At 41.0% G+C, this 70,186-nt stretch overlaps 5 protein-coding genes across 7 annotated transcripts; 3 read left to right on the forward strand and 2 right to left on the reverse strand.

Moving 5' to 3' along the window:
* Positions 1-14,955: 14,955 nt before the first annotated feature.
* Positions 14,956-29,278, reverse strand: cxcr3.2 (chemokine (C-X-C motif) receptor 3, tandem duplicate 2). The gene is made up of 5 exons (XM_079625979.1): positions 29,255-29,278; positions 20,842-20,935; positions 20,193-20,257; positions 16,708-16,835; positions 14,956-16,628 (listed from the first exon to the last, which is right to left on the reverse strand). The coding sequence occupies exons 4-5, from the start codon at positions 16,741-16,743 to the stop codon at positions 15,519-15,521; spliced, it is 1,146 nt and encodes a 381-aa protein (XP_079482105.1). The 5' UTR covers positions 16,744-16,835; positions 20,193-20,257; positions 20,842-20,935; positions 29,255-29,278; the 3' UTR covers positions 14,956-15,518.
* A 6,370-nt stretch (positions 29,279-35,648) lies between these two features.
* On the forward strand, positions 35,649-36,837 carry cnfn (cornifelin; the record flags this gene model as incomplete). Its single annotated transcript, XM_079626278.1, has 3 exons — positions 35,649-35,757; positions 36,220-36,356; positions 36,513-36,837. The coding sequence occupies 3 exons, from the start codon at positions 35,649-35,651 to the stop codon at positions 36,600-36,602; spliced, it is 336 nt and encodes a 111-aa protein (XP_079482404.1). The 3' UTR covers positions 36,603-36,837.
* Positions 36,838-36,930: 93 nt separating this feature from the next.
* tlr21 (toll-like receptor 21) lies at positions 36,931-40,825 on the forward strand. The gene is made up of 2 exons (XM_079625729.1): positions 36,931-37,004; positions 37,707-40,825. Exon 2 carries the CDS (start codon positions 37,818-37,820, stop codon positions 40,776-40,778), a length of 2,961 nt encoding a protein of 986 aa, XP_079481855.1. The 5' UTR covers positions 36,931-37,004; positions 37,707-37,817; the 3' UTR covers positions 40,779-40,825.
* Positions 40,826-40,958: 133 nt separating this feature from the next.
* Positions 40,959-45,374, reverse strand: prr19 (proline rich 19). 3 transcript variants are annotated; one of them, XM_079625727.1, is made up of 5 exons: positions 45,291-45,374; positions 45,092-45,192; positions 43,419-44,851; positions 42,313-42,461; positions 40,959-42,138 (listed from the first exon to the last, which is right to left on the reverse strand). In XM_079625727.1, exons 3-5 carry the CDS (start codon positions 44,842-44,844, stop codon positions 41,608-41,610), a joined length of 2,106 nt encoding a protein of 701 aa, XP_079481853.1. In that variant the 5' UTR covers positions 44,845-44,851; positions 45,092-45,192; positions 45,291-45,374; the 3' UTR covers positions 40,959-41,607. The 3 variants fall into 3 exon arrangements, with proteins under 3 accessions (XP_079481853.1, XP_079481854.1, XP_079481852.1); XM_079625728.1 differs by lacking the exon at positions 45,291-45,374 and having other exon boundaries at positions 40,959-42,129; positions 45,092-45,211; XM_079625726.1 differs by lacking the exon at positions 45,291-45,374 and having other exon boundaries at positions 45,092-45,211.
* On the forward strand, positions 45,370-53,100 carry pafah1b3 (platelet-activating factor acetylhydrolase, isoform Ib, gamma subunit). The gene is made up of 6 exons (XM_079625730.1): positions 45,370-45,451; positions 46,013-46,096; positions 46,262-46,351; positions 47,270-47,386; positions 50,296-50,418; positions 51,421-53,100. The coding sequence occupies exons 2-6, from the start codon at positions 46,019-46,021 to the stop codon at positions 51,676-51,678; spliced, it is 666 nt and encodes a 221-aa protein (XP_079481856.1). The 5' UTR covers positions 45,370-45,451; positions 46,013-46,018; the 3' UTR covers positions 51,679-53,100.
* The last annotated feature ends 17,086 nt before the right edge of the window (positions 53,101-70,186 follow it).

The raw sequence follows: 70,186 nt of genomic DNA on the forward strand, positions 1-70,186 counted from the left end.
TTACCCGTAAGCCAATCACATAACGTTTGGTTATGACGTGTGTTATGCGCCAGCTCAGCAGCATCGAACTGGCACTGTAAACACATTATAAATAATGCGAAAACGAAACCATCGAGAGAAATACCGGAGTGAACATGGATGTCAACGACTTTTGTATATTATGTGATGTAAATCTACGCATCCACGGCACAATCGGGGCCTCTAAACTATTATTTGACAGTAAAGAGAAACAGGAAAATAATTGCAGCCAACTGTCAAAGTTAGGATTAGTTCTGTCAAACACAGCTCTTTGTTCATTTCGAGTCTGTCGGAAATGCTGCAACTTAATTGCAAGATTACATCCCTTGTCTCCATATCCGCGGTCGTTTTCGGTTTCCCCAATCTCAATCTCTGCACTTTGCGTCTACGTCACGGCTCTCAGCCCGCCCTCTGTTCGTTGATTGGCCGGCTGTTTTCAGGCCGGAGGAAAACTGAGAGACATGTCGATGTCTCAGACTAAAGGCCAATTTATACTTCTCGTCGGGTGCGCGCAGTAGGTACGGCGTAGCATACGCGTAGACGTGTACCATACGGCGTACCCTTCGCCGTACCCTGACGTGCACCTCTCCAAAAATGTAAAGGCCAATTTATACTTCTGCGTCGGGTGCGCGCAGTAGGTACGGCGTAGCATACGCATAGACGTGTACCATACGCCGTACCCTTCGCCGTACCCTGACGTGCACCTCTCCAAAAATGTAACAACGCGTCAATTCTACGCGGACGCAAGCGCTGTGATTGGTCTGCTAGAACCCCTCCCTCGGGTTTCACACGCTCCCTCTGCATGTGTAATTGCGCGTCAACGCAGACAACGACGCAGAGGTATAAACTAAAACCAACGAGTTACCTACAGCGCAGAGGCTCCGGCGTAGGTCCAACGCAGAAGTATAAATCATATACAAATATAAGTACAGAAGCGAAATGAAATTGAGCGGAAGTACGAAGTCTGACGTAGTCAGGCTAAATTACTCCTGGACATCGATGTCATAGAGATATACAGAGCGACCGCAAAAACGGAAGTTCAAAGACAATATTCTAAAGATGGCTGCGCCCTCGTTTCTCTGGTGCATAAGGTCTATTGCTTGTTAAAATTTCCAAGTAATGAATGCAACATTTCTTCCCCCTTTCCAAAATACTCCATCATCTGCGTATAATGATGCATTGATGTATGGATTCATTTATAATCATAATATTAAAATATAGCTGCAAGCAGCAATTATCTGTCACAGAAATGGTGGCTGTAATGAAGCTCATGACAAAGGAATAAACAAAATAGTCTTTAATTGTAACTTCAAACAAGGAAAACACGCAGGATATAACTTGGAGATACTGAATCGAACAAATATAACAAACGACAAAGAACTAACAAAACTGAGGGCTTAAATACACAGAGCAAACAAAAGAGCTAAGGTAATTAACAGGACAAAAGGTGAACAGGATCATTGAAACACATTGGAAAACTGGGTCAAACAGACAAACCTCAAGGGTCACAGAAGTGATACAGGAGGAAGGGAGGTGCCAGTAGCTCAGGGAGCCAAGAAAGTGCCGCCTCCGTGGTCTTGACGAGGGATCTTGACTCAGCCACCCCCCAAAAAAATATTGTGAGGAGATACAGAGATGCGTGCTGCTGCCCACACACACAAAATGGCTGTAGCCTTCAATGACAGCATTGCATACTCTGGGTACAGTTCTGGGGCTTGAGCAGACTCCTGGTCGAGTTCTGGGGCTTGAGCAGACTCCTGGTCGAGTTCTGGGGCTGGAGCAGACTCTATCAGACTCATGTCCTGGACTGGGCTTGTGACTGAGCTCTGTCCCCTGGAGTGGGCTCGTGGCTGAGCTCTGGGGTGTGAGTGGGCTACGGGCTGAAAGTCTGGAGGGATGTGTGTGTGGTCGCAACAAACAAGAAAAGTATCACCTCTCTGACCATGCCAGGGCACACAGGAAGAGCAGACAGGATGACAACGCTGTTCGTTAGGTCCATTAGCTGTTGGTACATGCATGAATGTCTTACTATTGCTGTTAATACAATCGTTGCAAATAAAAATATGTTTTTAAAATATATGATTTATATGAGTGTGTGTGATCCTTATCTGCTCTAAACTTTGTAAAAAAGTTTACAAAACTTGCCGTCTCTTATTTGGACCAGGTGTAATGTTTATTTCTTACATCTGAAACTTATTTAAACTTCATGTAATGGATGATGAAAATGTGTCATATCACAACAAAACAACTTGAATACATCTCTTTTTCACATTTGTTTTGAAGTAAATGACAAACTGCCGTTTTTTTTATCCTTTAAACAGTTGAATGGCCCACTGAAGTGCCTTGAAACGCGCAGCATTATTCAATGTGACATAATTTCCACTGAAACAGGAAGACAGGGCGGGACATATCCAACAGCTCCTCCCCTTTTTAAAAATAGCCAATAGTGTTTTGTTCACAGCTCGCCCAGAGCCGTTGAGCTCGGTAAAGCCACAGTTTCCTCCTCATCTCACCGTTTCTCCTCCTAATCTCCTCCATGTTGCTTTAAAATATAGCATTCTATGCTAATTCAAATGGATCCGATATGTTTTCTGGTCTGCACCGACTGATATCCGCTCTGTGCTGTAGTCTTTGGGCTGGAGCAGACTGTGGGCGCACTGTGATGGTTCGCATGACAATAATGTGAAACCAGACTTTATTTGCCCCCAAAGCATATTTACACGGTCCTCTAACCCCTATATAGTGCGTGCCATTCACCATAAAAAATAGTAATTGAGTGAACAAGTGAGCGATTTTATCCACAGCTTCAGTATATCTATTTATAATGTAGCGGGTGGGACGCTTCAGATTCTAGAGAGCATTTGATTGGACAGAAAATCTAATGAGAAGTTGAAGTGCAGAGTGATGTTATCAAAATCAGTGGCGGAAGTGAGAGACTATAAGTTAACTAAGTGCTTATATCTTCTAAATGTGAATTTTGTCATTGTTTTGGGCTATAGCTTAGATAACAGTAAGGCTAACATAAAAGCCAAAAAAGCATGAACGGGAGGAAGTGAAAATGCTGATCATAGTGAGACATACAACTTGTTATTATAAACAACAACAGAAGAACCAAAATGGACAACTGCGTTACGTCGGCACGCTCACGCTGTGGTTGTTTCGTTCAAACATGGACCATGGCAGACTTTGGGACAAAAGGAGAATGAAAACGAGCATCAATATCGGACACTCATCCATAAACATGATTAGATCTATCGGCATGACGACAAATTCCATAATTCCGCTTAAGGCAAGTTCACACTACAGGATTTTAAAACGTCGGGCTGAACTGTGCAGTTCACACTACATGACTTGCTCTCTGTGAAATCAGGAGTGTTCAAGTTGTTGAGCTGTTCACACCACACGACACAACGTAATTGATCCGCAACAGGAGGTAACGCACTACACGAGTTGACAACAACTCTGTCACCCAACGATTATAGGCTTGTTTGAGATGCGCCTTGCCTCGCCTGAAATGTAGTCGAGAGTAGCCGGCTGCAGTGAGGGGAGGAGTGAAAAAAGCGCAGGCAAGCCGGACAGTTCTCTCTTCTCACAGTGGATCTGACCATGGATCTGATACCTGTGAGATCAAAGATGGATATCGCGGGATTCACGGGATTCACGCTCGTGCACAGTGTTGCTAATAAACTGGATGTAATTTAAGTTCTGTTGCTAAAATATGAAAATAAATATAATGAACAAGACACCCAAATCACTTGTTAGGCTATATAATCCCATTCCAAATACGTGTTTATCAATCTTTTTTTTTCTTTAATACATGTGTTTATATATATATATTTTAATTACATAATCACATAATCCATATAGAGATCGCACTGTCAGAGAGTTTGGGAATATTCACAGATCATTTATACACATAAAACATGATATCAGAGTTTTAATATCAAACATTTTAAAAGAGAACATTACATCATGGTTGTTTAAACCAATGAGCATTAAGCTGTGTCGTCAGCAAGTCGTTTCCCATCATGCTTTTAGGCTTGTTTGAGATGAGCAAAATCTGCGCAGAACCGATCACCGGTGATCAGCGCGAGATGCATGCCGGTTAGAAATGTGTCCGACTGCGTTCCGCCTTGCTCTGATGTCATGACGACGTATGTAAAAAATCTCTCGCGAGCGCAAGGCACACCTGTCGGATTCTGCAGTTGCGCGCAGTTGCTCTCCACCGACTGCGCGGATCAAAAGCATGATGGGAAACGACTTGCTGACGACACAGCTTAATGCTCATTGGTTTAAACAACCGTGATGTATTGTTCTCTTTTAAAATTTTGATTTTAAAACTCTGATATCATGTTTTATGTGTATAAATTATGTGTGAATATTCCCGAACTCTCTGACAGTGCGATCTCTATATGGATTATGTGATTATGCAATTTTTTTATTTATTTAGGCTATTTATTATAAAAACACGTCTGTATTAAAGAAAAAAATGATGATTGATAAACACGTATTTGGAATGGAATTAAATAACCAGTGCTTTGGGTGTCTTGTTCATTATATTTATTTTCATATAAAAGCAACAGAACTTAAATTACATCCAGTTTATTAGCAACAATGTGCACGAGCGTGAATCCCGTGAATCCCGCGATATCCATCTTTGATCTCACAGGTGTCAGATCCACTACGAGAAGAGAAAACTGTCCCGCTTGCCTGCGCTTTTTCCACTCCTCCCCTCACTGTAGCCGCCTACTCTCGACTACAATTCAGGCGAGGCAAGGCGCATCTCAAACAAGCCTTTTGATCCGCGCAGTCGGTGGAGAGCAACTGCGCGCAACTGCAGAATCCGACAGGTGCGCCTTGCGCTCGCGAGAGATTTTTGACATACGTCAGCATGACATCAGAGCCAGGCGGAACGCAGTCGGACACATTTCTAACCGGCATGCATCTCGTGGTGATCACCGGTGATCGGTTCTGCGCAGATTTTGCTCATCTCAAACAAGCCTATTATCTTGTCTACAAACCACGTTTTGTCACGAAAAATCACGCGATAAAACGAACCGGCAATGACGCAATACAGCACGCGCGCCACTACCCAGCGAAGAAGACGAAGAAGAACACAAGTGCACAACACGCGAGTCTTTGTTTGAATATGGACGTCAGACAGAAATTAGTTCTGCAAACTGTTTGCGCGATGATTTGCTCTGGAAACCAACCTAACCTAATAAAAGGTTAGCGACTCCTAGCGGCAAAAAAAAGGACATAAATGTTTTAAATAGGGTGAATTGCCCTAATGTGGGACATTTTTTGCACTTCAGACTTCTGTGACATATTGCGATGTGTAACCAAAACATTAAATCCACACCCAATACTTTTTTAAAAACCCCAGTATGTTTCCTAATCAAATCAAAAGAGAAAATTCAGATAACTCATTCATAAGATAAATTATAGACATATTAGTGCTCTTATAGCAAGTCGTCTGAGACAATCTGCAGCTTTCCTAAAGTGGGACAGTTGTGTTCCCAATATGGGACACTGAAAAATCTATGATAAAAGACCAAAAATCACACTGATACATGTAGAATAGTAAAATCTTATTTTATTTTAGATTCTCTCTTAAATCCTAGTTAGTCATTTTCTTGGTTATGGATGGATGAAACATGGATAACTGAACATCATCAGACCGATAATACAATATTATCTAGTTCAGTTTACTTAACAACTTTCCCTTTTTCTGCCTCTCTTTCTGCATCAGACAATCTGTCCCTGTCTTTCTCACCTTTGCCATTGTGATCTGAAATACATTTCATTGAATTAATCAGATGCATAAAATAAAGTGGAATGGCTTTATTGGTTTTCTACTGCGTTTTTAAATTCAGAGCTATTTTTCATTTAAGTCAACTACCTTTTACACACACACACACACACAACACACACACACACACACACACACACACACACACACACACACACACACACACACACACACACACACACACACACACACATACACATACACATACACACACACACACACACACACACACAGAGAGAGAGAGAGAGAGAGAGAGATAGACACACAAAAAAAGTAAAAAAGAATAAAAAAATAAACATGACTGTAAAAATCTGCATTAACAGTATTCAAATATTGCATTACAAGACTAAAACCATGTAAATAACCATGTTTGTCCCATAAATCATTCCCCACCACACATTTTTGACTCATTGAAGTACTGTCCCACATTAGGCTGATCCTGCTGTCCCGGATTTGGAAACCACATTTCCTAATGTGGGACACTAGGAAATTTTATAAAAATATAAAATATATAGATTATGCACACAAAGTTCCACTATTTTTTGATGGACAAACATTTCATAAGCATATTAGGCTAAAAAGTAGCAGGATTGCTTTGTTTAAAATGTATTTAACTCCTTAATATCAAATTTGTTAAAACTCTATGTCATTAACCTTCGGATGGTCTTCACACAAGGTGTCTCCTGTTTGATGATTGCTCCACCCTAAAATATGATTGGACATTTGATAGGTCATGTGATTTTGATAACATGACACCACAGCTTTTTCTAACCCATAGTTTCACTGTCATTCATGTATTTGTGTGGGACCTACAAACACTAGAGCTTAGGTGTCCCACATTAGGCAGTGTCCCACATTAGGGCAATTCACCCTACTTTAAATACTTAATAATTCAGCCAAAATTGAAATCATAGGCTAATCATTTACTAATTTCCAACCCGTCCAACCTTTTCTTTTTTTTCTTTTTTTTCTGTTTGTGTTTTTTTTTTTTTACAATACGCTTGGGGTTTAGAACTGTGAGGGTGAGTAAATGATGATAAACTTTTATTTTTTGATATTTAAAAAAAAGTGCATTCAGGTCAAACGAAATACAGTCGATATTCCAATCATATTTTTTTCCCCAAGCACATTTTACCAATTCGAACCACATCAATCTTAATAAATATTAGTTTTATAATCATTTATAAGTGAATTGGCAACGAGGGCTCAACCTATCTGTCTATAAAAAAAATTTTTTTAAAGTCATGTACAAAACTTAAGCTCATAACTAGCAAAGTCTATAATAATTATGCATGCACTGTTTTTAAAGAATGATCTAAAAAAGAAAGTATTGCTGTAGTTCTAGTGCCAAGCGGGAGACACAACCAATCCACTTATATAGGCTAATTCATAGTTTAATTGGAGTCATGTTTACTTTTTTTTTTTTTTTTTTTGCTTTAATGTTCTAATTCTTATAAACCTCAAAATAACCTCAATAATAAAAAGTTTCATACATGTTCTCATTTATGTTTTCAGAGCATCCTGTTCCGCACCAACTACTCTGATGATGGTCAATTCTATATTCAGTGCCACCAGGCTTTACCCAAATTACCCATCAAATAAGATATCAGTAAATAAACATTGACATGAGCATCTTCATAGGACAAAAATGAAAAAGTATAATTTAAAGCACCCGGGGATTTAGTACAATCAATCTTGTCTTGACTTCTCCCCAAGCGATGGTTGGCAATTTTGGTCCATGTTTATCAATGCTGCAGCAAGATGACAAAGATGATAAATAACATCACAAAGAACAGTTGTTGTCTCTTAAACATACATATTTCCCCACTGTTAGACAAACAGTGAAAATACACTCTAAATGTACTACTGATGTGATTTGAAGTTTATTACAGATGTAGGGCGACCTCTAGTGTTTTATGAACTAAAATGCAGCTAAATTGTATTAAATATTTTCCACCGTGTGGTGGTGGCTGGAGAGCTGACCTCTGCTCTGACAAGTTTCAAAAACATAATACATTTTGTTCCCATTTCTTTTCCACTTGTACATTATCACTCAAACCGTGAAGCATCCATCTATTCTCCAAACCTCTTGTCGATGTACTTAGGAGGAACATATACAGCAAGGTCCACTACTGTCCTACAGAATTTAGCTCCAATCTAATCACTTGATCTAATCAATATCTTCAGGATTACTAGAAAGCTGCTTTTGAGTGTTTTAGTGAACTTCCTGCTCAGCTACTGCATTTGAGTGAACTTCCTGCTCAGCTACTGTTCGTACGCTCTTGCTTACTGCTCCGCTCTTTGCTCTATCGCTTTTATATTTTTATATTGTATCACCTAATTTTAACTTCTTTAACAAATCAGCACAGTGCTTAAATGCTTGGATTACTGCAAAAAAAGCTGAATTATTTTATTCGACCAGCCTCCCACTGAAAGATACATTCCGGGTAAGAGAAAACACAACTACCTCATAAGGATAAGAGAAAATGCCTCTTGTGGAATCTACTTGCTGCACTAACTGCCACAGACTTTTACAAATGATTGCAGTTCTTGAAACAAAGTTACGTGCGGGACCACCAAACCAGACGGAACACACAACAGAGCTCCGTCATGGACGCCCTCAGCATACAGCCGATGAGTCCCATGAATCTAGTGCTCCTCGACAGGCAATACTGAGTGTAGATCGACTTACAAATTGATGGCACAAACAGGGAGCGAGACCCAAAGGCACTCGAGACATCAGATTGTCACGAGTATCACATATTGCCGCAGTATCATCCTCTACCCCAGATACGGCTCTGACAAGGATTGCAAACACTGGTCTCCTACCACCGCTTATACATCTTGAGAACAGATTTGAAGTATTAATGAATGTAAATGAGGAATCCCCAAACGTGATGAATGTGATCGAACACAGACTGAATCAGCCAGTAGCTCACACTGATGCTAACTGGTGCTCAAGGTCGAGCAGACAGCGGCACTCAGCTCAGAGCGCAGCCGAGCACAGGACTCTGATAGTGGGTGACTCCATAATCAGAAACATAGCAGGGATACAACTACATGCTGCGGCAGCACTGCTGCCTTCCACAAGCAACAACTTCTGATGTAAACAGGGAACTTGAGAACATTCTGATGAAACATAAGACTGCAAATAGACTCATCATTCATGTGGGGGAAAATGATATTCATAAAGAGCAGTCAGAACTCCTTAAAAAGGATTTCAATTAACTTTTTGAAACACTTAAAATACTGAAAGTTCAAACATTCATTAGTGGACCATTCCAAGAGGAACAAACAGGTTTTCACGGTTGCTTGGGCTTAATACATGGCTCCAAAAAACCTGCAATATAAAAGGAGTGAACTTCATTGACAACTTCAATCTTTTCTGGAGTCAGAGGCAAATGTTTCAACAGGATGGCCACCACCCAAACAAACTTGGTTCAAGAGTGCTAAAGGACAATATCTACTTCTCCCTCAATCATCCTTCTGCAGTGTGTGCCAATCCACTCAACCTGAATGGCACACACACACACACACACACACCTGGATACAGTCTGAATGACCACAGGACTTCACTTCAGCACCTGAATTGACATGCGGTTGACACGTCACACAAGGACAATGATAACATCACTCAGCCACAACAACTTCTGCTCACAGACACAATCTCAGCTGAGCCCTGCCCACAGAGCTCACCACAGACAGACTGTGACATGCTAGAACTGCTCCAAGATTCAGCACCCAAGCACGACTTCCTGGAAAACAGCCAGGGAAACCAGGACAGCATATTACAGCCTCCGATAACACCAGAGCAACAGCCCCTCTCACCAGACACGCTACCTCTATCTCCAGCATCTCCACTTCTGTGCTTCTCAGAAAACATGGAAAAACTGGTGTATGCTGGAACCAAACTATCCCACTCTTTTGCAAACCCCCAGATATCAACCAAAAAACGGCAGGCCCTACAACCACCAAAGCCTGCGGGCCCAGATTCTGCCACGACGACAGGACAGGGTTCACACCCTCCTCCTTCTGCTCGAGGTGAACCAAAAACAACTGATGCCAACTCTGTGATGTGTCGGGTGCCTGCTATGATAACAGTAACTTTCTCAAATGTTTACAGAACAAGCGGGAACCCAGTGTACCTGTATCTTTCTCTATTGCTGTTCGATTACATGATAGAAAGTCTAAGGCCTTCAAAAGCCGTACAGCAAACCCATCTAATCTGGTGCCTATTACACGCCAAACTAAGATTGCTGTGGGGACAAAAAGTAAGACTGTTAAGTTAGCACTTTTAAACATACGCTGACTTAAAAATAAATAACTTCTAGTCAACGACTTAACCACATACAACCTGGATTTTATGTTTCTAAATGAAACTTGGCTAGAAGACAGCTACAGTGCAACAGTCCTCAATGAAACATCCCCTCCTAACTTTACTTTTATGAGTGTCTGCAGAGCGGGTGTTATGATGTTGGAAGGGTGAAGGGAATGAACCCAATCGCAGACAGTAGTCACAGAACACGGTTTATTATGTACAAAAACAGGAAAACAAAACCCACGAGGGGGCAAAACACAGACGGGACAAGGGATCGTAGGCTGACAAGACTAAACTATGACTTAACAATAAACAAACACTACTTCTAATAAACACTCACAATAACAAGACTTTCCACAAGGTACTCACATGTATGATAAACAATGAACCAACACAGGACAGCAAACACAAGGGGATTAAATAGGGAGACTAATGATAACATAACAGGTTACACAGGTAAAGCAATCATGACAAAACGAGGATAACAAGGAGGGCGGGGCTAGATGACGAGACAACACAAGCACATGGCCCAAACAATTGGCCATGCGCTTGTACACAAAACATGATTCTGTCATGATCCTGCCTTACGACCAGGGAAAATCAAGGACACTAATGCAGAATCATGACAGCGGGTAGGAGAGGTGGGGGAGTAGCTGCTCTTTTTAAAGATGTCTATCAATGTAAGCAACACATCATTTGGTAATTACCCGTCTTTCGAATATCTGGGTATTGTGTTAAAAGGTGCTCCACACATTTTACTTATCACTGTTTACAGGCCTCCAAAATACTCTTCAGCTTTTGTTGAGGACTTTACAGAACTGTTATCAACCATTTCCTCAGAGTTTGACTGTTTTGCTATTGCTGGAGATTTTAACATTCACATGGATAATGCAGAAACCAATATGGCAAAAGAAATCAAAACTGTTATAAAAACTTTTGATCTGACTCAGCATGTACACACAATTGTGGGCACACTCTAGATTTACTTATCAGTAAGGGTCTAAACATTTCATCGATTGTTATTAAGGATGTAGCACTGTCTGATCTTTCTGTATTTTCTTTGATATATTGATCTCTCCTGCCATTGAAGCTAGATCTGTGTCTGTCAAGAAGAGATGCTTAAATGAGAACACTAGTGTACTATTTATGAAGGCTATATCTTTAACACCAAGCATATCTGCTGACTCTGTTGATTTTCTCCTTGATTCTTTTAACTCAAAAGTTAAAAGTGTAATTTATGATATTGCTCCTGTGAAAGTCAGGAAGAGTGGTAGACAAAAAGCACCTTGGAGAAACTCAACATCAGTGCAAAATATGAAAAGACAATGCAGAAAAACAGAGCGCATGTGGCGGAAGACAAAACTTGTAGTCCATTATACCATCTACAAAGACACCATCCATGCTTTCAATATGGAACTAAGCAAAGCTAGACAGACTTTCTTCTCGAAATCTTTTTGCTACTGTAGAGAGACTGACAAACCCCCCAAGCCAGATTCCCAGTGAAATGCTCTCAGACAGCAAGTGCAGTGAGTTTGCTTCTTTCTTCTCTGAGAAAATCAATAATATCAGAAAGGTGATCAGCACATCCTTGAGTTGCACTGGGGTCAGACAGATCAGACCACAACCTGAGAAAGTAGTTACTATGTCTGATTTCAAAGAAATTGATGGCAAAATTTTGGAAGAAACCGTACAGCACCTTAAAACATCAACCTGCGCCCTTGACGCTCTTCCCACATCTTTCTTCAAAAGTGTGTTAAACAGCTTAGAAGCAGATCTCCTAGAAGTGGTAAATGCCTCACTTCTCTCTGGTAGTTTTCCAAACTCCCTGAAAACTGCAGTTGTCAAACCCCTCCTGAAAAAGAGCAATCTAGATAAGACTATATTAAGCAATATAGACCGATCTCAAATCTTCCTTTCATAGGCAAGATCATTGAAAAAGTTGTCTTCAATCAGCTGAACAAATTCTAAAGCTCAAATGGATACTTTGACAATTTTCAATCTGGTTTCCGATCGCATCACAGCACAGAGACAGCGCTCATAAAGATAATAAACAATATTCGCTTAAATACTGATACAGGCAAATTATCAGTGCTGGTACTACTCGACCTCAGTGCTGCATTTGACACTGTCGATCACAACATACTTCTTGACAGGCTGGAAAACTGGGTGGGGCTTTCTGGGATAGTCTTAAAATGGTTCAGGTCATACTTAGAATCGAGAGGTTATTATGTGAGTATAGGAGACCATAAGTCTGAGTGGACATCCATGACATGCGGAGTCCCTCAAGGCTCAATACTTGCGCCACTCCTATTCAACCTGTACATGCTTCCAATGAGCCAAATAATGAGAAAGAACCAAATCTCTTACCACAGCTATGCAGACGACACACAGATCTACTTAGCCCTATCGCCTAACGATTACAGCCCCATTGACTCCCTGTTCCAATGCATTGATGAAGTAAACAGTTGGATGTGCCATACTTTCTTCAGTTAAACAAAGACAAAACTGAAGTCATTGCGTTTGTAAACAAAGATGAAGTTCTCAAGGTGAATGCATACCTTCACTCTAGAGGTCAAACAACTAAAAATCAAGTCAGGAATCTTGGTGTGTCTCTAGAGTCAGACCTTAGCTTCAGTAGTCATGTCAAAGCAATAACTAAATCAGCATACTATCATCTGAAAAATATGTCAAGAATTAGATGCTTTGTTTCCAGTCAAGACTTAGAGAAACTTGTGCATGCTTTCATCACCAGCAGGGTGGATTATTGTAATGGACTCCTTACTGGCCTTCCCAAAAAGACCATAAGACAGTTGCAGCTCGTACAGAACGCTGCTGCCATTCTGAGCAGAACCAGAAAATATGAACATCACAACAGTCCTCAGGTCTTTACACTGGCTCCCAGTTACATTTAGGATTGATTTTAAAGTATTATTACTGGTATATAAATCATTTAATGGCCTAGGACCTCAATACATTGCAGATATGCTCACTGAATATAAACCCAACAGATCACTCAGATCATTAGGATCACATCAGCTAGAAATACCAAGGGTTCACTCTAAGCACGGCGAGTCCGCTTTTAGCCATTATGCTAGCCGCAGCTGGAACCAGCTTCCAGACGAGATCAGGTGTGCTCCTACTATAGCCACATTCAAATCCAGACTCAAAACACATTTGTTTAGCTTTGCATTTAATGAGCACTGTGCCACTGTTCGCCCGACTGTTTGTACTGTATTTTTTATTCTAAACTGTTTTAATTATTCTTATTTCTTTTGATTATTTACATTTCTATGTAAAGCACTTTGAATTACCATTGTGTATGAAATGTGCTATATAAATAAACTTGCCTTGCCTTGCCTTGTAATCGGTTGGAGCTAAATTTTCAGTAAAGTGGATCAGAGTTGCTTTGTTGTGAGCCATTGATGTAAGTGTTTACATTTATGTGAGGGTTAATGCCCGACGAGCTGTCCATTGTCAGGTATTAATGGACGACGGCGAGGCGTGAACCGTCCAACGCGCAGCGGAGCCACAGAAAAAATGTAACCCAACAGCTGGGTTTGTCCATATTTGACCCAAAGTTGGGTTGAAACAACCCAGCATTTTTTAGAGTGTAGTTTATAGTTTAATTAGTTTTATAATCGAAATCTAACGGTTTTAGAACTCCTTTAGGTGTCCTACATCACTTTTTAATGGCCACCCTGCAGCCAATCAGAATCGAGTATTCACCCAGACCATGGTATAAGTATATACAATACATGGCACACACACAGGCCTATATTTCTGGAGCATGTTGTAGACTAATTGAATCCAAGACTGTTTTACAATAGTAACTGTAAAGAATTGTTTCATAAGTGTTATGTTTTATTTTATTATTTACTGAAGTCATAACAGTCAATAAGTGTCTTGTGTTAAATTATTTCCGGTTTCTTTAAAATACTGGTATGGCAATCTTTTCAGCATATTTACATATTGTCAGCAGAGCTCATGTTTTAATGGTTTGTTATGCAATCAATGATTTAACAATTAGTTATTATAAAGTGGCCTACAGTATGGTCGACTCTACACTACAGTGAAGAAAATATTTTAAACAGCTGACAAGGTAGCATTAAAAAAAATACAGAGAGGTTTTGGGTCATTTCATCTCGTATTCATACAGTAGAAGTTAAGGAAGAGCAAACTATTGTCTTTATTAATTTAATGGTGAAACTCAGCAATATTTAGTAATACTCAGCAAAACAATAAAAATAAAAAAGACAGTAAGTTTTCTGTCTGCCATTTTCCCTATTGAATCAGGACATTTGGGTGTGATGACTTATTAGGGCCCATTTTATTTAATAGCCAAAAAGGCTTACGTTTATGTCACTGCGATGACGATGAGTCATGCTACTTTCTATAATGGGGTCAGAGTTTGGCTGGTTAGCATAGCCAACTGACATTAACTAAAAACCACAGAAGGAAACTTTTAAATCTTCAGAGCTAGCTCAGCAGATACAAATGCTCAACAATGCTCAGCCGCGGTGTTTATGAATCTCCAGACTTCCTTTTAGCTAACTAATCCTTATGCTCTTAGAGATACTCATATAATGTTTTCATGTCAAAAATTAACATTTATTTAATTTAAAAAAATTGTACTAGTAGTAAATATAAACACAATGCTCTCTAAAAGAGGTAATTTCCTTTAAAAATAAAAAATCACACCTATTGCGTTTGCATTTCCTTTGTGGCTGCAGACATTCTCCGAATAAAATACATATTTAGAGTGTAACATCCTCCCAATCTACAGCTGAACAAGAAAAAGAAAAGAAATGAGTCACACAAATATTTTTTTACAATTTTAATGGAACCTACACTCTATCAGAGGAGGCAGCAGAGTGCAAACATACCAATACAATGTTTTACGAAAATTACAGAGGAATACATCCTGCATGTTGATCTATTTAAATCTCAAAAAACAGACTCATAAAAAGATAAGCAAAGCTCAATTTGTTACAGTATTACTTGTTAATAGTATGTATAAACAAAGAAAAATAAAGAAAGAGGATGTGGAGTCTGAAACCATGTTTTCAATTCCTTTTTTGTAACACTAAACCCAGACAACTTGGGATGATTCACTCTTACAACCACCACGAAAAAGCAGAATTGCTGATGTAACAAAATCAACAGCATTTTACAAAAACATATTTTTTTTAAATGATGACAAAGTCTCCTCAATCAAATGGATGCTAAAATAAATTTGCTGATGTATTAGATAATGCCATGCTTTTAAAAATGAGAACATGGAAAGGTTCGATTATAATATCACTCAGTTCCTTTCCAATTCCAAATAAAAACAACCATCACTTCTCCTCGTTCATGTCATTTGCTCTCTTTTCAGGCCATGACAGAGAAGTATGAGGTATTCTCACTGTCAACTGAGCTGAATGATCCAGGCCTGCGGATGGTTGATCCCCGACCGTTTGCCCATCCTGCTAATCCGAGGCAGCCCTGGGGTCCTAAAGCAGCCTTGCACATATGGGCGAGCTCACGCCGGAATTTTACCCCCACAAGGCCATAGAGAAGTGGATTCAAAGCGCAATGTGCCAGGCCCAGGCTTTCAGTCACCAGAACGCCCACATCCAGCACCTTGTTCAGCCCACAGCTTTTGACAATGACCCCGAGTGTCTGCAGACTGTCGGTAAGCCGCAGGGCATTATAAGGTGCCCAGCTGACCACAAACACAATAACCAATGAGACGATGAGCCTCATAGAGCGTCGTTTCTGCCTGCGCGTGGCGTGGCACAGTGCTTTGAAAATGCGAAGGTAGCAATACAGCATGACCAGTAGGGGAAGTATGAATCCAAGAATCAAGCTAACCAGCTGCATGCCGATCTGCCATTGCTGGGAGCTCTCTTGTGAATACACTACCTGGCACATCCTCCTATTCATTCCATATATTTCCACCACTTCACGGTAGAGCATGTCGACCATGGCCAATCCAAAGCAGACGACCCAGATGATGGCGCAGGCCAGCTGAGCGTGGCAGGTCTTGCGTCTCCAGCTGATATTGATGGCGTGTACGATAGCCAAGTATCGATCAAAGCTGATGCAGGCCAGGAATAGCACGCCACAATAGACATTTAGCGAGAACACCGTTCCAGCTAATTTACACATGAACACGCCAAACACCCACCCGTTGATCCACTCGACAGCGAAAAATGGCAAAGTGACAGCCAGAAGGAGGTCAGAGATGGCCAAATGGAGCAGGAAGGTGTCTGTCAGTGAGAAGGAGCAGGGACTGTGTCGAGACTGCCGATAGCGGCGGATCACACACAGCACTAGAATGTTACCAACAAGCGCCAGGATAAAGACTAGGATGTAAGCTATAGGGGCAAAGCGACCAAGAAACTCCCATGTTTCCTTCAGACTGCAGGGGGCTGCAACGGCATCTCCATGGGGATCGTCTCCATAGCTAGAACTGTTTCCGTAGTCATAATCTGTGTACTGTATAACAGAGCAAAAGACTTTTCAATATTTTGTACTGACTATATTTTCAATATTTTTTATACCAACTATCACTCACCCCATAGTCGTCTGTGGATGCTGTGATGTTCTTCATGATGTTCTTCAGAGAAGTGAGACATACAAGTAAAACAGTGGGCACGAGATTCACTCGTCTCTCACGCTATCTTGTCTATATGTCTCTCCTTTCTTTTGGGAAAATGTCAGTAGAGAAAGAAAGAGGGATAGAGAGCGAGAAGTCAGACCACAGAAACTTAATCCTACACTTTCGTATAACCACTGCAAAGGGGAACTGAAGGGTGCGTAAACAGAGAAATAAAACTCATTCGGTTAAAAATAAACATTGAAATCCCCAATTTGCTGAGGGCAGACATAATCCAAAAGTTTCTTGAAAACACTTTGCAATTTCGTAAACTCAACAAACAAAAAGGACAGTTGACAGGTTAGTAAACCTGAATGTTTGTAAAAAAAACTTTTTATGAAAAATGTTGGGTAATTTTATGGTGCAAAAGCGGGAATAGTATAGTACAACTAGAGGGAACTGAAAGTGCTGAAAATTGACATTGCATAAGTTTGCCATATGCAATGAAACATAACATAAAATTATAAAAAATATTTTTTTCTGTTATGTTCCATTAAGATATGTATTTTATATTGTATTTTTGGTAGAGGTGGAGTTTGAAGAAAAAAAAATAGTAATTAAAAGAGTAGAGTTTTTCTTAGAGTCATTAAAAAGACAGGGATTGGATTACTTGAATCAAGGCTGAATGGAAAATAGAGAAAATAGGTAACGCTTTAGATTACAGCCCGGAAAGTACTGCGTAATTACAATGAAATTACAGTGTAACTTTCGGTAATTACAGTGTACCTATAAAGTACTTATGTGTAAGTATAGGGGAACAATATGTAAAGTCTTGGGAATAAAGGGGTAACAACCAGGAAAATACTGCGTAATTAAAACTAAATTACAGTGTAACTTTCGGTAATTACAGTGTACCTATAAAGTACGTACGTGTAAGTATATAGGGGAACAATGTAAAGTTTTGGAATAAAGGGGTAACAACCAGGAAAAAAAAAATGTTATTTAGGCAAATTATTTATACTGTAAGTATTTTAGAACTACGGGGTACTTATACTATAATACAATCTTACTTTTGGGAGCAATTTAGCGAGTAGGCTACATACACCTTTTTGTAATAATAGTGTATACAAATACATAAAGGCTTTTTTCAAATTATGGGGTAGCCTATATATCAGTGCATTTACAAAGTAGGTTAATTTGTTTTTATTGCAAAGGTGCACTGATTAAGTTGTTTCAAGGCAAGTAAAACTACAACTTTTTTTTTTTTTTAAATGCTGGGGAAATATACTCTTGTTTCTTGTAGTTACAGGGTAAGTATGACATAGCGGGCCGTAAATTAAAGTGGTGCTTCTTACCCTCTTGTTTCATGTAGTTACAGGGTAAGTATGACATTGCGGGCCGTAAATTAAAGTGGTGCTTCTTACCCTCTTGTTTCATGTAGTTACAGGGTAAGTACAATAAAAACACATGTATGCACACAATCTGATATCACTTGGAAAACTTTATTTGAAAAACAACTTATTTCAAAAAAGATTTACAACATATTACACTTATTATTCTTTATTCCTTTTTTAAAATCAACTTTTCATTTCAAATACTAAAGTCCTGACAGAAAGTATACATTTTTGCATGGCTTCCTACTTCCTCCTCCTCCTCTTGTTCCTCTTCTTCTTTTTCTATCATTCCACTGATTAGCCTAATCTTAAGAATGAGTCTTTTGCTATTCTGTATTATGTATTAAAAGAAAATACAGTACACCCAGAAATGTTCTCGTAATTTACTCATCTTTTCGCTACCGACCAACTGTCACCAGCGTCCAGCGAGTGCATGAGAGTCGGCTTGGCTTCGTGTTTGGTGAAGCTTCACGCGTTCATTACGTTCTCGCGGGAGTTAGATGTGAAACTCGCGCGAGAACTGCCATCTCTGTTTTTCTGTATTGTTTGTTTTTCATTATTATTATGTGTTATTGTTTGTATTTTGTTGTGAGCATTAATAAAAAAATAAAAAAATCGACATTCGGTTTCTCGGCGCGCTTACGTCACGCGTGTCAAGCGTGAACTCAACCCTCTCATGCACGCGCAAGTGACAGTTGGTCGGAACGGAAGCGATAGTCTTTAAAATGTTTAAATATTTGGTATTTTTCTTACAAACACTTATCGTCTCACTTCAGAAGACATTGATTCATCCATTGGGGTCGTATGGATTACTTTAGTTATTGCTGTATGTGCTGTTTGATGTCAACTTTTAGGAACACATGGGCTTGCATTATGCATTCACAGAGATTATATATTTTTCTAAAAAAAAAAATTGTGTTAATCTGAAGAAGGAAATTCATATACATCTCGGATGACATGAGGGTAAAAGATGAGTAAATGGTGAGGACATTTCTGTACTGTATTTTCTTTTAACACATAATACAGAATCCTTCTTAAGATTTATCAGTGGAAAGAAAGAAGAAGAGGAACAAGAGGAGGAGGAAACCAAGCAAGAGAAAGTGTTGTAAATCCGTTTTAAAATAAGTTGTTTTTCAAATAAAGTTTTCCAAGTGATATCAGATTGTGTGTTTACATGTGTTTTTATTGTACTTACCCTGTAACTACATGAAACAAGAGGGTAAGAAGCACCACTTTAATTTACGGCCCGCAATGTCATACTTACCCTGTAACTACATGAAACAAGAGTATATTTCCCCAGCATTTAAAAAAAAAAAAAAGTTGCAATAGTTTTACTTGCCTTGAAACAACTTAATCAGTGCACCTTTGCAATAAAAACAAATTAGCCTACTTTATAAATGCACTGATATATAGGCTACCCCGTAATTTGAAAAAAGCCTTTATGTATTTGTATACACTATTATTACAAAAAGGTGTATGTAGCCTACTCGCTAAATTGCTCCCAAAAGTAAGATTGTATTATAGTATAAGTACCCCGTAGTTCTAAAATACTTAATAGTTTGCCTAAATAATTTTTTTCCTGGTTGTTACCCCTTTATTCCAAAACTTTACATTGTTCCCCTATATACCTACACGTACGTACTTTATAGGTACACTGTAATTACCGAAAGTTACACTGTAATTTAGTTTTAATTACGCAGTATTTTCCTGGTTGTTACCCCTTTATTCCCAAAACTTTACATATTGTTCCCCTATACTTACACATAAGTACTTTATAGGTACACTGTAATTACCGAAAGTTACACTGTAATTTCATTGTAATTACGCAGTACTTTCCGGGCTGTAATCTAAAGCGTTACCAGAAAATATTAGTATTTGTTGCAATTCATATCAAAACCAAAAGATTATCATACTGCAGTGCAACTTTTGTGTGTATATATTTCATTTAAAAAAAATTTAACAACATATAAAATATATATTAAACATTTTCAAATATACATAAAAAAACACTAATCTATTTTTTAAAGACTGAGTTGGATCAGAGTAACTGTAGAAGTAGAAGTCTCGTACCTGTCCTCTCTGTGCTGTCTATTCAGTGTTTGCCTGGCCCAGATCAGATGGTGGTATGATTTCTTCTGAAAATGTTCAGGAAACATGCTTATCTTGGTGCTTCCTGACTTTTTTTTCTCTCTTCCCTTTTTGCTCTCTGTCTCTGCTAAGTATGTTATACTTATACCAAAAATGCTTTTACAGCACTTACTTTTTAAACATCATATGTAGGCTAATATATAGTAAGTGCCTGTAAAAGCATTTTTGGTTAAAATTTGTTTTTTGTTGTTTTTTCCCTGTAATGATATTTTTATCAGTCTTTTCCTGCTAATAAGCAGTAAACTGATGCTCTCCGTCTGTTCTAAATAAATTAGTGATACATGATGATTTGTTGTTTAGACTATTTATAGATGATTTTTGACCAAACAAACTTGGATGTTATATTTGTGAGGATTTTTTCAACAAGCTATAAGTGTCACAATCCTCAAGTGACTAGTCACCTCAGAACACTACATTTCCCATAATCAATCACACACCTGCACATACTTCACAATCATTCACACTTGCCATTATCACCTTCATCAGCTCCACTTTTTACGCCTGCTTCACACACTCATCAGGGTCTGGTCCCGTCGTTCAACACTGAACTTCTACCTGATTACCAACTTGCCTGTGCATTGTACTGTCCCGTCCTTTGTCTCTTTCAGTCTTCTGTGAGTCATTGTCTGCAAGTCTTCAGTCCTCCAGCCAATTCCCTTCACTACCTGCAAAAGATAAGACTTGATACATCAGGCATCAAATATGCCAGTATTAAAATCATCACGGTCTGCAATCCAGAGACTTACCTGCTAAATTAATGTGTCTCATTCACCGCAATCAACCAGAGTTTGAAATGTTAGGTCCTTTACAACATTACAGCCTCTAAGCATTTCTCAGCAGGCAAGTATAGACAATGTTTTTTTCACACTCTTAAATCACACTCACAGTGTTGCATGTTGTTTTCTAATGAGGGTACTGTCACAGTATAATTGTTTTTCCATTTATTCCACTCTCTATTCTCAGGAGCAAGAATACATTGTAACACAGACCCAATAATGTATTTTGACTTTATAAAATTAATCTCTTAAACCATCTGGTTAAGCCAGTGGTGTAGTTGTTCACATGTTTACTGGAATTAGTGCACAACCTAATTTTCACTGAACTACTCTGATGTGTGTTGACGCCTTCTCTGAATGTTAACCACATCCTACATGGCCACATAGGCCTGTTATAAATGCAAAAGAGTAAAGCACATATAGCAGCCAGATTTTACTATAACATATGGGCATACTGTATAGGCTATGATCTCTATTTAAAAAAATAAAAAAATAAAAAATACTGCATCTGCTTACAATTCCAAACCGAGCAATGGCTACATGGTAAAAAAAAAAAAAAAAAAGATACATATATTTCTTTCATATTCAATTGAGTTTTCAAAATTGTGGTTTAGATTCAGTTCACAACATCTATCATTGTGCAGCTAAAACCAGAGCAGTGTTTTTTTAAATGTTTTAATTAGGCTAATTAGCCTAATATTTTCAGTTTAACGTGTTAAATATTATTTAACCCAATTAAGCATGCATCATATGATCAGCCACACTCACCTCTAGGTGCTTTTCTAAACCAGCTGAGGCCGATGAATGTGATGCGGCGAGAACCACAGGAGGTTTGCGTGTTCAAGGTTCTCCGCCTGGCCTGTTTCTGATCCTGTCAGTAACGTTTTAGTCTCAATGATTAAGACACGCAGAAGCAGGTGTACTGTAAGTATAATTGCGAAAATAAATGTATCGAGAGGATACCAAATGTTTTAACTAGTATTTTCTTATTGTGAAAATGAATGAGCAAAATAAACTTAGTGGGGAAAAATGTACTGACAGCTTTCATTCAAACATCTATACTAATCTAATGTAATGTCCCTGAAGGAAGGAACGGAGACGTTACGTCAGTGACTAATGTATTGGGATCTCGTCTGAGAGCCCAATCACCTTCAAGTGGTAACAAAACAAACCAATGGACACTGGCGAATGAGATTTGCATCGCAAACCACTCGCTGCGCTGTGGGTATATAAAGGAAAGCGGGCAGGACTTAGCCTACTCATTAAGTTTTCGCTGAGGAGCTGAGCCAGTGCCTGGTTGCTCAGCGGTGGACATAGGGACAGTGGTGATGGGGCGTTACATTAGTAACTAGACATTTCCCATCAGTCAGTCACATACAGTACAACGTTATGTCAATGACTGGCGTATTGGGATCCCTAAGAAAGAATGCCACAACTGCTGTGCCATCAAGCACCCCTTGTAAGCTGCTTAATCCCCCCGGACCTGTTGGGGTGGAAAGAATATCAATCACTCGATCGCTGTTCCTTACGGTGAAACTATTGGATAACACTTGGAAAGCATAGCTATTCCAAATGTAAAGGGACACTACGGGGGCCACACCCTGCCCGCAGGGAGGTAACATGTGGAGTTACACATGGACTGACCACTGGGCAATGCTACATAAGGAAGGTGTCAGTGGTAGATCCTGCCTTGTTATGGTGGAGTCAATACCAAGCAGAGGCGTCAGAGTGGGCTCTGCTAAGGGAAAGACACGGGCTCGCTGATAGGGAAGCCGTATCGTGGAAGAATACACTTTTGGGATCACAGGTGAAACTGCCGAAGGGTGCAGGAGGAACTCCAACAAGGGTTCGCCAGCCGGGGAACTCGCCTGGGGAGCGGATTGGAGCTCATATCCTGTCCTGAGATGGAAATTGCGCTGCAAGTGAGACACCAAGCCAGCCTCCCCGCATATTACCTGTTTGTAGTCAACAAACAGGAAGAAATTGTAGGAGATCTCGCAAATCTCGCAAATGCTGGGTGTTTCCCAGCCCGCAGCTCTACAAATGTCTGCAAGCGAGGCGTCATGCCAATGCCCAGGAGGTGGCATCACTCCGAGTGGAGTGAGCTCTCACCCCAAGGGGGCACTGCTCGTCATGTGACTGGTACGCCAAGATGTTGGCATCCACGATCCAATGGGCCAACCTCTGCTTAAAGACAGCCTTTCCCTTCTACTGTCTTCCAAAGCAAACAAAGATCTGTTCCAAGGTCCTATGCGTGCGGTCCACGTACAAGCGCAAAGCGTGAATGGGACACAGCAACGCAAGGGCTGGTTCTGTCTCCTCCGGTGGCAGCGCTTACAAGTTCACCAACTGGTCCCTAAAAGGAGTGGTGAGAACTCTGGGCACGTATCCAGGATTACATCAGAGTTGGCCGGCCTGAATTCCAGGCACGTTTCATTGACCAAAAACGCCTGCAGGTCCCCGACCCTCTTAATTTAAGTGAATGCAGTCAGGAGCACTGTCTTAAGAGACAGGATCTTAATCTCAACTGACTGTAAAGGCTCAAAGGGAGCTCTCTGTAGGGCCGTTAAGACCAGAGAGAGCGCCCAAGAGGGGATGAGGCGAGGTCAAGGAGGATTAAACCTCCTCGCGCCTTTCAGGAACCTGATGACCAGGTCGTGCTTTTTTTAAATGTTTAAACACTTTTAAAAGGTTTGCAGGTGCTTCTGGTAGCCGTAGCCGTAACTGACATCGACTGTTAGCTACAGTAGCTGCTACAGGCTGTGATAAGAGGTAAAGGTGGCTAAATGATAAAAAGTTCAACAAAACTGCTATCGTGGCTTCAATCAGGCAAGAGAAGTGTGGATCAGGAGGAGAATGTTTAAGCACAATAACTGAAGAGGACGAGAGTGAACCGAGCACAGGTGCTAACAGTGGCTACTTTGATAGCGCCGGTGAAGTCCCCAGAGCATCTGCTAACAGCAGCAAACGGTACAATACAGTGAGAAGTTATGACCCTGATAAGAATGTAAATACCTTGAAATGCAATGTAAGTCGCTTTGGATAAAAGCGTCTGCCAAATGCATAGATGCAAATGACTCGAATTACATCATATTTGGATTTATTTGGAGCGGGAAAGAGAAAATGCCCAGGGTGCAGTGTGTGGTATGTTGCAAAGTTAAACCATCACATCTCAAACGGCATCTTGCGACTAAACACATGACACTTTTTTTTAAAACGAAAACATGATGAACTGAAGCAAAGTCCACTAGGGCTGCACGATTAATCGCAATTTGCATGAATTCGCACTTAAATCGAGTTGGCTTATCACAATTTTGAAATTGCAAAGGCTGCGATAATTTTTTTATGCGCAGCTTGTCATTGATGTACGGCTCTTTAAACGCTGCCCCATCTGAAAGCACTGTGTGTTTGAGTCACTTATAACATGCATTTGAAAACACAATACATGCAAACCTCTTTCCAAAAATGAGAAGCATTTATGAACCTCTTGTCCAACAAAATACAACATTTAATAACATTCTTTTACTCCAAACTCACTTCATAATGACAGTTGAGCATCCTTCTGAGATTATGTGGCTTCTTACACAGAATAAGGCAGTCCTGTGTTTATTAATCATGTTTAATCAATCAAAGCGTTTCAATCTTCTGTTTATTCAGCTACAGCGATAGTATGATGCCCGATAGGGATTTCCTGGAATGATATACTTCTGCGATGGGGCAGATTTGGCATGTCTGCGTGAGAGCGCTCTCCGGATTTCAGAAGGAGCAGCATTTACTACTGATCACATCAGCCGTCCTGCACCGACAAGCTGCGCATAAAATAATCGCCAAATCGCACAGTTTCATTGAGATTAATCGTGCAGCACTAAAGTCTACCATTCAATTCTGTGATGCACCCAATATCAAAGCACAGGAAGCTACATATCGTGCCAGCCTCCGGATTGCCAAAATCTATAAACTGCACACAATTGGGGAACAACTGTGTCTACCTTTAGCCAAAGAGATGACACACATCATGTGTGGAGACAAAACTGACAAACAGTTAAACTTGTTGCAAACGATAATGTGTCACGAAGAATAAAAGACATGGCTGACAATATTAAAAAGACACTGATTGAGTGCATTAAAAACAGTTGAAATTTTGCCATCCAGTCGAGACTACAGATGTGAAATGATGATATGAAATAATGATACAGATATAAAAATGATGATGCAGCTCAGGAGAACTTTATGTTCTGCCAGTCACTTGAGACCAGAACTACAGCAGAGCACATATTCCAGGTACTCGACACGTTTATAAGAGAATGGGCTGGAGTGTGTACAGACAGTGAGAGGGCTATGACAGGTCATCACAGTGGAGTAGCAGGTCGCATCCGAAAGGTGGCACCTGAGATCCGCTGGACTCCCTGCAGCATCCATCGTGAGGCCCTGGCAGTGACGAAGATGTCTGTGCTGGACTCTGCTGTGAAAACTGTGAACTTCATTAAGGTCAGACCAGAGAATGCTCTCTTATTTTGTGTGCTTTGCGAGGAAATAGGCAGTGAGCATGTCCAACTCTTGCTTCATACTGAAGTAAGGTGGCATTTAAGAGGAAATGTACTTTCGAGGCTTTCCGAATTGCACAAAGAGGCCCAGATGTTCTTTTAGGACACAAACTTCCCCATGTCACACCTTTTCGAGGATACTGTGTGGCTCAGTCAGCTGGCATACTTGTCTGACATTTTTTCACGTTTAAACGAACTGAATTTGGGACCACAGGGACTCTCCATCAATGTCTTTGACGTGCAGAACACATATTCAAAGCACTGCTGAAAAAGTTAGTTATTTGAAATCAAAGTCACTGCAGGTGATGTGTCAGCCTTCCCTGCTTTGGAGAGTTTTCTGTCTGACAATGACCTGACGCTTGATGATGGAATCAGGGAGAACATCACTGCACACCTCGTGTCACACAGACAACAGTTCCATGATTATTTCCCAGTAATGCCTGAAGCTGAAGCTAGATGAGATATTTCAGCATCGACACCTCTCAAATGGCTTCAGAGGACTTAAATGTTGGTGTGCAGGAGAGTTTAATAGAGTTGTCTTGTGACGAAACATTTCAGAAAGCAGACATTGTTGGATAAAGCAGCACAGTGAATACCCTGTGCTTTCCGACAAGGCCATGCGCTTTCTCCTTCCTTTTGTGACCACGTATCTGTGCAAGAAATGCTTCTCTTCATCAGTTGTCATAAAAACAAAGTATAGAAGCAGGGTGGATGCTGAGCCAAACCTGACTGAAGCTGACCTCCATTGACCCAGACATCACAGGACTGTGTTCACAGAGGCTTGCGCACCCATCACATTAAGCTCATGTAAGTTGTCATCAACATGATGTGTGTGTGTTTTTATTAATTACAGTTGTTGATCCCAATGCTCTTCCTCACTTTGTTTTATTCTTATTCTTTCTTTCATCCTTCCTCCCTCGTGGATTGTGTCAACTACCGCTGGGGGCAGGCCACTTAAGTCCTACGTGTCCAGGAGACCACACGTGGAGGTTCCAGAGGTCTGGACGTGGGTGCCATCTGGTGCAATACATCTTGGGGTGAACGCATTTGAAAAGGCGTTTCTGCATTAGCATTTTGAGCTTGTGAAGGGCCCGATTCAAAACACACAGACCCAAGATTGGTCAAAACCCACCGCCTTTCTTGGGGCTGTGTCACCTTCATAACAGGAACGAAGGTGGAGGCCGCCGGCGGACGCCCTCAGTGACGATTAGGCGGGAGGACTGCCGGAGGCAGGGTGGAAGCAGCGGGAGACCGCCGGGGCAGGATGTGTTTTATCGCCTCCATCTGCTTCTGTACTGCCGAGAACTGCTGGGCGAAGAGGTCGAGAAATTTTGCTCCTGGACCACAAGTGTGGACATCTTCTACCCAAGGGACTGCGCAGTGACTTTTGTCACCCGGAGGGTGAGATCCGTTGCTGTGCACAGTACCTGCATCAACTCTGTGTCAGAAATAGCTACACTTGTGCAGCTCTCTGAGTGCCTTGGACTGGTATACTTGCTTGGAGACCCATGGCATGCAGGCTGGAGGTGGCTTATTCGGTAGCGCTGTAAGCCTTGGCAGCGAGCGGCCGAGAAATTACAGGCCCTGGATGAGAGATGCGGGTGACCCCACCAGGTGGCAGCATTTTGCAGGTTTCACCTGGGGAATCTCCCATACCATTTGGGCAGAAAAATGTGCCTTCCACGACTTTGTGATCTCCTCATGCACAGGCTAATTTCAATAGTTAATTTCATAACATTTTAATTAAATGATATGAATTAAATAGCTCATAAACATACTTTATCAGTAGAAAAACAAAATAGGCTATTGAATTGAACCTTTTTTCAGAGAATAGACAAATGACTATTATACAATATATTAATGGACAATTTTAAGTTGATAATTACTTAATATTATATTTATTAGGTTTAGCGATGACTGATCACAAATTATTAATAAATTACCATACTGACAGATATTTGTGACCTGCAATGAATCAGTCTACCACAGATCAGCAATATCTCTTTTTCCTATTGCACATAAGCAGGAACTGAATGTCTGAGACACAACATAAGTAACTTGTGGGAGACTGACATAATTTATAACAGCAAAATATAAGGAGATAATGGATGTTTGCTCTGTATTTTGACTTACCCATATACAAATAATATATTAATTCAAGTGACACTCTTTTAGCAACATAACAACAATCTTATCTCCTTCATCAATTATTATTTACTTATTTTTTATTTTGTCATTGTCATTATTTTTGCACCTCAGATGTAATAAAGAAAAAGATTCAGAAATGTCCGCATAATTGTACATTTTAACGGTTGCTTATGCACCTGACCTCAGAGCTTCTTGTTTCTAATACTAATGAAACAAGAGTGGTGTTTCATATCCGTTACTTGATCCCTGTCTAAAACATTTGAAACTGTGGAGTGTGATTTTGACTGAATGGTTGTGCAACATATTTTCAGGAATTGTGCAATCATGTGGCCTCTGCACGTCTGTATGCGGTAGTGATGATTAGCATGAGAGAGCAACAACAAACTCTAGAATTTGCACAACACTATTAAAATATTAATTTAAAACTATAGAAAACACTCTGCTGAGTAATGTATAGGCTACTATATGTGACCCTGGATCACAAACCAGTCGCAAGTAGCATGGGTATTTGTGAAAATAGCCATTGCATGGGTCAAAATGATCGATTTTTGTTTCATGCCAAAAATCATTAGGATATTAAGTAAAGATGGGCATGAAGATATTTTGTAAATTTCCTACGGTAAACACATAAAACATTTATTTTTGTGAGTGAATGCAGCACAATCGTGAACATAAATGGACAACTTTAAAGGCGATTTTCTCAATGTTTCGATTTTTTGCACCCTCAGATTCCAGATTTTCAAATAGGTGTATATCGGCCAAATATAGTTTTTTTTTCAACAAACCATACATTAATGGAAAGCTTATTTATTCAGCTCAATGAGATTTGAAAAAACATTTACCCATGTGACTGGTTTTGTGGTCCAGTGTCACACACACACACACACACACACACACACACACACACACACACACACACACACACACACACACACACACACATATATATATATAATATATTTCTTCTTTTCACATAGGGCTAAATAAATTCCTTTTAAGTTAAATACAAAAATACAGTTCTTCATAACTAGAACAGTAAAACGTATGGAATTTCCTATTCTCAGATGACTTTGGGTGTTTCTTTTTAAAAAGATAATTTACTTAAGGGGCAGGAGGGTGATTAAAGTATTTATACAAGCTAACTTCACCGGCGCAGGTAAAGAGGCAAAAACTTAGTTAGTGTTACAGCAGTGCAGTGCAGGACTTTAAATAAGAAAACCAGAGACATGCCCTGATGTGTCAACAATCAAGTCAAACAGTTCAACAGATTCACTGCACTATTATAAAACCGTACGTCTCCTTCTATTCTTTGTTCTAACATGCACTTAGATGTCTAAAGCATGTAACATTAGCATTCTAAGATGTTATCTGATCCACCAAATCACTTGATGTTTCATTAAACAAAGTTCGGGAGGAACACATTCAAATAATCAATCCAATGAATTTGTCATCAACAATCATCATGACTATCCCATCAGCATGAGAAGAAGCATATATAGGCACTCAGTCGACTCACCTACATTCCTTGACAGTTTTTCAGCACCCCTCCACCACCCCGACACCTCACTCTTGGCTTGTTCCTTCCACAGCCAGGGGAGTACTCTGGGTTTGGGGAAAATACAGAGCCTGGAGCCCTCTCCTCGGACAGCACGCCAAACATTATTCTAACTGACTTATTTGTAAGTGTGAACTCGTGAAACTCAGGTTATTGTATTTGTGTATACTCTGCTACTGCAGGCTATATGCATATGCACACCCCCTAATGACTTTTTAATGAAAATGCACGCAGACCTATTCTGAAAACGCTTTCAAACACATCAGTCTTTACTTAGCAGTATCATCCTTAAATTTCAACATGAACATGCAACATGTGACATTTGACTAAGCCATGCATTCTTCCCTAAAAATCTTTTGTGCAAAGAATACATTAGTAACATTCCAATTTATAGCTTCCCTTTTCAGTTACCTAGTATTTTGTTTGATTCTGATTCTTGAGGACATGAAAGTTCAAAGTTGCCTTTCAAAAGAGAGCATGGCCTGAAAATCAAAGTTTAAAAATTACAGCATTTTTTTATTTGGTTATCTATTTTAGTCGTTTGCTCTTAAACGGTTAACAGAATGGTCTTTATAGGTCTGGTGCAGTACAGGAGCGAGTTGTGACTTTTTCAACCGGGTATCAGAGGTGGAAAGAGTAATAAAATATTCTACTCAAGTTTAAGTACTTAAATCAAGTTACTACTTAAATAAAAAATGTACTTAAGAAGAAGTAAAATTACTGGTCTAAAAATCACCTCAAGTATAACTAAAAAGTAGCTCATTTAATAATATAAAGTAATAAAGTTATATTCTAGCTTATGGCCAAATGCAGTCTACTTACGCCTATTGCGCAATTTATGCAATTTGTGATGTCGGAAGTAGCGTAGTGCGTCATGGTGTAGAGTTAATATCAGCAGTGCGTTGCATTACTCGCAAGTTGCGCTTATTCATGTCCTCATATTGTTTGTGAGACGCTGAAAACACCATTAGCATCACGTGTAGCATAGTAAACGAAGCGGCGCAGCTCATTCACATAGAGACACGCAGAACAAGCAGATTATATATTTACATAGGCCTAGCAGTCTTTTTGCGCTTTAATATTCACAGACGGATGTCACGATTGGATTTATTGCACAGCTCTACTTTAAATGTATTCATCCATACATCAGTTTGCCTGTTTTACGTGACATCTGCGTTATACTGTAAATTCCATTTTAATGACTGAATTCCGGGATTCCCTCTGCATCAAGGAAATCATTCGGTGATATGATTCTTTAGGGTCTTCATGTTAAGTTTGTAACATACTTTGGTTAAAATTCCTCAATGGTTGTGTAAAACAGCACCCTTTTTACCTCCTCAAAAACAGCTCTGTTCACAGCGACCCGTTTCGGTGCATGTCTCTTTAAATGATAATGAGAAACTGCCCATCCCTCTCTTCCATAGGGCATGTCGACACAAGACATGTAAAGTGCTACCTTGGCAGACAGTATACAAATGGCAGAGGGCGGAAATATGCTAATACGGGAAATATGCTAATACAGGACAGTTCGTCAGTGGTCGTGGGCGGAGCATGAGCAATATGACATCATATTGCTCAGAAATCCAAACGGCTTGATTATTGAGTGTTTAGACTTTGAGGATCCAAAAAAGAGGAGTGAATGGATTTTTTTTATGGTGGTTGTGTCCACACCATAGACTGTAAAAAAATATGGACGTAGTGTCCGTGACGTCACCCGTAGGTTTCTTAAGAGCATTTTTGAAGCCTAAAGTGGGCGGAGCCGGCCATCGCCATCTTGGCCTCGCGTCACCGCTCGTCACTCCCGGATAACAGAATATGGGCAAAGAGGCGGAGCTGAGGAGACTGGCTATCTGAAACCACGCCCACCTAGCGCGACGTTATGGAGTTAGCTCCATGGTTAGCGCAGGCTTGGGAGCTAATGCTATGCTACTCACAGTACCAAGTCTGCGACTGCACAGGGGCTCGCGCTAAAGTGACACTGACAGTTGATGATTAAAATCAGAATGCCAATTAAAAGGTCCTGTTTTTGCCCTTCGAAATATTATAATAGTTAAAAGACATAGCTACAAGTGAGACTGTGTATCGTGATTCTGTACAGCTATTCTGCTAGTTGAAAATGTATTATGCAGTAACTTTACAATATTACTCCGAGAGTGTGTGTGACCGTGATTATGTGCATGTCAGTCACTCTTTTATTACAGTCTATGGTCCATCAGCGCGGCATCGCTCGTCAAGTTCTTTATTATTCAGTCCATTTTAAATTCTGATTTTGGCCGCATCTCAATTCTCAAATGGGTCAAACCATAGATATATTACCTATGAAGTTCAAGTAAATGCGCTAGAAATACGCGCTCATTCAAGGATGTGCATTTATTGCATGGACGGAGAAACACAGACACCTGCAGGATTTCATCTGTACATAAGCATAATCTGTTCCAGAGCAATGGTACCACAGAACGAGTGTAGCCTTTATATCTATAGACGTTTTTAAATCTGAAAACTCAAAAAAGCGACGAAATTGTCAGACATCCATTAGTGCATGATGTTCACAGAGGAGAACAACTGGAATACAGCGCTGGTTGTTCTCTCGAACGACACACACTCGACGACAGCGGCAGAATCCAAAGCAGTGGGCGAAGTAATGGGTGTATTAAATTATACTAAATAATCCCGAAAAAAAGTACAAACACGGCAGAGATGGCAAGTTCAGCAGCTGGAATTTGCTGAGGTAAAGTGTCGGCTAACCGGCTAGCATTTACATCAGCGGGAATCCACCTGTCACTCAAAAGTGGACACACCCTTCATTTTGCAGAACTTTAAATATTAATCAACTAAACGGGTGAGTTATAAAAAAATTCACCCCCCTCACAGTTGTTATGAAGGGCAAAATGAGCTGTATAGACCAAAGCCACAAAGAGAACCAGGCTGTAAACATGTTTTTTTCTGCTGTAAAGTTGGGTATTTTAACATGGGGGAGATACAGATTTGACTCACTTCTGCAGCCAGCCTCAAGCGGCCAGTCGATGAATTGCCGTTTAATTCACTTCCATGTTGGTTTCAAGAGAGAGACAGGGAGGTTGCCGCTTGGTCCACACAATGCAAAGACACATGCAAACACCATATAAAAGTGAATTTTGCATCCGATGACCCCATTAAGTTATAAACGGGACATATTTATCTGCATGAAGGGATTATGTTATATGTTTCCTCCTTCCTCCACATTTTTTTGCAAATTGGATAGCTATCCTTGAGGTCAACCACACGTTTTTTTATTCTGGCCATGGTTCGCTTCATAAGATTCTACAGTGTTTTTTGTTTCAGCTGGATCTGCATCACCTTTTTTGTGCGTTTGTTCTCCTGCCCTTCAATCAACGCAGTAGTTTCCGGAGTGTGGTTTTTTTCTTTTCTTTGTATTATTATTTTATTTATTTATTTATTTTACTCGGTAACGGATATGATTTTAAATGTAGCGAAGTAAAATACTTCCAACAAAACGTACTAAAGTAAAAGTAAAATTACAGATTTTAAAAACTACTTAAAAAAAGTAGAAGTAGGCTACACAAAAAAAAAAACTCAATTACAAAACCTCCCCTGCCATACCGTAGGCCTCATAGACATGTATAGAAAGGCTAGATGGCTTACCGGCGCTGAGAGCCAATGGGACCCGTCGACGTCACACGGCGGCCATCTTAGGACAGGACCGCTCGTCCAGTTATAACATTAAAGTCTATTCTGCATGTATGCTGAAATAACTATATTTTGCTCAATTTTCAACCGATTTTCAAACGGCTTGGTGTGTCATAAACGTCAGGGATGCGGCTATTTAACTGCATACTTGTGAAAAATTATAGCCACGGAGTTTATTAAACATCGGCATCAGCACAAATCATAGCCACGTTAATAAGGTTTGTAATAAACCAAACCGTTAGTAAATCCGTCAAGAATTAAGCAAGTTACGAGCATTTTAGTTGGCGTATGTCACTCACCTTCCGTCCACAGCAGCAGGGAGCAGCAGCGCAGTCTCCTGACCTAAGATGGCCGCCAAGTGACGACACAGCTGACTCCGCCTCGAGCCATCTAGCCTTTCTATACATGTCTATGGTAGGCCTAACCAACAAAGCCAGTAAATGGTATAGAGGAACAGCGCATTGGCTTAGGACAAACTCAAAGACACAGACTAAAATCTAAGACAAAAAAATATATAAGACAAAAAATCAACCATGGCAGGTGTAGATTTAAAAGTATGTCTATTTTCAACCTGTAATCGAAAATCATTCTCTGATTGTTCTTATGGTATGTTCGCAACGTTGTTTACATGTGCACCTGATAATGAATGTCAAAGATGTGGGTTTTTTCCCCACAAATTGTTTTGTTGGAGAAAAACATAAGAAATATACAATTATGGTTTACTTTTATTAATATAATTAGTTTGGCATCAACTGCATCTAGGTGATTTTTGTACCGATATCTGGCAACAGTACAGTAAGTCAGTACAGTTTTCAGCTTGGGGGAGTAAATCGAGTGCAGCTTTTTTAGGCATAAAATTGCCCACATGCAACCAATCAAATAGAATGTAGAACAATGACAACACAACAAGTGTGGAATCCAAAGCGAGAGTCTGAATTTGGAGCTACATACTAGCATACTATTCTTAGTTTTGATATATCTTGACATGTCAGAAATATTATTATCAAAGACTGTATGCAAGCTCAGCTCAGAATTCAGTGTCACACTATGTGTACTTTAATGTTTGACCAGGAAGTTTGTTTGGAAATTCTTTTATTTTGTCCCAAATAATGATGACTCACTTTAGAGAGATTCTGAAGTGCACATCCTCTCTCGAGTAGCAGTATTTACATTAAATGACATGGGATCAGAAGCCATTGGCACATGTCACTGTGGCACATCTGGTTTTCACTGCACGTACCACTAAAACTTGACGTGGTACTTGACGTACTTGACTAAGACGTGCCAATGGATTGCGTAATGTAATATTGCCGTATGTTGTGACACCTCCAGTGGTGACTAAAACAATTTTTTTTTCAATTTAATGTATTTTCAAATTGGTAATATTTTTCAAACATGTTAGTTTGTGGCACATCTATCTAAAATATACATTGGAGTGGCATGTACGTGTCACAAGTTTTAGTGACACCTGCCAATGACAACCGGATATGCCATAGCGGCATGTGTCAACGGCTTAAGATGAGAATAAGATGCCATGCCACTTAATGTTAATACTGCCTCTCGTCTGATCAACACTTCACAAGCCCTGAAGCCCATGAGGGGATTTGTGAATGGCAGTGAAATTACAAAACTGACACTGCCTGGTCAGATGGCAATGAGAGCCTGACAAATGTAATACTTCTATTACAAACTACACACATTCATACTATACAAGTATTTAACAGGCCTGGAGTCATTACATATTTAAAAGAATGCTAATGGAATTGTAGTTCTTTAATTTAAACCTGTTTATTACACTTGTACCTTTGTATTTTTATTCAACATTAAAAAAAAATGTTGTTGCTTGAAATCAAAGTTTATAATTTTGTGATTCACCTGGTTTGGGTTATGGCCTATAACTCTTTTTAAAATCCCTGTTGAAAAATTGATGAAAAAAAAGTGGACCTGCTCATCCGAATTCCCGAACAGATTGCAGAAAACTACCAATTGGCACTGGAATAATTCTCTCTAATGGCTCAGGTGTGCAGAGAATTCGCAGCTTATATGAACGCCATGAGTGTTTGTGATTTTATATACCGTAGGAGTGTTAAAAATGAAGTCTGAGCTCCTGATTTGCACAGTGTGGTGATTTTCTAAAGGCAATTACTTATTTGTCAAAAGGGCAAATGTATATATTTAAGATGTACAAAAACACCATGTTCTCATCTAAATGTTTTATAAGTTGACTGTTCATGGAAGGGTGTGGAGACCTGATAGTGTAAAACTCCTCGCCCCCAAATCAAACACTTCACCCTTTAGTTTACAGGTCACGTAAACACTCACCTGGTAACCACATGTTCTCCTCCCCTCCGTCATGTTGAGGTGATTTCCAACTTCACTGTGAAACTATCAGAAATAGAACATCATTCCCTGAGGAAGTGAGACACATACTGTACCAGGAAGCCGCTCCAAGCAAACAGGTGAGAGAGAGGGGGGAACATTTAAAACATTCCATCTGGCTTAGAAATGACATCACATGTAATGTCCTAATTCATACTTATTTAACCTATCTTTGCTAGCCATCGAATAAAAATGCATGTTTTGTTTACTTATAGCAACAAGACAACTTTACTATATTTACTGTATACTGTTAATTGTAAATTATTATATAATTTGCTGTGTGTCAGTGATGTCATATCAAACAGAAGCAATGACTTCCCAGCCACAAATGACTGTGAGCTACACGGTTTCTCACTGGAGCTCTGATGTCTGTGACTGTTGTGAGGACTGCGGCATTTGTGAGTGTATATGTGTGCGTGAGCGATAGAGAGATAGATTGACATTCAGATTTTTTATTCATGTAAATCTATTTTGCTTAAGCTTATGTAATGGTAATAGAGATTATAAATTGTGTAAATTGTGAAAGGAATAGCTTCCCTAAAAATTAAAATTCTTCCCTAAAAATAAATCATTCACTCATGTAATTTCAAACCTGTATGACTTCCTTTTTTTTAAGAATGTTTTTGTCCATACAATGTAAGTCAGTTGTTTTGGACCCTACTGAACAAAGTTAAAAAACTTATTTTGTGTCTCCCAAAAGTAAGAAATAGAGGATTTACTCAAATAGAGGATGAGTAAATCCGAAATGAACTATCTCTTCAATTAATTTGATGAGTAAGTGGCTTGAACCTCAGAAGCCTCATATTGCAAAAAAAGAAAAGAAAAAAAAGTGTGAATTCTGACACTGGTTTGCTCCTCAGGTCTGTGTGGGGCATTTATTCCTTGCATCTTGGGTTGTAAGGTGGCACAGGATAATGGTGACAGCTGCTGTTTGCCCTTCCTACCTGGAGCTATGATTGCATTGAGGACCAGCATCCGTGACAAATATCATATTAATGTAGGCCATGCAATAAAAAATATTTTCAGTATTGATTATTGCTTTTTCTGATGTTGATGTGATGTTAAAATTCCTGCTGAAATCTATCATCTATCATAACATTAATAACATCGGTGTCAAAGAACAGCACTGCAGTAAGTGCCTTTTGTCTTTTAGGGCTCTGTCTGTGACGACTGGGTGATTATGACCTGCTGTCCTTTCTGTGGACTCTGTCAGATGGCTCGAGAACAGAAGGCGAGAGGTTAATTCAAAGAAAATTAAGGGAAGAAGAATTGCCTTTTTTAAAATGCCTAGATGGCTGGATTTTTTCTTCTTAATGATTTTTTTTTTGAGAATATTCCAAACTATATCATGATTTAAATGACCCTTACATGTGAATTTACATTACGAATCAATCCTTAATTAAATTATTATATTTGTTTAAAGAAAGTATTCAAACTTTCACTGCAAAGTAATTGGATAAGGTATTGTGTCCCATTGTCTGGTCTTCTTTGCTCCGACTTGAAACCTTTATGGTTCCTCTTTCTATTCCTGTTTAAAGAGAGAGAGAGAGAGAGAGAGAGAGAGAGAGAGAGAGAGAGAGAGAGAGAGAGAGAGAGAGAGCGGCTATGATAGTTTTGCAAAATGATCGGGAACAATTTAATGAAGGTAAGGCACTGAATTACATTTCTGTTTATATTTAGAGAATGTTCAAATGAGCCAACATGATGAAACGAATTAATGAAAGATTTGAGATCTTGGGTTATTTTAGGATTGCTCGCTGATGGTTTTCGAAATAGTGAGTCAGAGATTTTTTTTCTGTATTAGTCATATTAACACTATAGAGAACTATTTGTTCACATAATGTTACATAGCTCTCTATACTTTGTTCACCATGACAAGATTTATGCCTTTGTATGTATGTTAACATCAGTCTCGTGAGCAAATGGTTGCATGTGACAAAAGAGAAACTTATGTAGAATGTGTCATGCATTTACATAAACTTACAAAGATATTTTATTTAACACGTTTTGTTGTTTCAATCCATTGTTTTATTATTTACGATTTTAAGGGAGTTGATGTAAAAATTATGTACATTAGAGAAGTTTGTTTAGGTGTCATTTAATATTAGGAGTAATGTTTTTGTATCTATCTTTTTACTGCCTACATTAGATATACTTCCATCACATTTGAAGTCATTTTGTTAATCTGAAAATAAATAAAATTAATACATAAAACATCCATAGTTTGTTTCTGTTGTATTTAATACATAAAAAAGTCAATTTGACAAGTAGCATTACAGATCAATGTAACAATTATTTTTCTGATTTATTTTTAAACTAATTATAACCTTCCCCTCTTTTTTTCTAGCAGCTGGCTGTGTTAAACTCAATATTGGATTAGGTGCCGCTCATATGAGCGAAGAACCTCGTAGTGTTGGTCTTTGATGAAGGCAGTCATTTAAAAGTGGAATTGAAAAATATGGCAGATTCTGCATGCCGCGAACTGATCCTAAAGGCGGTATTTATCTGCCTCCTTAAACTTGCCTTCAGCTACAGTTTCAGGAGTTGCATAGAGATCCCAGATTCTAACCATAAAACCTTCAGATGTATTAAATGTCACGAACAAGACATAACTACAATTGTGCAAGATGTATTTCCCACAGCAACAAACCTTACAGTTTCTCGCAGTAACACTACATTTGTTCAAGGCCGAAGCTTCGATCATCTGTCCAATCTGACTTGTCTGGTACTGGACGTTAACCATATTGTTGAAATCCACAAAGATGCTTTTAATAATCTGCATCAACTTCAGATTTTAAATCTGTCCTGCAATAGAGTATCATATCTCCACCGTGATGTCTTCAGTGACCTCCATAACCTCACACAGCTGCTCCTGGGAAGCAACAAACTCAATAATACTGATATGTTCCTGTTTTCCAAATTGACAAACCTACAGATTCTTAACCTACGCCGGAATAACCTGAAAAACTTTTCCGCTTTGGTTGAATGCATAGCAAACCTGTCCAGCTTGATAAAACTGGACCTTTCTTTTAACAACCTTACCACCCTGCATCACTCTCACCGTCTGCCAGAGTCGCTTGCCAGACTCTACCTCAGTGATAATAAACTATACAAACTGGGATGTGACAAGTCTTTCCTAATGTATGTAAAAGTGCTAGATTTCTCAGACAACAAAAAGTTGTCATTCGAGGCTTTTCAGGGCCTGAATCTGGAGAATATAACGTACCTGCGCTTGCGTTTTACCAACGTCTCTGCTAGCAAGCTTCTTACTCATACCAATGTACGACCGTGGAGCATCGACTTCTCTGGTTTGAAACTGAAGGACTCTCGTGCGCTGTCTTCGCTGTGTTTTTTTCTGCAACATCACCATAAAAAGCAACACATACCTAAAATGTTCCTTAAGGGCAATTCCATAAGAGCTCTAAAAAACAACACATTTTATCATTGCCCCAATTTCACAGGTGTAATGGACCTCTCACGAAACGAAATGAAAACCACGGGCTGCTTGCAGTTTCTGCACGGTCAGAACCAACTGGAAAGTCTTAAATTGGAACATAATCATCTGACCAAGTTAATGTCCTGCAACAAAACAAAAAACCTCTACAGCCTGAGAAGCCTGAGCTATCGATACAATCGTATTCTACAAGTCAGTGGTTTTGCCTTCAGTAATACACCAAAATTAACAAACCTTGAGCTAAATATAAACATAATTGCTTATATGGACCATAAAGCCTTAAGTGGACTCAAAGATCTTGTTACACTTCGTCTCGACAACAACCTTTTGACCGATGTCTACAACGACAGCTTTAAAGATCTTACCAGCCTGAAGACTCTCAACCTGCGCAACAACCAAATAGCTGTAATTTTCAACTATACCTTTCATTCTCTGTCAAATCTAAGTATTTTAGATTTAGGCGGGAACAAGATCACTCAGCTGAAGCCACATGCATTTGATGGGCTGCATAGCTTGGCCAATTTGTATTTAGATAGAAATCGTCTGAATATGATCGACAGCAGTCTCTTTGGGAAACTTCATGCCACCCTGCAGGTGCTGGATTTACAGGATAACCACATTCGGTATTTGAAAGAGCATACATACTCGCCGTTTATTAATATGTCGAGGCTTCTCGACCTGAAACTTGATGCGCAGAAACCAAATGGCATATACTTGTTGCCACGTGCATTTTTCCGGGGTCTAACTTCTCTAAAAAGTCTTTACCTCACCAACAACCATATCATTGGATTTGGTGATGAAACATTTGATGACCTGAAAAACTTGGAGTTCTTAACTCTAGTCGACTCATGTGTCGGGATCGCCCAACTCAAACCTGGTATTTTCAAAAACCTTCGAAAATTGAAGATGTTATTTGTTGAGAACATGGGGATTAAATCTTTTTCAAAAGAAGTCTTTGGAAATTTGACAGGACTAAAGACACTACATCTGAATCGCAATGCCATGATGTCTTTGGACATCAGTTTACTGGACAATCTGACCAATCTAACATACATTGACATGCGCAGTTGTCCTCTCAGTTGTGGCTGCCAGAATAGTGATCTACAGAACTGGACCGTAAGCAATAAGAGACTCCAATTTCCATATCTTTATAATATTACATGCCAAGACCATCCAGGCTCATATTTTCACAACTTTGATACTAATGTGTGTTATTTGGACATAGAACTCTACCTCTATTCCTTAACTTTTACATTCACTATATTATTAACCTTAATACCATTTCTCTATGTCAGACTTTATTGGAAGTTTAAGTACGGCTACTATGTGTTTCGATCATGGTTTGGAGAACAGTGGCGTCGCTTAAGGGACCAAGAAGAGAATTACAAGTATGATGCCTTTGTTTCCTACAACTCAGCAGATGAAGACTGGGTAATGGAACAGTTGCTGCCGAATCTCGAGGGTTCTTCATTTCGGCTCTGCCTCCACCACAGAGATTTCGAACTGGGCCGCGATATTGTCGACAACATTGTGGCTGCTGTATATGGAAGTCGCAAAACGATCTGTGTGGTCAGTCAGAGCTTCCTTCGCAGTGAATGGTGCTCACTGGAGATCCAGCTGGCCAGCTATCGTCTCTTTCAAGAAATGCAGGATGTGCTTTTGTTGGTCTTTCTGGAGCCTATACCTAAGCGGCAACTGTCCACTTATCACCGTATGAGAAAGGTCATGCTCAAAAAGACCTATTTGCAATGGCCTGGATTAAATTGTTCTGATCCAAGCAGTGCAAAAGAACTGTTCTGGAATCAGTTAAAGAGAGCACTAAGGAGCAGCAACACTGGAAGCCAAGAGGAGCAGAAGATGAAGGAGGAGAATGATCAGAAGCGACAAGAGAAGGACATGGAGGAAACCGAATATTTTGTGAATCAGACACCAATAGATGAGGAAGTATATTACCTGATTCCCTGACTACATAAAACCAAATTTACAATATAAGTTTAATTTAATTTAATTGACTTGAATAAAAGGCTATAAAAAAATGGAAAAGATACAAACTTACCGGAAGGTATTTTTTATTTTTATTAGGCTTTTGTGGTGAAAATGTAATGAAAATTAATTAAATAATATAGTAAAATAAATAGAAATTCAACAGGTAAAATAACTGTGATCTACTTACTTTACAAGAGTATTAAATTTAATTCTTATATTTTAGTTTTACTACAAGATATTTTAGATATACAACTGAAATTGTGAAATCAGTTCGATGTAAAAATGTAAATGTTGTACTGCTTTATTAAAAGGATATAACAAAATCACATGCATCTTATTTTTACAGTATAGCCTACTTAACATAAGAAGAAAACGTCCAGTCAAGTTATATAGAATAGAAGAAATTTGACTAAATTAATAAATAAAATAATCAAAAAGAAATAAATATATAAGCAGCATCCTTGTGGATAGACAAACATTTACACTATTAACGCAGGCGAATAAAATAAACTTAATGAGCAGTGCTTTTGATATTTGTACACAACAAAAAGTGATTTGATCTTAAAAAGTGTGTTTACTACTAGTGTTACCAGTATATACACATATATTAGAGAAATCATAATGCAAGTACTCTGAACTCTCAAATTCAAATCACATGTAGAGGTGATGGTCTTTACATTTTTGTAAATATAAAAAGCTAAATCTGTAATGCAAAGAATTTTTTTTTTACTCATACAAAGAAAGTAAGAAGATGCATAGTTGGACCATATCATCACCTGATGAGATTAACCATGGCAAACAGCCTTTGCTATAGGTAAAGGGGAGGGTAAAATGGTGTGTTTGACCTGGGACATTGAGTCATACCAAGCCAGTCTGACCTGCTAGATGGATGTGGACAGCGAAAAAAGGGCTCGTACTGAAAGCCCTCTGAGAGATGGGATGCTGAGAATGAAAAGGGAGCCCATCTTTCTCTTTCATCCTGAACTTGCTGCTGATGGGACCAGAATCTGGATTCTCCAAAAGATGGTTCTTGTGGTTTTTGTTTTCTGCTCTCATTTAAGTGATATGAATTAAAATTAAGATCTGTTTCTTCTTTATACTGTTGAGAGATTCTGGAGAGATCTAAATGTACACTTCTCGAACTCTCCCCTGTGCTCATTGACTGCTGCTGGGAATAGGAGTTCACAGGATGATCAAGCCAAGTGGGGGCTCTGAGTATAGGGACGGCATGCTGGTTAAAGGTCTGGCTCTGGTTAAAGAGGTGTCTGCTGGGATGATGCTGAGCTCTGAAGCAATCCTGAGACAATTCAGCTGCCCTCCACTGGTCAAACTGCAAAGACTGAGCAATCGAATTCAGATGCAAAAAATAGCCATAGAGCCCTGAACTGCAAGTTGTAAAAATGTCTTTCCTCTGTTATAGTCTAGTTTACGACAATTTTGGTATTATTTGGACTTGATTCTTTACTTTTTTGTTGAGAGACATTAAACTTTGTGTGTGATTTCACTGACTCACCATGTCTGTGTGTGATTGTTGTGGTTCTTCTAGAGAGAATGGAGGGGAAGAGGTATTCCACTCTTGTATCCTTCGTTTCTTGGTGGAAGCTCCTCTGTCCAAATCCAGCCTAACTTCTTCTGCTAAGTAATCGTGCTGCATGGCACTGTCTAGGAAGCAGAGAGGTAATTTCAACCTTCTATCATGTACACAAATATTATATCATGAGACAAGGTTTAATGACATGACACTCGTTTTTTTTTGTCAGGATATAAAAATGCAATTAATACATATACCCCCGGTATAACACAGACAAGGCTTAAGCATAGACCCAGACTAAAAATGCATGTTTTAACTGTTTTAACTGAAAGATACTTGCACTGACATATCTTAAAATATGTCAGCGCCATTGTTTTGTCTCAAGATGCACAGCAGTAATGTTTTTGTCTAAGGCACATTCATAAAAGCTACTTGAATGCCCTAATTGAATTTAGGTTTAATCCTGGCTTAATCTAAGCTCTGTCTGTGAAACCAGGCCATAATGATTTGAATAAACCTCTTCAATGAAAAGAATGTTTTTATTTTTCTAAATTAAAATTAATTTTGTTATTTTTGGGGTGCATTAAGTCAAAAATGTCAGAGGTACACACCTGTCCCGACTCCCAATACCATAAAAATTTTTTAAAAAAACTTGAGTAGTTTGGTATTCTTTTATTATAATTTTTTTCAGAAAAAATAAGCATCAAAGCAGATCCGTTTAAATATTATACGTTTTAAACTCATGTTGTGCAACCAATGTGCAGAAGCATGCATGAAAATAAATAAATAAATAAAACAGGAATGATTTTATGTCTGTTTAGAGGTTAATAATTATCTTACATTAACGAATAATTTTAACTTTTATTAAAAAGACTAGGTTATTCCATCCTGAAATTTTCATCACTTTAAATTTTAAATATTGTTGAAAATAGAATAAAAGCTTTTTGAAAAGCAACCTAAATACAAAGATTACATTTCTAGGAACTTTGCTTAAACTGTATTTCTAAAAGATTTTTCCTTTTCTTTTCTTTTTGGACACTCTTATCTGTCACGGAACCACAAATGTCAAAAAAGTGACATAGGCCTACCTGTCCAAATCTCCATGTTCCTGTTGTAACACCTATCCTCGTTCTCCACTGCATGGCTAAAAGATGAACAATCTTTATGACTCTGTCCTGAGCTGAGCTGAGAGGCAGCTTGTTTCTCATTCAAGAATGAGTGTAGCCTATGCAGGTTGTGCTCTAACTGGAAACCATGTCTTTTTTGTAAAGTCTGCATTAGCACCTCTCTACACTCGGCCAGCAGGGGACGCCGATGGCTTGGTACATGGAGCTCTGAAGCCTGGCACAAATGTGTTGACAGCCTTTTCACTGCTTCTCTACAAGATTTTGACATTTGCTCCCTCCGCTTAACATTATCTGCTAATAGACCAGCCCCAGAGTCCAGTTCAGATAGAGAGGTTAAAGTTTGCAGATTTTCCATTATTTGTGGAACTTCCATGTTTGGTAATCCCATCATTGTAGAAGTTTTCTCAAATATCTGAATATTCATAAAACCATTTTCTTGGTTTCCTTCATCGTGGGATTTGAGAGTGTCTGTTTGTGAAATATCAGAGTTATTCTTATTGGTTTCAACTGGAGTAGAGCATAACTGATGAACCGGGTCATTTTCTAAGGATGACAAAACCATGTGTTCAGTTTCTCTCGGGCTATTTGGACTATCTTGCCTTGTTTTTCTACTAGCGTCTTCTTTCCTGGTGTTGGCATTTCTGTCATACTTCCCGTCTTCTCTAGATAATCCCATAGGCCCTGCGTCTCCTCTATTAGTCTGAATACCAGTGTTTTTTCCAATAAGCTTCTTTCTTGAACTTTTCTTCCCCTTCACATGTGGTGGCGTATTGTTTTCTTGTAGCTGGAGTGGTTTCTGTACTTCATCAAGAGTGCAGTCCTGGTCTGAATCAGGTAACGTTACTGGGGGAGATAGCGGTGATGTAATGTGCGTCATAGACTGTTTTCTTTGCTCTTTTTTCTGCTTATCTTTCTTTATTTGGTCGCTCACCAGCCTCTCGATATCTATGGACCTAACCTCATGGCTGAAAATGCCTCGGATGGAGGTAACGCGTCCTTCAGTTATGATGCTTGGCTTCTGGGGAATTAATGGCTTAGCGAATGTGCTCTCTTTTCTCGAACAAGACAGTGGATGGATGTGGCGGGACTGTGCTTTCTCACCGCTTTCGTTTCTACTGTGCTGATTGTATGTGTGAGACCGGTTTCTCTCCTGACCTCGAACCTGATTCCTCTCCTTCCTGGTTTTAAGACGCCTTACTTTATGTGATGCATTGCAATGCACATCTGTAGTCATGCTGCTGCTGCACGCTGGTTTGCAGTTGTGGACAGCATTGGCTGCATGACATGAAGACTTGGTTTTGAGACTGTGGTGGTCATTGACGTTGGATGTCTTCGGCAAGCTGTGTTTATGTGGAAAGCTTTTGCAGGATTGGTGGCTCATCTTCATGTTGAGACTATAAAACACACGTTATTAAAAATTAAAAATGAATCTGTTATATATTTAAATAATTTAAGTAATCTGAGTTAGTAGTCACATGCTTGTTGTGGTTGTGTTCGCCACACCGGTTCAACATACATCAAATAAAGAGCATTCTTTGAGTTCAAACGGTTGAATGAAATGCTTTCTTCATTATCAAATAGACATATAATATAAACATATATCAAGCCACAACATGAAATCGGTATAACGTTACCTGTAGGCTGTAGTTGAGTCCAAAGGCCGTTAAGTTTTAACTTTTCGTTGCTTGGCAACGTGCTTCGAAAGATGACCGTCAAATGCAGATCTCTGCAAAGACTATTTCGGCAAAGAGAATTGCTATTAAGTAATGTTTAAAAGTTTGACATACATTTGCAACACTGAAAACAAAACAAAAATGAAGGAGCTTTAATGACCTTTTTTGCTTTTGTAAAGTTGTATGCAATTTTATAAGTCGACCGTTTTCGGCGATCTGCCAGTAATGCCTGGTTCGATATTCCAGCTTCCGGGGTTTGGCAGCTGACCGCTGGCTGGCTGACTGATTGAACACTGAACTCTGCTGTGGTTACATTTGTTGGTAACGATATTTCCCATCCTTAAAATGTATATGAATTGAGATAAGCTCTAACATGTATTGCTAATAGTTGCAAGTATCATATTACGCGTTGTTTCAATGCGTTTTTGTGCCTTGTTCTTCTAAATGGAGACATCTGCATGCTAAGTGCTACATTAGCTATGTGAGCTGCTCAGTTAAAAAAGGCACCTTTAATAGCATTAATAATCTTTAATTAAGACGTTAACTTTGATATACTCAAACGTCCAACAATTATTAATTATAACCTGCTATTTTTTCATCAGCTAGTTTGTGAGGTTAACTAGTGCAATGCAAACTTCATAAAAAATAGCACCAAACTAGTTAAGCTGTGAAAAATGTAGCCGTGTTTGTGCTTGTCATCGTACGGATACGATGCATACAAACAAAGTACTTAAGCTAACCATAGTACAACTTGGTTTAATTTAATATGTTGCATGTTGAGCACAACATTGTATAATCTCAAATGTTGTTTGGGCTTATGAGGATCCATTTTTAACGCTACTGGAGAAAATGTAACTCCTCTCCCTCCATGTCGTTCCTCAGGAAGTAATGAGTGGAGATTCTAACCCTGCAGCCACACCCACCCCCTGTCAGGACACACAGGGAGATGGACGATGGATGTCATTGGTGCTTCTTTTGTACAATATATAACACAATATTACAACCTTAGTGTACCTATTAGACTGCTTATATATCATGTTGTTTTATCTGTCAAAAGTACAATTAGCCAGCACCTTCCCTAACATGCAAACAGAATCATAATGCCATGTTTATGTGTTCTCATCTGTGCAGCACAATCGATTTGTATCGGACAGTAAAGGAAAAGAGCCGGATGTTCTGTTTATTGGAGATTCACTTATCCAGCTCCTGCATGAGTTTGAGGTATAGCATTCTTATCAACGACTGCATAAATACTTGCTAGGTTTTGTATACAAGAAAGAAAAAAAAATACATTAATATTAGGGGTGTAAAGGCACACAGAATGACGGTACAATAGGATAAATGGTCACACTTTAGTTTAGGGCCCAATTCTCACCATTAACTATAAACTATGACTTTTGCCTTAATAAACCCCTAATTACTGCTTATTTATTACATTATAAATTAAATATTTTATTGGACTGTCCTGCTTTTAATGTACGTATAAAACTTGTATGAAGTAAGCTCACGTAAGGATTTGTTTAGTAAGAATTTACTACAAAAAGGGTTTTATCATTTTGATCATGTTAATGTTCAAAATCTTGAATAATAATAAATGCTGTATTTTTTCCGTTTACTTTATTTATTTATTTATTTATTGTATACATGTAACTTGTATTTTTGTAATTCAGTTTTTGCCATGAAGATAGCCACAGATGCTGACATGGAATTAAATTAAACTATACTGATACATACTGCTTATTAGTTAGTACGGTTTAGGTATTGGGTGGGATTAAGGGATGTAGAATAAGGCATTAATATGTGCTTTATAAATACTAATATACAGCAAATATCATACTAATATGGATGCTAATAAGCAACTAGTTAATAGCGAGAATTGCAACCTAAACTAAAGGGTTACCAGAAAAAGCAACAAATCCACAATGCTAGGTGTATTTTATTTTGAACTGACAGTAGTGCATATTACAGTTTGTTCCACCTAACGGCATTTAGTCCATTTTTTATTAGCACTAATGCAGACTTTTTTCTTTTATATTAATATTACAACTATTTAAAGCTATGAGAACAGCAACTACCTGTTTAAATGCCATTTTCTGCATTTTACAAGTGTTATACTTCTGTATTACTTGATGTTGGCAGGTTTGGCGAAAGTTGTTTTCTCCTCTCCATGCACTGAACTTTGGGATTGGTGGAGATGCTACACAGCATGTACTGTGGAGACTCATCAATGGAGAACTGGACCACATCAGCCCAAAGGTAAGTGACCCGCAACAGGGAGGGCAGATGCTCAAGCGGAAAAAAAGGGCACCTCTGTTAAAATTACATAAAAAGTTAGTTACATACTGTGTAGAACACCTTTAAATTACTTTCAATTGTATTTACTTAAATGATTATGAATAGGGCACCTCAGACTAAATCGTATGTTTCTGTTAACGGGTGGAGATCCTCTTTTATGCCCCTTGTGCCAGAATCCATTATTACGGAAGCATATTTTGGACTGTGATAGATTGAACTCTGTTAGATTTCTTTATTTTTCAGTTGATTCTTAATGAAGTAACACCAGATCTAGTTTTAGAATTTTTAGAGAAAGCTGGCATTGCATTAAATTATTAACAAACAAACAATTTAATAATTAAATTTGTCCTTTGTTGGCATTATGCTGGAATTGGTAAATTAACTAAATCAATGTTGTGCGTTACTGACAGAAATTACCATTTATTATTACTATTATTATTCTATTATTATTTTGATGTATTTACAGTTGTGGGAATGTTATGAAATTAGTTTTAAAATGTAACATTTTAAATATAGAAATATGAAATTAAATAATATTTGTCTATGTATGATACTTTTCTATGAAACTGAAACCACCAGTAGGTGGCAGCAAGTCTTAATAAGTGAGTCAAAGAATCATTAAAGTGGAACTGAAACGAAATAGGAAGTACAGGTGATATAACTGATGTGTTATCATTGTTATTTGTGGTAGGACACTTAAAACTGCTGAAGTAGTTACAAGGGGGAAAACAGTGATATTAGTTCGTTGTTTTGTTACTAGGGCGCAGCCATCTTGAACTTCAACGGTCCGTGACGTCACTGGCATGGTAGGCTACCTTGACAGCTCCAGCAAAATGTCATATCAAGAACATAACAGATCGAGAGGGGAGGTCTTATTCAATCTTAATCAAGGTTAAAAAATGTTGATCTGCCCAACAAGCGAATATAACACCTCCGATGCCATCAAGGACCGAATAACCTGCATAAATGTTGGCATAAATGTGACCACGGCGGGTCCTGTAAACAAGTTCCACTCACCTCTTAGTTGTAATGTTATCTTGATGTTCACCTTCACCGTAGATCACCTTGCTAAATTAATCCGACATCGAGGATGCTATCCAATATATGCAATATCCATCGGCGACACTCGCAAGATACTTGGTAGTGTGATTTCAGCCGCTTTCAAACTGTGTATGAGACGCGGCGGCGCACCTTGCCAGTTTAAATTTGACGAGCGCACACGCCTAAACGCAATGCACAGACAGACAGCTGGTTGAACGCAAGGTTCTATGTGTATCAGTATATTCATAAACATCATTTAAGTAAGAAATTGAATCATCAAATGGAATAATAAAACTGCAAATTCTTCACTGTATGAATGAAACGAAGGCTATACTGATTCTTATACAGACTGCTGTCACTTTAAGAACTACAGTAATGCAGGGATAGAATATACTGATACACATAGAACCTTGTGTTTTTGACACTTTAAATGCCATAAGACGATAAAGAGAATTTAGTTTAGTGCACACGCTGTGACAGCTGTCTGTCTGTGCATTGCGTTTAGGCGTGTGCGCTCGTCAAATTTAAACTGGCAAGGTGCGCCGCCGCGTCTCATACACAGTTTGAAAGCGGCTGAAATCACACTACCAAGTATCTTGCGAGTGTCGCCGATGGATATTGCATATATTGGATAGCATCCTCGATGTCGGATTAATTTAGCAAGGTGATCTACGGTGAAGGTGAACATCAAGATAACATTACAACTAAGAGGTGAGTGGAACTTGTTTACAGGACCCGCCGTGGTCACAATTATGCCAACATTTATGCAGGTTATTCGGTCCTTGATGGCATCGGAGGTTTTATATTCACTTGTTGGACGGATACATTTTTTTTAACCTAGATTAAGATTGAATAAGACCTCCCCTCTCGATCTGTTATGTTCTTGATATGACATTTTGCTGGAGCTGTCAAGGTAGCCTACCATGCCAGTGACGTCACGGACCGTTGAAGTTCAAGATGACTGCGCCCTAGTAACAAAACAACAAACTAATATCACTGTTTTCCCCCTTGTAACTACTTCAGCAGTTTTAAGTGTCCTACCACAAATAACAATGATAACACATCAGTTATATCACCTGTACTTCCTATTTCGTTTCAGTTCCACTTTAATTCACTGATCCATTCAAACCGGCTGATTCATTCATGAATTAAACTAATTTAACTATTATTACAATATCTACATAGGAATATAGCCAAACTAACCAGGCAATATCCCTATATTAAAGGAAACTTTATTTTAAATAATGAGTTAATACATCATCAGTTCTTCCAAAACATGTTTTTGTCTTACCCTGTTTTAAGTTTATGTTTTAGACCTAATGGGATTTTTTTTACAGGAAATTATGTACATGTGTCACTCACTCGTGTGTCGTCATATCCGTAAATATAGAAAAGTTGCTCCGGCTACTATAATACGTGTGGACGTGTGGGATAGGTTGACATGGAGCAGCTAAATCTCAAACCTCCTGGGAATCACCCATTTAAAAAACACACAAAAAAAACACAAAATGTCTCATTTCGCAAACTGATTGATTTATTCAAAAGTAAACCAGTGTTTGTCAAGAGACTTTTTAAACCAAGCTGTTCAAAGAATTGAGGAGGAGTTTCAACTTATGCAAGGTAGCCCAGATACTGTCTGTGTAAACTGTCTTCTTTCTAAGAAGTGAATCATTTGCATATGAAACCCTTATTTTTAAGGAAACATGAAGGAAAATGGTCACAGATGACACTGTTTAGACATCTGAAAAAGTTAATTATCAAAACAAACTTAAAGACCCTCTTCTAACTAAAATGGTTACTAATGTCTTGTTTGGTCTGTTGCTCTGCAGGTGGTGGTGTTGTGGGTGGGCACTAATAATCATGGTCACACTCCAGAGCAGATTCTTGGAGGCATCATGGCCATCGTCAATGTGATCCATCAGAAGCTGCCTCATGCTCACACTCTTGTGTTGGTTAGTTATCTCAGCTCCTTCCTCTCAGTCACAACATTATTTTTATATCTTGAAAATAATTGAATCCTCAATTTAATTCATCATACCAGTCTTGTCAATTTCCATCAGTGCTGAATGTAATGTTCTGGGCCATTACATTATGACTTGTTCAACAGAGAAATGGGCAACAGATTTTTTTTATTTTTTTATTTTTTTATTACAAAAATAGAACTGTTCAAAAGGAAAAACATATTTCCAAAACAAACATTATACAAGAACAGATAGGTGAAAATAATGACTTGAACAAATATGAATTATTAAGAGATAGAATGTGCACAATATTCTACTATTTAAAAATGATACAAATAATTTAATCATATAAATGAACATATTAATCCAAGGTACTATAATGTACACTACTGTACAAAACTTTGTAAGATATATATTTTTAAAGAAATTATTACTTTTATTCAGCAAGGATTGCATTAAATGGATCAAAAGTGACAGTAAATACTTATGATGTTACAAAATATTTCTATTTTTTTTTTAATATGCTGCTCTTTTGCATCATGGTTAGTACAAAAATAATAAGCAGCACAATTATCAACTTTGATAATAAGAAATGTTTCTTGAGTACCAGACCATCATATTACAATGATTTCTGAAGGATCATGTGACACTAAAGACTGGAGTAATGATGTTGAAAATTCAGCTTTGCCATCAAAGGAATAAATTGCATGTTATGAAATATTAAAGTAGAAAATGGTTATTTTAAATTTATAATAATATTACTGTTTTTACTGTGATTTTGTAAAATATCTTATGAACCTTTTGAATGGTTATGCATATTCACTCATTTTGACCATTGAAAAAAAGCCCTTTTTTTGTCTTTTAGACATATAAAAACGGTAGCATCTCAGTTATTCATAAACGTTTTCCTCAATAGATATTGGTGTCTCATTAAAAGGCCCAAACTTATTGCATCTATTGGAAGGTAATTCTCTTTTCTTTCCTCAACACTAGGGGTTGCTGCCGAGAGGTAAAAGTCCAAACCCTCTTCGTGAGCGTAACACGAGTGTGAATGCTCAAGTTCAGGCTGAGGTAGCGTCTCTGTCTCACGTCTCTTTTCTGGACATGGACCCTGGGTTCATTCAGTCCGACGGTTCCATCGCACATCAGGACATGTACGATTATCTGCACCTCACGCCCCAGGCCTACCAGAGGGTGTGCCAGCCCTTGCATGAATGCATCAAATCCCTTTTAGATAAACAAGCTCCATGAAGGCAAACACAAAATATAGCATGAACGCCCTTTCCTGTGAAATAACGGATGTCTCATTATTTATGCTCTACAATTAGAGCCTTATTGAGATATAAACACCCACGAGGAAAACTCATGACTGTTTAATACACAAACGTATATATCACACACATAAACACATGCTTCCCGTCAGTATGCATTCCTGCTTTCTTGTTACTACAGAAATAGATTTAGTTTTAGAGTCAACATAAAGGGATAATTCATCCAAAAATGCAAACTGTCATGCCATTCCTCATGTAGTTGCAAACATCGTGTGACTCTGACCCCACCCCACACACACACACACACAGAATAAATAGTCATACAGGTTTGTTATGGCATGAAGGTATAATGACAGAGCTTTCATTTTTGGGTCAACTATCCCTTTAAATGCTGTCAGCTTTATTCTCTTTACGCAAAATGTTTAGTACATTACAAAGTCTGTACATGTATGAACAAGCCTGCTATTTTGCAGTGTCATGTTGATGAGTAGAGGGTGTTGAAGTGTACATAAGGGCTGTGTGCTGCTATCATGGTTTAATTGACCAAGACTTCCTTTTGATCCTTGTGTAGGAAACAGCTGATTTCTCGTAAGCAGGCTATATAGCTCTTCAGATGTTGGAAACTGCTTTGTTTATTTGTTGAAAGGAACAATGTGGGTTAATTTGGTTTTGTTCTCCGTCAATGATCCTCCATAGTGCATGCCCATAGTCTCTTTTCTGAGAAAAAAAGGGTAGCTGCTTCACACAATGTTACGTACCTTTAAAACGATTCCATAAGATTTATTGTTTTGGATACTTTCTTTGCAGGAATTCTTTGTGATAAACATTGAATTAGTGTTTCAGTTATTTTTATACAGTGTTTTTCTTATTTTTTGAATTCTCTCCTTCACCCTAGGTAAATCATATGTTCTTTAGGCACCAGGGGTGTCTGACTGAAAGATTTAAAAGGTGCATAAATTCCAACCTTGTAACTAAAGACGAGGAGTGGGTGTGGGTGGTCCTTGCATGCCTCAGTTTCTTTATTTTAATTTCTGGATGTGTTACAACCAATCAACCCACCGTCACTTTCAAATGCTGATGAATGTGGTTAAATGTTATGGTGTATGATTGTTCTGCTGCTTTGTGTTCGTACTGTCTTGTCTGATGGGCTTTTGTGAATATTATCATCTTCTAGTGATTCCAGGAATTGTGTCTCCCTAATGACTTGTGTTGACATTCCAGTCTGAGGGTTAGATGTCATGTCTGGTGCTGCGATTAACAATTATCATGTAAAAATGATGGAATAAAACCTGGGAAACCTTTCAAATTTGTTGTTGTTTTGAATTTGAAGCTGTCTTTTGTTATGTAGGACAAATTTAGTTAAAAAATATTTGTCAAGTTCTTAGAAGTGTATTATATTCAGTTTTTAAATATACAATATACTGTTCAAACTTTTAGGGTTGGTATGATTTTTGTTTAGTGTTTGAAAGAAGTCATGTAAGCTCACCAAGGCTGTATTTAGTTGATCAAAATACAGTATAAATTGTGAAATATTATTACAATGTTAAATAACTGTTTTCTATTTTAATATATTTATGAATGAAATGTATTCCTGTGATACAAAGCTGAGTTTTCAACATCACTTCAGTCTTCAGTATCACATGATCCTTGATTTGCTGCTCAAGAAACATTTCCCATTATTATCAGTGTTGACACAGTTCATATTTAAGATGAATTCTTTGAATAGAAAGTTCAAAAGAAGCATTTATTTGAAATAGAAATCTTTTATAACTGCACCTGCACCTATCTCAGAAAGCTGGCTGGAAACATTAGGACAAGGATATCAGAAATGTCTTCTGGCAGAAACAGACAGAGACCTTTAAAAATGCTCTTTAGAAACCGACTAATTTTGAATTAATCGTGAATATTGCGATAACGATATTAATTTAGATATTCTTAAACAACTGAAAAAAACACAAAAGGTGATTGGCCCCGTTTCTGATATTTTTTCGCATCCGATCTCCCAGACCACACTCATCTTATTTTCTGTTAGTTATTTTCTTCTGCTCCTCTCTCTCTCTCTCTCTCTCTCTCTCTCTCCCTCTTCACTCACACACTGTCGAAGTATGCACACACATCATGTGGGTATGTTCTTGTAGTGGACCCGTGTGCTCACACGTGCATATGACAGGGCAACTGGCCAATGAAACATCATTATATATATATATATAGCGGTTTCAAGCGGGCTCTAAATTGAACAGAACTAAGCCACACAGTCGACGGATGCAACTCTCCACAAAATAAACGGACTATTGCATACTTTCTGCAACATTTTCATATGATATTGCACAACGTGATATTGCAATAACGATAGTGAGTCAATTATATTGTGCACCACGAATGGGAAGACCGAAACACCCAGAAACAATGTCCTAAATATGGGCAAACACAGGCATGATTGAAGTAATGACAACAGCAGCAGCAGTTCATGGAATTTGATAAAAGAGGTTCTAATCCAATAATCGTTTTAAAATATATATACACAGTGGTGGCCAAAATTATTAGAACGGTTAGATTTTTTAACGTTTTAAAAAAAGAATTCGGGTCTCCAAGGCTTCATTTATTTGATCCAAAATACAGCAAAAACAGTAATATTGTGAAATATTTTTACAATTTAAAAGAACTGTTTACTATTTTATTATATTTTAAAATGTAATTTAAATATAGTATAAATTATATATATATATATATATATATATATATATATATATATATATTTATTTTCATTTGGCAGACGCTTTTATCCAAAGCGACTTACAGTGCACTTACAGGGACAATCCCCATGGAGCCCCTGTACAACAGCGCCAGTGCGCTCACCACACACCAGCTATAGGTGGAGAGGAGAGAGAGTGATAGACCCAATTCAGTGGATGGGGATTATTAGGAGGCCATGATTGGTAAGGGCCATTGGAGGGAATGTGTCCAGGGCACCGGGGTTACACACCTACTCTTTGCGAGAAGTGCCATGGGATAGGTTTTTTTTTTAGCCTCAGCTTATGTGGCTGTTCTTTGCATGTGTTGCAAGTTTTGCAGGCCACATTTAGATTTGTATCTATACAAATTTCGTAACCATACAATTTCGCCTTGTTGACCCTTGGCCTGGTATTTCTATCATAGTTAGAGTAAGCGGGAGAGAGTGACAGAGACACAAAAAGATTTTGAGAAATACTTCTTTCACACAAACAAAACAGGACGAAATTTAAATGTAAAATACAGGGTCAATAACGCCAATACCGTTACTTTTTACTTTTAAATGATTTAAATGTATTTTCCTTTGGGGAAAGCAGTGTGTCATGATATGAGGTGAATGCATCATTAATATGCTAAATCTGAATACATTTTCATGACCTCTAAAATAATTTGTGATTTGTGCTCTCAATGCGCCTGTTATTAGTCGTGTGTATGTGTGACGAGAGCGGTATGATTTTTCTTAGTATAACTAAATCCAGAGAGCACAGACTACGCCACCCTGGGAATTGCACCCAAGGAAATATAAAAAGGACCCAGGTTCGGTGGTGCAGAGAAAATACAGAGTCGCTTCATCCAATAAATTAATGATTTTATTTAAAAGGAAAAATATCCCACTAGCACCATTTGTTTGTAATATAAATAGCTGGCAAGTTTATTATAACAATACACAATATATCAAATGTTAAAAGAACATTCCTCCAGACATTGCTGATTTTCAAGCACTGAATAACATTAAACCAAACAAAACAAACAAAAATGTATGTACCGTCCCCACAAAATAAAACAAACAAGAAAAATAATTATTACAAAAAGAATGTAACGGCAAGGCTAAAGCTTACGTTAGGGGTGGCAAGCTAGCTGTAAACAATTGTGCTCTCAACCATTTAAGTGTGCACGGCAAACTACATATGAAGAGGTGCTCAAACCCTGGTGCTCCAACCTCACAGCAAATGTGTTCACCCAGGTGACTAGCCTCCCCCTCGGCGCACTCAGCCTTGACTCGAAACAAAACAAAAAGAGACAAAAAAGAAAGATTAGTAGGGAAGATACACATACAAAATAATCACAACAATCACATCAGACACAATTATGATGATTGACCAGATCAGGTGGTGCACAGGTGATAAATAATCTGTCCAACCTCATTGGCAGTGAGGACCCCAGAATACTCAATGGATGACCGTTAGATAGACACTAATATAACATCACACGGCACTACGGCCCAAATCACGCTGATCAGTCCAACTCAATTACAGAAATAGCAATAACCCAAACCATAAAATTAAATCAAAAACACAGCGACTATTAAAGTCTTGAAAACCTAACAAAATAATTATTCACGAAGGACAAAAGAATAATCTAGTCATAGAAAAACAGCAGCACGACCTGAATTAAATCACGTGGTACGCGGAAGACTGCAAAACAAAACATAACAATCAGACAAGGATCTACTCCAATCATCAATACAAAACATTACTAAATCATACGTACCACACGAGAAATCACACACACATCACGGATCACACATCACGATGTCAGGATGCACTCGCGAATGTTCCACTAAAACACACAATAACCCCCATTAATCTTGACTAACCCCATACAACCCACATCACAACAGATCGTGATCGCCGTCATACCTCAAAGCTGTCTATGAGTGCTCGACGCAACTCCCAGGGTACGCAGACGAAACTGTTACAGCGATCCTTCAAAGATAAAAACAGTCTAAACACTTTAAAACTACACAAAACCGTGCATAATCTCCGTCGCTTACCTGAACTATAGTGAAACCGGAAGAGGGGTGGGTGTGACCAAGCCTACATTCTAGGGCTTCCTGTCTAAACATTTAAATACGCTGGCCCTGATTACCTCATCCACCCATTCCCATATAAGGGCAATGACGAAAAGAAACAGGAAAGGGGAAATCCCCTACTGCTACATTCCACCCCCCCCTTCTTTTATCGGCGCCCCGACGATAAGAACTCAAATATGAACATTAGAGACAGACTGCTACGCAATGCCAACAGGCTAATGCCAGGGCCTAAACAAAGCCGGAACAGCCTGAGACACAACCCTAGAAGAGCAAACAGTCCCACCAGCGACCCCCTGTGCAGTCTGCGGAAGATGGTACAAATTGGAGTGTTGGCCGGCAGTCGAGCGAGCCGTCCGTCGTAAAGCTGGTCGAGTCTCCTCCGACAAGGTTGGACCTAGATGATCAATCAGGGCAGTCGGAGGGGTCAACGGCCTTGCCTCCTGGGCATCTGGAGTAACCAGAGGCGACCTGGCAACCTCTGGTACTGTTGAAGGAGTACGGGAATATCTCGTAGGGTCAGCAGACTCAGCACTTGAACTGGGACCAACCGAACTGGTAGGTACTACAAGCCACAAATCATCATTAAACTCCTCTTCGGGTGGCCCAACTGTCACTGATGGTCGATCCTGGGGGATGTCCTGGGGCTCTGGCTGCAATTGAGCTTTCAGCATCGTCCGATGTACATGTCGTACCTTCCCCAGATCGTTCACAGGTGCAATTGAGTACACCACTCCCTTCTCTTTGGGTGCCTTCAATACCTGATAAACAACAGAGCTCCAAAGGTCTTGAATTTTGTTACGTCCCCTTACACCCACGTTACGCAGGTAAACTCGCTGACCCTCAGACAGTGGCATTTCCTTGACCCTCTTATCATGATAGTCCTTGCGGCGTGCAGCAGCAGTTGCTAGTCTCCCTCTAGCACCCTCAAAGGCGACCTGCAGTCGGGCCTCATGTTCTCGAACCCAGTCATGTACCGTACCAGCCTCTGACTCCCGCACTCTGCCCAACAAGAAGTCTACTGGTAGTTGGGGATCTTGACCAAACATCAAAAAGTGTGGGGACTCACCAGTCGACTGATGTGGGGTGGTGTTGTAACAGAAGACTAACTGCGGAAGGCAGGAGGCCCAGTCTCTCTTTCTTGAGGCAGGTAGGGTGCGCAGCAAATTATGCATTGTCCTGTTGAAACGCTCGCATTGACCGTTGCCAGCAGGATGGTAAGGTGTGGTACGTGATCGGGTAATCCCATAAAGACAGCAAAGCTGTTGAATCAGGTTGCCCTCGAAACTACGACCCTGATCGGAGTGGAGACGACTAGGCACCCCAAACTTGCAGAACCACTCCGTCACGAGAACCTGGGCCACAGTAGAGGCCCTCTGGTCCCGGGTAGGTATAGCCACTGTAAACTTACTAAAAATGTCTGTCACAACAAGCACATTTTCCAGGCCATTATGTGAAGGCTCCAAGACGGTAAAGTCCATGGCCAAAATCTCGTTGGGCCGTGAAGCCAAAAGATGTCCCATGAAACTAGGAGTAGCCGGATTCGTATGCTTCGCCACTTGACACCTTTCGCATTCTTGGCACCAGCGCTTCACTTCCACAGCCATTCCCGGCCAAAAGCAGCGTCGACGGACCAACTCCATAGTCCGTTCTACCCCCTGATGCCCATGGTCATGGTGTAACTGGGTGAGTACATCTTGCTTCAACACTGCTGGTAGAACTACTTGAAATACCTCCTCACCCCCATTAGGCCGAAGGGTGCGACGGTATAATACCCCATCAGTCTCCACCAGTCGATCCCAGTGCCGTAGTAACGCCAATGACTGGGTGGATAGTGCTTGACGCATCACCAAACTAGGGTACATCTTCTGCTTGCGAAGAGTCCAAATAGCTTGAATATCTGGGTCTGACCACTGTAGAGAACATATATCAGAGGCAGAATGATGGGGTAAAGCAAAGATGGCTGTTTGGATTACCTGGGATGGTAGTACAACTTCGGTCTGCTGCAGAGATTCTGGAACGAAGGTGGTGGTATTCTCTGGTACATACTGCCTGGATAAAGCATCAGCGTTCCCATTTACTCTGCCAGACCGGTATCGAATTTCATAATCGAAACATGACAGTTGGGCCACCCATCGCTGCTCTGTTGCTCCCAACTTAGCGGAGGCCAGATGACTCAAAGGATTGTTGTCGGTGTAAATGATGCACTTTTGTCCCAAGAGGTACTCACGAAACTTCTCCGTAACTGCCCACTTCAAGGCCAGGAACTCTAATTTCATTGAACTGTAATTAAGCATATTACGTTCAGGGGGGCGAAGGCCACGACTTGCATAGGCTATAGGCCGGACTTTACCGTCCTGTTCCTGTGATAGAACTGCCCCCAAGCCACTATGGCTAGCATCAACTTCCAGGATGAAAGGTAATGCGAAATTGGCATAAGCCAATACTGGAGTGGAGGTGAGTTTAGCTTTCAGTCCTTCAAAGCTCTGCTCACAGGCCTCTGTCCAGGCCGCAGCGAAATCCCGTCCGCTCCTTTTCCGAGCCTTTGTTCCAACCAACTCTGCTACTAACTTATGTAGGGGTGCGGCCATTTTCGCAAAGCCCTCCACGAAGCGACGGTAGTAGCTGGTGAAGCCAAGAAACGAACGCAGCTCCGCCACCTGGGTGGGACGTCGCCACTGGGCTACCGCCTCGATTTTCCCAGGATCCGTGGAGACGCCAGCGCTGGAGATCACATGTCCCAAATAGCCAACCTCCTGCTTAAAGAAGGTACATTTCTCCAGCTTGGCTTTGAGTCCTTCCTGTCCCAGTCGGCTTAACACTCCCTCTAATCGCTCCAGATGCTGTGAAATGGAAGAGGAGAAGACCACAACATCATCCAGGTAAAGTAACAGAGATTGACAGTGCTGTTCCCCAAACAAACGTTGCATGAGGCGCTGGAATGTGCTTGGGGCGTTGCAAAGTCCGAAAGGCATACGGTTAAACTCGAATAATCCAAAAGGAGTACAAAAGGCTGTCTTAGCTTTGTCCTTCTCGGCAACAGGAACTTGATTATAGCCGCTGACTAAATCGAGAGTAGAGAACCAATTGGCCCCGGAAAGAGCGTCCAACGATTCTTCAATGCGTGGTAACGGAAAAGCATCTTTACGAGTCTTTTGATTTAATTGGCGGTAGTCCACGCAGAGGCGAAGGCTACCATCTTTTTTCCGCACCAGAACAATGGGGGACGCGTAGGGACTGCAGCTCTCCCGAATGATCTGTGCCTCAAGAAGTTGATTGATATGGGCTTTGACAACCTCATACTCAGATGGGGGCAACCGCCTATAGCGTTGACGGACAGGGACATCATCTAACAGGGGGATTTCATGGGATATAAGGCTGGTACAGCCCAAATCCCCCTCATGAGCTGAGAACACAGCCTGGTACTCAACCAGCAATGTCCTAACCTGTTGGGCCTCCTCCCTACTAAGGTCGGATAAATCAAGGGCATCTATTTGGCTCCGAACTGAGCTGGGAGATGAACCAGCTACTTCAATAGCCCTCAACTCAGCTACGCCCTTAGGCAAACTGACCACATCCACCCCACGCAAATAACCTAACTGGGTACGAGCGTAAAGCAAGACATCAGTAGTGCCAACATTTACAACAGGAACGTAAACTGTACCCCCAAACACCTGGACTAACGAAGGAGATGCCAACAGTCCACCAGGTAGGCCAGAGTCGAGAGGCTCAAATAAGGCGGTACTACCAGATAAGTGATCTGAACATGTTGCCCTGACAAACTTGGTCACACCCCCTGGAATACGCTGAACCCTCCCCTGACTTAGCTTAACAACATTCTTCACATCAGGGGGGGGCTCAACACCTGCCTGATAACACTGTTGCAAGGCTTGGAACACATGACCAGGTGCCTGAGACACGGTTGGTAACTCAAATAAAGCAGGCCCATGTTGAAAAAACAAAAGTTCGTAGCATTTGCTAATTACATTCATCCCAAGGACCCCTGGGACACTAGCACCACCAGGAGGGTCCTTTACTACAAGCACGCCGCAACCAGGTATAATCCTACCACACAAGAAAACATCCAATTCTAGATAGCCCAAATAAGGAATAGCCAACCCATTAGCAGCCTTAAGCTGAAGCCAACGGCAAGCCTGTAAACTCCCTGTCTTAAAGTGTTGCAAAAAGAAACTCTCGGTAACTGTGGACACCATAGAACCGGTGTCCAATAAACAGGAAACCTTATGTCCACCCATAAGAATGTCTATATGGGGGCAAGAGGACATTAAATTGGCTGCGGTGCTTACGCTACTTACAACACAAGAGCCTATAAGGGCCCCACCCGAGCTGTGGCTCAACGGTTCGGTGGGCATTAGTTTTCCGACCCCTGTTGGGAGGGCAATGGTCCAGTACTAGAGGGGGAAGGTAAAGCTACAGAGTGAGACCGGGAGCGAAAAGGAACCCTTGCACCGTCACAATCCCTTGCAAAGTGCCCCGGACGCTGACATCTCCTACAAATTACAGGGCCATCACGGAGCGGTCTAACATGCCTCTGGTTGTTCTGAAGTAGAGCGATACTTTGGGTTAACTGATTAAGCTGATCTTGTTGTTGTTTTAAAATAGCTTTAAGATCCCCCAGTTCTGCTCCTAATGCACCATTACCCAGCATGGTAGAGGAACCCCCCTGAACCCCATACTGAAGGCCATAGACCGAAGGAACAGAGTGACTACGACCCCTATGCCCCCCGGGCATGCCCTCCCGCTCCCACCTAATAGCTTCCCCTCTGACATCCAACAGGGTAACTGCGGGCTGGCGACGCACTAGTTGCTTTAACTCTCGGCGGAGTGAACAGTCGGAAACATACTCAATAAATTGGTCTCGTAATAGCACCTCAAAGTTCAACATGCCCGCTGGTGCAACACGTTTTACCAGGTCCAGAAGACGCATCAGAGCCAAAGAAAACTCATGAAGACTCTCCCCCTCTTGCTGTTTCCTGGAAAAGAAAGCCTCCTGCAATGCAACATATGATTGACAACAGCCATACAGTTCTTGCAAGATCTTAATAATGATTTCCGGGTCTCCCCGCTCTGCATCTGAACGATATTTAATTTCATCCCTGGCCTCACCTTCTAAGTGATCAACCAAAAAGAAAGCTTGATCAACAGGAGCCAAATGACGGGCTCGCATACATGCGCGTGCCTCCTCGACCCACTCGTCAATATTCATACCAGAGTTGCCTCGGAACATAGGGCACTTTCTATCCCGTGGGATAAGAACAAGTCTCTCAGTAGCAGTTATAATACCTCCCGCAGCCATACTTGCAGATGGCCTTGCTGCAGTATTGTCACAAAGGGCCGGAATAGAATCCGTTGATGTGGTTGCCGCCGGCTCCTGGCGCAGACGTTCATTTTCGGCTCTTAGTTGTAGCACCATGTCTCTAAGTTGTATCAGTTCATCCTCCATGACTGTAAAACAGAACAAAACCAAAAAGAAGAAAAAAAACAAACAAAGCAAAGCTACACACAAAAAAACTCAGGGAAGACGTTCGTTCAGAAGGGACCTCAATTAGTCCAGGGCTTGAGCATCACCTCAGAGTCAGAGTCGGCTGCTGTTTTTCAATACTCAACAAAAAAAGAAAAAAAGAAAAAAGGAAATAACTTCAAACAAAAGTATCAATATGAGATTACAGAATCCACGTCTCTGCTTTTACAATGCAACCACCCTGCCGACTACGCCAGTTTGTGACGAGAGCGGTATGATTTTTCTTAGTATAACTAAATCCAGAGAGCACAGACTACGCCACCCTGGGAATTGCACCCAAGGAAATATAAAAAGGACCCAGGTTCGGTGGTGCAGAGAAAATACAGAGTCGCTTCATCCAATAAATTAATGATTTTATTTAAAAGGAAAAATATCCCACTAGCACCATTTGTTTGTAATATAAATAGCTGGCAAGTTTATTATAACAATACACAATATATCAAATGTTAAAAGAACATTCCTCCAGACATTGCTGATTTTCAAGCACTGAATAACATTAAACCAAACAAAACAAACAAAAATGTATGTACCGTCCCCACAAAATAAAACAAACAAGAAAAATAATTATTACAAAAAGAATGTAACGGCAAGGCTAAAGCTTACGTTAGGGGTGGCAAGCTAGCTGTAAACAATTGTGCTCTCAACCATTTAAGTGTGCACGGCAAACTACATATGAAGAGGTGCTCAAACCCTGGTGCTCCAACCTCACAGCAAATGTGTTCACCCAGGTGACTAGCCTCCCCCTCGGCGCACTCAGCCTTGACTCGAAACAAAACAAAAAGAGACAAAAAAGAAAGATTAGTAGGGAAGATACACATACAAAATAATCACAACAATCACATCAGACACAATTATGATGATTGACCAGATCAGGTGGTGCACAGGTGATAAATAATCTGTCCAACCTCATTGGCAGTGAGGACCCCAGAATACTCAATGGATGACCGTTAGATAGACACTAATATAACATCACACGGCACTACGGCCCAAATCACGCTGATCAGTCCAACTCAATTACATAAATAGCAATAACCCAAACCATAAAATTAAATCAAAAACACAGCGACTATTAAAGTCTTGAAAACCTAACAAAATAATTATTCACGAAGGACAAAAGAATAATCTAGTCATAGAAAAACAGCAGCACGACCTGAATTAAATCACGTGGTACGCGGAAGACTGCAAAACAAAACATAACAATCAGACAAGGATCTACTCCAATCATCAATACAAAACATTACTAAATCATACGTACCACACGAGAAATCGTACTCGGTTACTAACGTAACCTCGGTTCTCTCTAGGAGAGGGAACGAGTACTGCGTCGAAGAACGCTACGGGAAAGATATTTCTTTGTCGAGATTGAAGCCAAAAATTAATCCTTAATTTTGTAATATTGTAAAACGCTTTTCTGAAGCATACAACCTAGGCGGAGCAATACAGCTCACCCATTGGCTGCTCTGCCAGAAAAGCACAGCCTATGCGAGGCCAGGACGCTGACCAATGAGGACGCTTCGCGCCCTTCTGCGTCACCTCCCGCCCAAACAGGCGTGGCCTAGGCCTATAAATACGAGCATAGCTGTCTAACACGCCGATTTTCGTCAATGAAGCGACGCAGCGTGGACACGCACGGCATGAGACGCAGTACTCGTTCCCTCTCCTAGAGAGAACCGAGGTTACGTTAGTAACCGAGTACGTTCTCTTACGTAGAGTTCTCTCGTACTGCGTCGAAGAACGCTACGGGAACCCTATGCAAACCGCCGTGCGTGTTCTTGGATCGACACAGACACCTAAGGGCGCGCGCGCCCTGGTATACAAGCGCCTACCCCAAGAAGTATAGGGAGAGCGGCTAAAATAGCATCATCCCTTATAGTAGTGCCTCTTAAGGCATAATAGCATATATATGTAAATATAGATATATATGAAGGGTAATAGCATGCTCATGGGACACATTGTCAGTGAGTGATGCTTAAACATTGAAGTGACCTGGGCCGCAGCGCGGGGCAGGAACACTTATACATATTAGGCATTGAAGTGACCTGGGCCGCAGCGCGGGGCAGGAGCACTTGTACATATTACCATTGAAGTGACCTGGGCCGCAGCGCGGGGCAGGAACACTTATACATAGTCTTCTAGACCGAGAGCAGTTTAGCCTGCAACGCAGGAACCTCTAGGTTATAGAACCTAATAAATGTAGACGGGGAGGCCCAGCCTGCCGCCATACAGATATCATGTAACGAGATTCCGCTATACCAAGCCCATGAAGAGGCCATGCCTCTCGTGGAATGTGCTCTGATGCCCAAAGGGCATTCCAAGCCTCTAGATGCGTAGGCTAGCGCAATGGCGTCCACTACCCATCGAGATAGACTCTGTTTCGTTGCGGCTCGTCCCTTGGAGCGCCCGCTGAACGAAACAAAGAGCTGCTCCGTCTGTCGAAAAACAGCGGAGCGGGACACGTAAGCTCTTAATGCCCTGACCGGGCAAAGGGAGCTATTTCCGTCCTCTGAGGCCGGCATGGCCGACAGGGAGATGACCTGAGCCCTGAACGGTGTGTTGAGGGACTTAGGCACGTACCCATGCTTCGGTTTCAATACGACTATAGAGTCGTTTGGCCCGAACTCCATACAAGAAGCTCTCACTGAGAGCGCTTGCAAGTCTCCCACACGCTTCACTGAAGCGAGAGCCAAAAGAAACACGGTCTTGAGAGACAGGTGTTTCATGTCAACTGAGTGAATAGGCTCGAAAGGGGCCCCTTTCATAGCGTTCAACACTGTAGAAAGGTCCCAAACGGGGACTGAAGGAGGCCTTGGAGGGTTTAACCTCCTGGCGCCTCTCAGGAAGCGGACCACCAGGTCGTTCCTGCCTAGTGAACGGCCAAGCGTTGGATTAACGAACGCTGATATGGCAGCCACATAGACTTTGAGCGTGGATGGGGTTCTTCCCTTATCCAATAGCTCTTGCAAGAAGGAGAGAATCTCCGGTTCTCCACACTGAAGTGGTGACAGACCTTGATCTGAACACCATCCAGAGAACACCGACCATTTGGAAGCGTAGAGCCGTCTAGTAGACGGAGCCCTAGCTTGTTCGATCGTGTCTAACACTCCTCTTGGGAGGTTAGCGGGTACCCGTTTATGGCCCATACGTGTAGGGACCAAAGCTCGGGGTGAGGATGCAGAATCGAGCCCTTGGCCTGTGAGAGGAGGTCTCTCCTCACTGGAATCGGCCACGGGGCAGTACTTTTCAGTCGCATCAAAGCTGGGAACCAGGTCTGATTCGTCCAGAATGGAGCAACTAGCAGTACTGAGCATCCGCTCTCCTTGATACGCTCCAGCACTTGAGGCAGGAGTGAGACAGGAGGAAAAGCATAGAGCGGGCGGCGGGGCCAGACTCTGGCCAGCGCGTTCGCGCTCTTCGAAAAGAATTCTGGGCAATGAGCGTTTTCCTGGTTTGCAAACAGGTCTATTTCCGCTCTGCCGAACGTTTTCCACAGCAGACGCACTGTCTGTGTGTGTAGGGACCACTCTCCCGTAGGAACGTTGTTCCGTGAGAGTCTGTCCGGGCCTACGTTCAAGTGACCTGGCACGTGCATTGCTCTTAACGAGCGCAGGTTGTGCTGGGCCCACACCAGTATGCGTTCCGCTAACCTGAATAGGTTCCGGGATCTCACGCCACCCTGGCGGTTTATGTAGGCTACTACCGACATGTTGTCCGAGCGGACCAGGACGTGGTGTCCTTTTATCCGGGGACAGAAGCGCCTCAGCGCAAAGTCCACTGCCATCATTTCCAGGCAGTTTATGTGCGGTAGTTCGGCTCGCTCTGACCACTGGCCAAAGAGCGGACTGCCGTCGAGCAGTGCTCCCCAGCCTGAGGTGGACGCGTCCGTGGACACCACCTTCAGGCTCGAGGAAGTCCCCAGGCTTACACCTGACCGGTACCAGTCTGACGCTCTCCATGGTGTCAGGGCTGAAATGCATTCCTGAGTGACCTTGAGGCGATAACGACCGTGTAACCATGCTCGGCGCGGTACGCGCGCTCTCAACCAGAACTGTAGTGGGCGCATGCGCAGCAGGCCCAACTGCAGCACTGTTGAGGCTGAGGCCATGAGGCCCAGCATTTTCTGAAATCTCCTGAGTGGCACTATGTGGCCGCTGAGGAAGGATTTCGCCATTGCAGGGTATTTTGCCTGCGCTGTGATGACAGCTGTGCTGTCATAGACAGTGAGTTCAGATCCAGTCCTAAAAAGGAGATCCTTTGACTGGGAAACAGTGAACTTTTCTCCCAATTGACTCTCAGACCTAAGCACTCGAGGTGATCGAGAATTAGGGTCTTGTGGCGGATGCGTTCTGAAGGTGATTGAGCTAGAATCAGCCAATCGTCCAAATAATTCAGAATTCGAATGCCGCGGAGTCTCAGGGGTGCCAGCTCCGCGTCCATGCACACTGTAAATGTACGAGGTGCTAGAGACAGGCCGAATGGCAGGACTGTGTACTGATATGCCTGGCCCCCGAAGGCGAATCTCAAAAATCGCCTGTGACGTGACGCAATTTGTATGAAAATACGCGTCTTTCAGATCTATTGCCATAAACCAGTCTCCTCGGCGAATCTGCGCGAGGATAGCTCTGGTCGTGAGCATTCTGAACTTTCGCTTTGTCAGCGCTTTGTTCAGATGCCTGAGATCTAAAATGGGTCTGAGACCCCCGTCTTTTTTCGGTTCCAGAAAATATCTGCTGTACAGACCCCCTTCGCTCTGAGCTTGAGATAAAGGCTCTATGGCCCCTTTGCTCAATAGCTTCGCTATTTCGGCTCGAAGTAGATGTGCTACTTCTGTTTTCACCGTAGTTTCGACTTTCTCCGTGAAACGGGGAGGGCGTCGATGAAACTGTAGCGAATAGCCTCTTTTTATAGTCTCTAGCACCCATTCTGAGACCCCGGGAAGTCATTCCCATGCATCTGCACGTGTGACTAGGGGTTGAATGTAATCTGGGCCCTGGTCGCGAAATGGCGGCGACACGAGAGCAACCGTGTGCTGTGACATGGACGCCGTGGCGTGTGAGGCGGGGGGCATGTTTAACACAGTATGCATCCCGCGCGCGCTCAGCTCTCTGTGTCGAGAGAGAGCGCGCGGGACGAGTCCCGTAGGGCTCGTGATGTTTGTGAATAAACGTGGGCGCTTGGTGGCGGGCACATTTATAACACCGGGAACACTGTTTTTGTGTACTGACTGACCGTTCGTTAGTTTCGTTTTTACAGAAAACCGCGGAACGTGCAGTGTGTAGTGGTTGTGGGCACTTGGCAGTGGGTCACGCTCACTACATGTAAAACACAATCGGCATGAGCCGATTTTATGTGTGCAGACCCTGTGTTGTTCAGGGCTGTGCTTGCACGGGTTGAAAAACCGGGCTCTGGTCGCGAAATGGCGGCGACACGAGAGCAGTCGTGTGCTGTAACATGGGCGCCATTGCAGCGTGATGCGGGGGCGCGCTTAATCGAGCGGGCAGCCCGCGCGCGCTCTCAGCTCTCTCAGCTGAAAGAGGGAGCGCGCGGTGCGAGCCCCGTACGGCTCGGCATGTTTGAGAATAAATGTGGGTGCGTGAACGCGGGTACATTTATAGCACTGGGAAGTACTGTCTATTAGAACTGACTGACCGTGCATAGGTTTCGTTTCATAGAAACCGTGTGACATGTAGCTTGTAGTGATTGTGGGCGCTTGAAAACGGGCACGCTCACTACATATAATGCACAATCGAAATGAGTCGATTTATGTGTGCAAGCCCTGTATTGTGCGGGGCTGTGCTTGTGTGTACAGATGGGCACTGGGTCGTGGGCATACAGTTACACACATTACATCATCGGCCATGGCCGGGACACCGTGTAGCACAGAGAGTACTGTCTATCAGAACCGACTGACCGTACATTCGTTTCGTTTTTACAGAAACCACGGGACATGCAGTGTGTAGTGATTGTGGGCACTGAAAAGCGGGCACGTTCACTAGCTTACATGTGAAGCACAACCGACACGAGTCGATTTTATGTGTGCAAGCCCTGTTGTGTAGGGCTGTGCTTGTGTGTACGAATGGGCACTAGGTCGTGGGCATTACGGATACACACATTACACCATCGGCCGTGGCCGGGACACCAGTAAATACATTTTCAGATTTACCTGGGGCGTCGTGAAAACGGCGTCTGTGTGCAGGCAAACGGGCATTGATGCCGATTTGGTGACTGCAAAATACACTGGCACGGTCGCGAATGTTGGGACTGTGCGAGCGAGACATTTTAGTGAAATCCGGCCGCGGCGGGATTTTAACACTGTAGCTTTCCTCGAAGCAGAAATGCGCATCCTGGCTGAAAACGGGGCTTTCCGGGACTCCGCGATTTCTTCGTGAATTCAGGAAGAAAAAGGCGCGGGTCGTGAGGACGGTAACGTACGTTCCTCTGCAGAAAAGCAGCCATCCAGCCGGTAAGCGCATCGATGCTGGTCTTTCTCCGTCGACGCTCACGAGCGGCGGGGGAGGGGAGATCCTCGGAGCTCGCCCATCCCTCGCTACCCGAAGCGAGGAGAGAACAGCAGTCGTCCTTCACAGACACGGCTTCATCTTCCTCATCCATGACGGACGCGGCGGCACACAGCGGCCCTTGTCCGTCGGTCAGAGAGTCCAGCGAAGCGGGCGGAGGAGCTAGCGGCAGCAGCGGCGAGCACCTCATGGTGAAGGGAGGTTCCGGGCTCCGCTGAGCACGGCGCTTTTCACGGCGCGGCACTACAGCGGGCGGAAAAGGGTGCAGCTTCAGTAAATGAACGCCAGGCGAGTCCGCAGAGTCACCGTAGGCATCAAATCACAGTGATGGCAGCCGCCATCGACGAGAGCTGAAGCTGCGTGATACTCACAGGCAGGAAACACAAGCACGTGGTCCCCGTCGCTGAGCGGGGCTCTACACGAGCCACAGGAGGTGCGAGACATCTTGAAAAAGACGCTCGGCTCTTTTAGTGTGGAAAAACTGTGTGACGCGACGGCGAACACACACACAAAACACACACACATAATGTAAAGGATATTCCACGCCGGAGAAGCGCAGCAGGGAACGGCGGCTGAAGGCGGCGATGACCAGCGGCTTCAGGTAAGAGGCACGTCCTGCTGAGGTGCTTGTATCCAAACGGCTGTGGCGGCTCGAATCCAATCCAACGATGCGTGCAGCTTCGTGAATTTAAGAAAATCGGCGTGTTAGACAGCTATGCTCGTATTTATAGGCCTAGGCCACGCCTGTTTGGGCGGGAGGTGACGCAGAAGGGCGCGAAGCGTCCTCATTGGTCAGCGTCCTGGCCTCGCATAGGCTGTGCTTTTCTGGCAGAGCAGCCAATGGGTGAGCTGTATTGCTCCGCCTAGGTTGTATGCTTCAGAAAAGCGTTTTACAATATTACAAAATTAAGGATTAATTTTTGGCTTCAATCTCGACAAAGAAATATCTTTCCCGTAGCGTTCTTCGACGCAGTACGAGAGAACTCTACGTAAGAGAACACACACACATCACGGATCACACATCACGATGTCAGGATGCACTCGCGAATGTTCCACTAAAACACACAATAACCCCCATTAATCTTGACTAACCCCATACAACCCACATCACAACAGATCGTGATCGCCGTCATACCTCAAAGCTGTCTATGAGTGCTCGACGCAACTCCCAGGGTACGCAGACGAAACTGTTACAGCGATCCTTCAAAGATAAAAACAGTCTAAACACTTTAAAACTACACAAAACCGTGCATAATCTCCGTCGCTTACCTGAACTATAGTGAAACCGGAAGAGGGGTGGGTGTGACCAAGCCTACATTCTAGGGCTTCCTGTCTAAACATTTAAATACGCTGGCCCTGATTACCTCATCCACCCATTCCCATATAAGGGCAATGACGAAAAGAAACAGGAAAGGGGAAATCCCCTACTGCTACATTCGGTTACCATAGTAAAACCAGTATTCGTTTTTTTAAAGGGCTGCCAGTGTTGTTATACCCCAAAAGGTAAAACTGTTTGTACCTCTCTCAACCACAAACGCCTTCTTTCATCAGTTTTTTGCACTCTTTTGACAGTCTATAGAACTCTATATGTTTTTCCCGATGCGACCGATTA

Source organism: Phoxinus phoxinus, assembly GCF_949152265.1.
Source record: "Phoxinus phoxinus genome assembly, chromosome: 10".
NCBI lineage: Eukaryota > Metazoa > Chordata > Actinopteri > Cypriniformes > Leuciscidae > Phoxinus > Phoxinus phoxinus.

What these genes read in the sequence shown, in the direction of transcription:
- pafah1b3 (XM_079625730.1), top strand. Translation starts at nt 46,019, where the DNA reads ATGAGTGGAGATTCTAACCCTGCAGCCACACCCACCCCCTGTCAGGAC. An exon ending in AGCTCCTGCATGAGTTTGAG is followed by an intron (nt 46,352 to 47,269) that starts GTATAGCATTCT and finishes TGATGTTGGCAG; the next exon opens with GTTTGGCGAAAGTTGTTTTC. An exon ending in TGGACCACATCAGCCCAAAG is followed by an intron (nt 47,387 to 50,295) that starts GTAAGTGACCCG and finishes GTTGCTCTGCAG; the next exon opens with GTGGTGGTGTTGTGGGTGGG.
- prr19 (XM_079625727.1), bottom strand. Translation starts at nt 44,844, where the DNA reads ATGAAGATGAGCCACCAATCCTGCAAAAGCTTTCCACATAAACACAGC. An exon ending in GAACATGGAGATTTGGACAG is followed by an intron (nt 42,462 to 43,418) that starts GTAGGCCTATGT and finishes TCTGCTTCCTAG; the next exon opens with ACAGTGCCATGCAGCACGAT. An exon ending in AACAATCACACACAGACATG is followed by an intron (nt 42,139 to 42,312) that starts GTGAGTCAGTGA and finishes TCGATTGCTCAG; the next exon opens with TCTTTGCAGTTTGACCAGTG.
- tlr21 (XM_079625729.1), top strand. Translation starts at nt 37,818, where the DNA reads ATGGCAGATTCTGCATGCCGCGAACTGATCCTAAAGGCGGTATTTATC.
- cxcr3.2 (XM_079625979.1), bottom strand. Translation starts at nt 16,743, where the DNA reads ATGAAGAACATCACAGCATCCACAGACGACTATGGG. An exon ending in CATCCACAGACGACTATGGG is followed by an intron (nt 16,629 to 16,707) that starts GTGAGTGATAGT and finishes TCTGTTATACAG; the next exon opens with TACACAGATTATGACTACGG.